Below are 65,878 nucleotides of genomic sequence, written 5' to 3'. Positions count from 1 at the left end.
CCTTTCGTTGGTAACTAAATGTTAAACATGCAAAGCAATACTGCATCATAACTATTTCAGAATGTGGTTCCAGAAAATATAGCTTTAAATTAATATCAGGCACATACAGTATTTCAAATGCTCACTGAATGTGTGCCTATTAATTGATCAATAATTCTATTAAGCAGGTGGAAGGGAAGATGGCAGAATTCTTTCATCTCAACGAGAATTCAGTTACTTCATTGCCTTTGGTATGAGATAGAATAAGAAACATAACTACAGGAAACATGCCACTTTCTAAATCAGGGGAAGAGAAGCAGTGGCCTTCCAGATGTTGCTGAACTCCAGTCTGTCCATTCTTCAGCATTTGGCTGTCCTGCTAGACCTTTCCGGCCCCTGCTCTTAATCAGAAGGCATGACTATAATTTACAAGAATTGCACCAGAAATAATGTCAACGTTCCATTCCTGTCCAGAGATAGCATATCTTGGAATGTGAGATGTTGATAATAAATGGAGGTGGGATGTTGTTTACATATCTATGCTTCCTATAGAATATCCCCTAGGATTAGCTGTGGAAAAATTCTGGCCAAGTAAAATCCTTTTATAGAACCACCTTGGGGGGCCAAAGAAGATTTGAGATTGGTTCAGGAGGAAACTTCTGGGCACTGAGGATGAAAAAAAAAAGATGAGATTTTGCCTGCCTCTCTTTTAATGAAAGCAGACATCTGCTTGCATTCTGGAGTATGAAAACGTCAGAAAAAAGCATCTGCTGACAAAGCTCAAGACCGATATGGACAGAAGCTACTCAATGTTTTTTATGACTGCACTCTTTCAGTCTTTATGCTGGCCAAAAAGTATACCAGTAATCAACTATGATTGACTTCTTTCTATCAGAGTTTTAAGACTGGGTATCACATTGTGCACATCACACATGATTATTACTCTTTCTTTTTCTTTCTTTTACTTTTCTGTAAACTAGCTTATCGCTTTAATTGTATCCACATCACATATAGCCTTTCTTTACTAATAATAAAAGAAAGGATCATCATTTATGGAACGTTCTGGCCTGCTGTGAGGCAGGATCTATAATCTGGAGATTCCCTTGCTACTATCTTAGAGATACAAGCAGTGTACTGGCACAGTCAACCTATTTAGTTATTTGTGATGCAGCTTGCTGTTTTAAATGGGTCTACTTAAAAGTAAATCCCACTGTGCTAATTTCATTTAGTGTTGTTAAGAAATTTAGATGGAGTCTCAGAGTTGCTTTTTAGGTTGGTACATTTATTGAAAATTGGGCTAAAGTGAGCATTGTGTATTTTTCTTATCAGAAGTGATCTATGAAACATCCATAGATATATGAGGACTCCAACTTTCAGAATTCCCAAATTTTGGAAACAACAGTATCAGTACCCCTGGAGAACACCAGATCAGGGAAGAATCCTGCAGAATGTCAGATAGCCATTATCACTATAATATAAACGGTACCATCTCATTTAGTTGCATAAATACAATTATAAAACTTTTCTAATTTAACTAGAGAAAACCTGGAGTAGACAAGATAAAAAAGTCAAGCTGGGATGAAAGAATTTCACTTATGAATTTTTGTCCCCAAATGCTTTTAAATGGAAAGTTCATTCAACCCCTAAGCTTTAACACAATCTGTTTTATTTTGTTATAATGCATTGCATGAGTCCAGCTAGTTGCAACACATTGAACAAACCACAATGAAGCAAGTCTGCAGTGAGTAATAAGGAGTTATAAAATTATTCCAGTAGGCTGTTTTTGAGGTCTTACGTTCGTGTTTCATTCTGGGTATCTGCTTACAATGGAGTAATTGAACAGTTGTTACTTAGTGTGTGGAACTGGGAAACTTCTAATTGGGAATGTAAATTACCTGATTTCCAGGATTCATGATCATAAGCTGCAGTGGTCAGTTAATGACATTTCTTGTCCCAAAATTATAGGCAAACAACTTGTCAATCAAATATGCTTTCTTTCCAGATTACCTTTTCCTTCACCTCCCCATTGTTTTTCCTGTTGAACAGGAAATGGAGAGGTGAAGAAAAAGGTAATCTAGAAAGAAAACATAACTTCTCATTACGGATGCTTCACGAACTGCCACTGAAATTTGGCCACCTTCTACCAAAATTCTTGTCTGGACATTAAATCATTAACAATTTATGTAGAACTGGGACAGACAGTTTTCCTTTAGCTTGTTGAAGAGATGCAAGATATAAAACAAGAAAAAATATTTTTTGCTGTTCAATTATACTTGATACCCAAGGAATGATAAATGTGGTAACAGATGCTTGGACCATAAAGGCAGTGTAGATTAAGCTTATCTCAAATTCCTCTCTTTTAGAATCTCATGGTATTTCCTGTTTCCCCCACCCCTTTGCTTCCCCAATCCCACTCTAGTAGGATCAGAAAGTTTATTTGTTCCTAAGGGAATTTTGTCTTGGGAAAAATTCAGGCAAGTCAAATTTCATTTTGAATTATCGTTTTTAGAGAGCTTGGTGGCTGACTTCACACCCAAAGAAAGCATATGATTGACTCTATTGTGTAAAATCAATCCCAGGTTTAGCATGATATTTGAACTTGATCATTATTTGACTATTGTAATTGTGTAAAATTAAGAACTAAATGCTCATCATTCTTCCAGCTATTAGATTTTTCTATAGAAATAACCAAGATGTTTCAGTGATGGCTTTTCTGACTTGGACCAAACCTATGTTTTCCAACCATGGCAACTTCCAGGTATGTCAATCGATTTCCAGAATTCTCAATGAGGGCCATGTTGGCTATGGAATTCTGGGATTTGAAGTCCACACATTTGGAAATTGTCAAGTTTGGGAAACAGTGTACTAGATATCATTAAGGAACTTTAGAAATGTATGTTTCTGTGACTCCACCCTGCATTTCTTTGGATAAGGTCTTTTTAAAAGGCCCCTATTGCAAAACTTCTATCCTTAATTTTTTTTTTTTTAACAGAGATGAGTTAGGGCTGGAGATCTTCCTATTAAGAAGACATTCATTGAAACAGGAGGTACATTTTAAAATGTCTGCTTTTCCAGAAAATGGATGAAAATGCCATCTAAAACCAACCAACCAGCACATGTGATTTCTATGGAGAATTTTCAAAGACATTACAAATATTTCCCACTGGAGGGAATATATTTGAGAATTAAAACATGATACAAAGACTTTCTTACCCTAGCTTTTGAAATCATAATTTCTATTAATCCCGACAATGTGGTGGTCATACTTAATGAGGCAGATGGAAATTTTAACTCCAAAAACCTGTGAGACATTAAGTTGCAGGAAAATGTGACACAGACTCTGCAGTCCAAAAATCAGTATCCACAGCAAAATATAAATATATTGTATGGGTGTTACTTTTTCCTTCTTCATTCTTACAAAATTTGGCATGTTTCATTAAAAAAAAAAAAATCTGATGTCACAAAATAGATTTCGGTCCATGGGATCCTCCTAGGATTTAAGTTTGAAATTGGCTGTCCTGAAATCTAGTTTGCGCATATGACTGTGTTCTAATTTCTCTTTCAATAATATTCTGAATTCCATAATAATACGATCACTTCCCCCAACAGGGGTAGGTTCTACAGGTTCACACCTATTTGCTAGAACCGGTTGTTAACATTCTAAGCAGTTCGGTGAACTGGTTGTTAGAAGAAATTACTGGCCTAATCCTGTAAGGAAGGCAGGAAGGAAACATTCTGGTGTTGCTTACAGAAACTACCTCTCCGTTAACCCTTATTACATTCTTGGCAGGACTAGACTTCCTGTCTCAGGAACATTTCTGGAGTTTTTCCCCCTCCTTTGCTGGTACTTTGCTTGTGTGGAGTGACCATTCAAAGTTACAGTGGCACTGAAAAAAGTGACTTATGACCATTTTTCACACTTACAACTATTGCAGGATCCCCACGGTCATGAGAGGCCAGGTGAGGAGATGCGTGCCTTGAGGTGAGTGATGTTGAGTTGGCCACATCCAGCCAATAACATGTCTACCCAGTCAGGTGACCACCAAGCCACGCCCACCAACTAAGCCACACCCACAGAACCAGTTGTTAAAAAAATGTGAATCCCACCCGTTCCCCCAAGGTTGCAACAGTCTTTATTTCTTCAACCAACTCTTCCCTATTGGTTAGACTTGAATCCAGCAGATCCCCTTGTTTATTCTTCAGCTTTCTAGAAAATGAAACTATCAGCAAGATCAGTGAGATAGTTTGGAAGCCCTGCCATCTTGACTTTTCCTAACAATGTCTGAATCTCCCATTATTACTAGGTTTCTCCTCCATAAATGTTCTATAATATGGTCCATGAGACTTTCTGCCTAGTTTGGTAATCTATAGCAACCTCCCACTCCCCCATACTCACAATATTTTCCTCTTTCTTTCTTATATTGTTATCCAAACAATCTCAACATAAATAGACCTGATGGAACTCCAGAACTTCTGGAGGCAAGCTAGTCCATTGATTAACCATTCTCGTTGTTAAGGCCACTCCTGGAAATTAAGGCCACTCCTGTTTCACTGGCCTCTGGTGTGTTTCCCTTTGGAATATGTTGTGTCCTTCAATCCTTGGATTCTACTAGAGTTTCATCCTTTACTGGGTCCTGTCTGATAATGCATAGAATAAAAGTTCATGAAGGCTGGGAGTGATAGGACATGTAGTCCAATATAACGGGAAAGTATCAAGCAGAGGAAGGCTAGTTTACTGTTTCCATAGAGTTTGCAAATAATATTTGAACTCTGTGGGAGAAACAGCAGGGATCTTTTGGGTGTGCCTAGCCCAAAAATGAATATTTGGATTATGCTGATGGATTGTCTACATCAAAAGTTGAATCATTTTGGATGTTTCCATAGTAATAGGTGACTCATGAGAATGAAGAAATAGTACAAGATGAAAAACCAGAAAGGATGCAAGGAAGAAATCCATCATGGAACTACTAAGCTGTTGCGTACATTTATTCATGCCTCTGTATGCCAGCTGGGATAAGGAACTGTAGCTCACAGGTAGATTATATGCCTGTCCTAAATTTCAGATTAAAATAATAAAAAGGTAAAGATGCTGTGGTACTCAGCTTCAGCTTTATTTTTTCATTTTATTTGTTTGAACATTTTATATGGACACCCATTTCACATGTGACGAGTTAACATATCAGCAATCATGAAGATAAGTAACGATAATAATGAACAGTAGTATACATTACGATGGTCTTGAGGTCTGAATTAAAAAAAACATAAATGCAATGAGATTGCAACTTTGCAATTATCTTGGCAACCTTACAGAAGTGATTTGCTATTGCTTTCCTTTCAGTCTCTGGATCTCCAACCTGGGGTTCCTAGATGGTCCCCCATCTAAATATTAAGCAGTGATGCCTTTGTTTAATAATCCAATAAAATAAGACATTTATAAGCTAAGGAGAATAGGATAAGAAAATGCTGCTGCTGCTATCTAGCGTAGTAACCAAACGTTCAGAAACTAAATTGAAACAAACCTGGGAGAGCAAATCACTGCCAAAATAATGGGTATTATTATATATTTCAATACACATCGAATGCCACCAAGTTGGGAAAGGTTCTCCTTAATTGGGCACATCTTATGAATCTAGTACGAACTGTGCAGATGCACAACTTTCACACGATGGCAAATCTGAAAGTGCAAATATCCGGGTAACCGCTACAAATAGAAGGCAAGGAATACAGCGAACTCTGGCTCTTTGCTGCCTCTAGTGGTCATTGAGATGTTTCATCACTGATCAGACCCTTGCCTGCGTGAACCACAAGGCTCAACAGGAATTATGGGAGTTGAAGTCCAATAACCCTATAGGCCGGGGTCTCCAACCTAACTCCCAGAATTCCTCAGCCCGCCATGTTGGCTGAGGAATTCTGGGAGTTGAAGTCCACAAATCTTAAAGTTGCCAAGGTTGGAGATCCCTGCCATAGGCTTAACTTCGGCCAACTCAAATCATTTAACCGTGGTATAATTTAAAACCTTGCTAAGGAAACTGCAGGCAGACTCCGAGACTCGCAAACGACTGAAGGGGGGGGGATGCTACATCCACCAAAAAAGTCCGCATCACTGTGGCGAATTGGTATGTATTTCCTGAGACCACTTTACATGAAGGGAAAATAAACGCGAAACTCTCCAAAACGGTGACTCGGAACGGGGGAAGATTTAGAAAACTCTTTTCACAAACGGGACAGACAAACCGACGGCGAAAGATGGGCGCCAAGCGAAAAGAAAAAAGAAAAAAAGAAAATGCCACGCATGCGCGCCCCCGGGTGGACGGGCATATACCACTTTCCCACCTCGCGAGGGTACGAGTGAGGCGGTGCAACGATGGAGGTTTCCCATTGGTCGCTTTCACCACCCTTGCGTCTGAAAGGAAGAGCCTCGCACCTCCCTCCCCGAGTTGCCACGTTGGTTGATTTGCGCCTGCGCACTTAGAGGTTAGCCGGAGCTTGCCTGGAAGCCGGTAGCTTGGGGAAGCGGGAGGGTGCGCGCGACAGAGGAGAAGCGCGAGCAAGGGAGACCGTTAGGGGGTGAGTGACTGACGTGCGCGCGCGGGCGGTGGTTGGGGGAGTGGGAGATGGTGAGGCGGGAAAAGAGGGAGTTCTCCTGGGCGACCCGTTATCTGCTTCCCCAGCGGAAGGTGCGCTCGCCGGGTAACAAGAGCCCCACTGACCATGCACAGAGCGCCTTCCTTTCCTCCGGGTTTTACCTTGTCCTCACTAGCGCCTCGTGTCGTTCCTCCTGATTGTGTGAGGGAGAAAGTTTCCGCTGAGCGGCCGGGCAAACGCCGCAGTTCGGGTTTCTCCGGGATTTCTGCGGGGTCGGAGCGGAGCTTCGGTGAGGAGGAGTCCTAAGGAGGGTCTCTAGCGTCCCGGGCGGCCTTTGGGCTTTTGGTGAACCCGAGAGGCCGCTCCGGGTTGCTTAAGATGCCCGATACCACCTCCCTTCCAAAGCGGCATCCTGGGTGAGCCTGGCACGTTATTTAAATTATCCTTATATTAAATATTTAAATTATCCTTACAAACTACGATAGCAAGTGCCGCTTGTTGCTTTCTCTCTTTCTCTCATTTCACAGAGGTTTAAAGGCAGGCAGACTTTTACCTTCTGGTCTATCTAATGCTAGCGTGTACAGATGGATCGCATAATACGCGCCCGGGAAAAGTAGTTTTCTCTGTCGTTTATAATTAGTTTTTACATAACTAGCTAACTCCCAAGTAATTGGCAAATAAGAGTGCAGAATTATAGCACTCCATTTCCTTGTTTGCTTTCTCCACCTTTTCCATTGCTTGTGCACCCCAGGTGCACAGAATACGTGTAGCTCAGGACTGAACTGTGAGATTCTTTGGTGCTCTCTGCACTGGGTTGTTTTCCTGCAGACTTTTCATTGCCAAAATAGGTAACTTCATCGGTGCTAGTAGGGAGTGGAGTTTATTCTTTTTTATATAACCAGAGGCTTGCCCTGCTACCGTGTTTCTCCAACAATACGGCCTCCACCAATAGGAAGGCCCAGCATGTTTTATTGGCATAAAATCAAATTAAGCCCCTCCCCCAAATTAAGGCCTATATTAAACATGCGAAATGGGGGAATGATGGTGGGGCTTGCCCTTAGGAAGTACTTTGGTTGCATACCCAGATATGGCAGCACCCAGATATGGTGCTGCCTGTGTTGGTGAGGCACTTTGTATTGGGAGACCTTCCACCACCATTGCTTTACCTTCTCCCGGTGCTGCCGCAGTGTTTAGAGCAACGCTGTGCCGTTTGGCGCAGCCAGCCAGGACTCCTCCCTGCAACCGGAGCCCTGCGGAGACACTCGGCTCCTGTCGCCACCTTCCCTTTGCCTTCGAAGGTAAAGCCAATTCTTTTAAAAAAGACGCCCTACTACAACAAAGCCTCCCCTGCCCGGGAGGGCAGCCCAACCCCACATGGGGAGGCGAATCTCCTGGGGCCGCAGCGCAGGATCGGCCCACCCCGGAAGAGGCACCCAGCCGCCATCCCTGCCTGGCGCCGGACAGAGCGCGAAGACCTCCTCCTGGGGCACCCAACGCAGCTGACAGGCAGGCCCTCCTGCCCGGCGGCAGAGCTCTCGCCAAGGCAGTGAGCGCCTCCCCGCCAGGCTGTCCCCTCATCCCAGCAGGGCTGCACCGGAGCCGTGTGGGCTGGGCAGAGCTGGGAAAGCAAGCCATAGGTGCGCCCCATGCCCGCTTGCCAAGCAAAAGAGCTGGGTTGACCCAAGCTTGGTTTCCTTCCCAAGTCCCTCCAGCCCGAACCCGAAGGGGCCACTGGGAGAGGCTGCCCGAGGCAGTGATAGCTCCCACCCATCCGTGGACAGGGAGGCAAGGCGACGGCCTGCGCCGCGTCCTTCGAGCTGAGCCCTGCCAAGTCAGCGCCTCTGCCTGATGCCCGTTCCGCTGCAGCGTTTGGAGCTGCCGGTGCATTTGGAGATGCGTGGGGATGGGCTGGGCGAGGGGTGGAAAGGACAGGCGGCTTCGAGCTCTGTCCGCCGGCCAGGGAAGCAGCGCTGCCATCACCTCGCCTCCCTGTTCGCAGATGGGTGGGCACTATCACTGCCTCGGGCAGCCTCTCCTGGTGGCCCCTTTGGGTTTGCGCTGGAGCGATTTGGGAAGGAAGCCAAGCTCAGTTGGGCTGCCCTCTTGGGCAGGGAAGGCTTTGTTGTAGTAGGGTGTCGTTTTTAAAATAATTGGCTTTACCTTCGAAGGCAAAGGGAAGGCGGCGACAGGAGCGCCTGAAGCTGAGTGTCTCCGCCGGGCTCTGGTTGCAGAGAGGAGCCCTGGCTGGCCGCATGTGGCTGTACCAAACGCCACGGCATTGCTCTAATACTTGCTTTACTACCGGTTCTGTGGGCGTGGCTTGGTGGGTGTGGTGTGGCTTGGTGGGCATGGCAGGGGAAGGATACTGCAAAATCTCAATTTTCTTCCCACTCCTAGGGGAAGGTTACTACAAAATCCCATTCTCTCCCTACCCCACTAACCTGCTTTCCAGCTCCATTCTCCTGTGCTGGGCAACCAAAGAAGACCCAGCCAAGCAGTTGGGACTCAGGAGGAAGAGAATAGATGGGGGCGGGGCCAGATAGAGGTGGCATTTCTCCGAGCTACACAAAATTTCCGCTACTGGTTTTCCAGACCTGTCAGAACTGGCTGAATACCTCTGGAGTCGCTTCTCAGAATGGAGTAGGTGGTGTATACATTTAATAAATAAAAAAAAATCCTCAAAATTTCTTTCAGAATCGAGATTTTTTTAAAAAAATCCTACAAATAGTTACTCCTGCCATGATGACACATCATAAGCCACTTTTAAAAGAGTACTTGGTTTCAAAAGTTGCATGGAAATGCAGTTATTAAACACAGACAAAGAAATGGCTTTTGTGGTCTTTCAGTCCTGGTCTTTGCATGTGACATTCTGTAATTAAGGAAAGCTGTTCATTCATGGACCATATTGTCTTGCTTATAGTCTTCTGGAAAACTACATTAGTGTTTGTTCTCCATTCTATAGTTGGTTAAATGTCTGTGAATTGTACCCTCTCCCAACCCTTCCCTCCTTGTTGTACATAAGATGCTTAATTAAAGAGTTGCCAAGAATAAGCACAAAGCAGTTCTTTGATTCCAGTTCAGTTTGAAAGGTTATCTAAATGTCAAGCTGTTTTTGAGCTTTATCTGTGGCGATCAAAGGACTGATGGTCACCTTGCCTACGTCATCTGTCCTCTGAACAGAGATGGCACTGCGCTGAGCTATTGCATCCCATGGTGCTACATTGGGATTTTATTTTATTAATTTCTTTTTCTCCCATGAACCTTTTTTGAATTCAGTCTTTCCTTCTTTGGTGTCTCCTACCACAAAAATGTTGTCCTAGACTCTTTACAGAGATGGATAGTTCTGATTTCTCATATGTAGCATCTTTTCAATATCCTGTTAGATTGAAAAGAATGAAGATGTAGTCCTGGGTAGAAGTAAATCCCAGTTGGTTCAAAGAGGCTTTTTCCAAAATAGGGGAGGAATAAAACTGCATTCTGCATTTTTAGTGTCTTCAAGTCATTCTTGACTCTTGGTAAGTGCAACTTTCTTGGCAAGATTTTAGGAAATGCCTTGCCTTGCCTTGCCTTCTTACTGAAGCTTAATGACTGACTGGCCCAAGATCACCCAGTTGGCTTTGTGCCTAATAAAGGACTAGAAATCACAACTCAAGTCTCTGGGATTCTAGCCTAGTACCTTAAATTGCTACATCAAAATCACTCTCAGTTTAATATTACTTTACCTTTTTTATTCTTTTTTCTGAAAATATCTGACCAGATAATATTAAATATAATTTTCAGCAAAGTCCTTGCTGTACACAAATATCTCTATATATTGTGTATCTTCCATATAAAATATACAATTTTGCTTCAGAAGGAAAAATACACGCATAGGCATATATATGTGTTTCCTTAAATTTTCGCGGGTACTTACATGTATGGTATTCAGCTTTGTTCGGGCATTTTCCCATGTCATTATAGTTGTGATTTTAAAGTTGTAGCAACGTTTCGGCAGAATCTAATCTGCCATCATCAGGCTTCTGTATTGTGCTTGACAATGCTTGGAACATTTAAACCTGAGATCCTGTTATATTTTAGTTCAATAAATATACCTTGTCCAACTATTTGGTGGAATGCATCATAGTTTAATATTTTAATTTTAACTACAGTCAAAAATGAGTTAGCTAGCTAAAATTTAAAGGAAAGCCCCAAGTCTATATTTTTTCTCTGCACATATACACTAAGTTGAAATGATCCTTTGTGTACATATATCATGTTTCTTAGGCAGAAAGTAGATGCTAATTTGGAAAGATTTTGCACAAGGTAAAGTGATCAGTGGAGTATATTGAAGATTAATTGAAAAATATTTATGAATTGTGGATGACAATGTTAGAAAAAATGTTAGAAATCCCTCCTCGCTCCAATTTTACAATATTGGCAAATGTGTGAATTAAGGTGTAATTCAATTTCCATGGTTCTTACTTTAATTTCAGTTGCCATGATGCCTGCTGCAATAAAAAAACTCGAGAACACACCAATGTATGATCCTCACCTTCTTGAAGAGCTTGATTGGACCCAAAATACTGCAACATTTTCTCCTGCTATTTCTCCTCAGGATCCAGGAGAGGGTTTAGTTCTAAGACCTCTTTGCAGTGCTGACATCAACAGAGGTATTTACTTACTTTGAACTATGTTTTATGGTTGAATTAAATAGGAATGATTGGGTCAAATTGAAAGTTTATTGACATCAACCTTAGATTCTATTAGCAGAGTAATAAGCTTCAAAGCACTTGTTCTCTTAATCCAGAGAAAATTAAGAAACAGTTCAGATAATGACTTTGGAGAACAGTAACCTTTTGAAGCTGAGAATATGCAACATTTTAAAAAACCCTTTTTATGATCCTGTGGTCCCTATTCAAGATATAACAGAATCTGAATATTTTGATTTTCTTATAATTGCATTCCTAATTCCTTCCATAATATGTTGACATGATTCTTAAAACAATTGAGTGTGAAGTGTAGTGGCCACAGACATTGCTGCTGTAGAACTTGGGATGCGTTTGAAGATTAGCTGCTGTTTGGAAGATTTTGGAATAAAGTCTATTTGCATCTTTAAATATTTTTGTGGGGTTTATTGTTTATTACTGTTATGCAAATGTCATGGTGTTGGTTCTGTTATATTATTTGTGGAGTTTTATTTTCATTCTATGGTCTATTGATGGTTTTGTCTTAAGACATCCTAAAATATGAAAACTTTTTTTTAGGCTTTTTAAAAGTTCTAGGTCAACTGACTGAAACGGGAATTGTTAGCCCCCAGCAATTCCTTGGTGAGTATCTCTTTAATTTTTTTGCTATTTTAAAAATGGAAAAGGAAAGTCAGATTCAGTGAAAGAAATTTTATAGTGATTTAACTCCTTAAGATACCCCTTTTAAAAATTTGGAAAAATAGTTTACATTACCACTTAAAGCTTCCTGTATGTTGATCATGGGTTGGAAGAGGATAAAACACCTATTTTGCCCAGAACCCATCCCTAAAAACAATTGCCCATTTTTTATACTGAGTTGCAGGTGGATTGTGTGAGTGAGGGATCAATTGGCTCATACCTCTGGCTTAGATAGCAACTGAAGTAATTACATAGTTTGTAGGCAGTTTGCCAGTTTGACCATGCTGTCAATGCTTGCCTTTCCCATAGAATCCTGTCACAATCCTATTCATCTGCTTGTCCCAGTTCAGGTGCAGTGCATCCTGAGCTAGCAAACATGACAGAGCTGCAAGAAAGCCTGATACTGAGGAACTGTTGAATCCATTACCAATAGTATTCGTATTCCTGCCTACATTTCCACAGAAAATTTCGAACACATGCGGAGTTCTGGGGACTACTATGTTACAGTTGTGGAAGATACTAAGCTAGGAGCGATTGTAGCTACTGCAACCTTAGTCATAGAACATAAGTTCACTCACTCATGTGCAAAGGTATGTACATTAAAGAAAAAGTATGCATTCTGGATACATTCTGGAACTTGATCTTTTTAAATAGTATTAACTTATTTTCAGAGGGGCAGAATAGAAGATGTTGTTGTAAGTGGAGATTGCAGAGGAAAACAGCTTGGGAAACTGTAAGTAATTCATAACTCTGATCACTTATAATTAGGAACTATTAAAGGATGTCTAGATGCCTCTTAAATGCTAACAAAATTCTGTAAGTAAACACATTCTATATGCCAAACTTTTTCATTAACACTGTTGGTGTTCACCTGGCACATAGGTAAGCACTTAGCAGGTAATTCATTCTATCCAGCTGTTTCCCTTTGGGAAAGCAAGTTTCCAGTCATCTAAAGTTTGTTATATGCTATTCTGATGGCCCAAAATAAGCTGTATTTCCCTAATTTATGTTTGAAGGAAGCATGTAGGGCCTAAAAAGCATTATTTCCAATGGTATTGGCAGCTAATGCATAGATTTCCAGTGCTTTATTTAAAAAAACACTTTTCAAATATTTTAAGAGTGATAGCCATTGTGATGCCCAGCAGTGTCATGGTAGCTATCATTTGATAGTAATAGTAGTGGGTATAAATACAGACATGCCCCCTTATTAGGTGCAGTCTCAAATAGTTATCCTTACATCCTGAAAAATTAATTTTATTTTTTGTTATTTTTTGTTGTCAGATTGATGTCAACTCTTACATTGCTAAGCAAGAGACTAAATTGCTACAAAATTACTCTTGAGTGTCTGCCAAAAAATGTAGCTTTCTATACAAAGTTTGGATACTCAGTATCTGAAGAAAACTATATGTACCAAAGGTTCTTCAATTAAAGAATTTCCAGCTGTCATCTCTTAATCAACTATTGGTGGAGGAACTTGTACTACTGACTTCTTTTCAGAAAGCAAATTCCCTGCAAATAAATAATGAATAGATATGAGACTACTATGCTGCAGACTTTGATTTTTGATTTCCTTGTTACCAAGGTAATCTATTATAAGAAGTTTCCTATTCAGCCAGTATTTTTTTTATAGCTAGGAAATGAGCCATCTTTGCAAGATAAGGATGGCTTCTCCCCCAAAGTAAATTTTAATTTGATGGGTTTTGTTTCCTTACCTTGCATTTTTCTGTGATGTGCTGCTTTTTGTTGGCAGCTAAACAGTAACTAGTATGTTGGAAATGTTTTTGTAATTTTTTGTCACAAGGAAAACACTTGCAAGTTTTATCTTTTATGTTGACTTTTAATGCACTTCAAAATGGATAATCCCTAGTATAGATGTGTAGCTTGGTTTTATTGGTTCTATTGTTCTCACAATGGAGAGAAATTATTACAAGTGGCATTCTATGCTTTGGCTGATACATAGAAATACCTCATCTTTGCCTTTTCCAACTTGGTGCCCTTTAGATATGTTGAACCAAAGGTCTTATTCCCAGTCAGTACTATTTCCCAAAACATTGGGAAATCTGTCTTGAACCATTTCACAAATTGAAGCAAAACTTGTATATGCAAAATTTATCAATTTTTAAATATATACTTTCTGTAAAATATATGGTTTCGCAGAGGTATTTTGTGCTTAAAATCTTAGTTACATTAAGTATAATTATTGTCAATGTATTCAGTAGACTCTACAAAAATGTTTCATTATGTTTTCATTTTTGTTTTAGAAGAAATAATTTAGCACTTTGCTTCATTATACACATACCATGTTGGCTCATCCACTCTCTAAAAGTAATTAGAACTATGTCTAAAATGGACTCTTGTTTCTGCAGAGTTTTTAAAGAGTTTCTGAAGTACAAGGCCCTATATATGACCCTAAAACTCATCTAAAAATGCAAAATTCTAGTTGAATAATGAGCACTTCTAAAGGAATGCAGGTAGGCCGGAAGAGTAGTACTTTTAGCACCCCTGCATATTATTGGATGGTAACAAGAACAACTCCCCGTTTTCCTATAATTTTAAAGGAAATAACTATAGTGGCCAGTAAATGAGGTTATGCGGTAATGAAGTCTTCTATAATGATTAGCTGCAAAAATTGAATCACAGATAGCTACAGAAAATAGGGAGTTATTCCATTTCATATTTTAAGGTACTCTAATTCTGAAGGTGTTTTAATATTTATTTAATATTTTACAAAAAAATTATTGTAAAACCATAATAAATGGGGTTTGTGATTATTTTGGTGTATTGGTTTCTTCTTAGTGTCGGATATCTTATAGTTTTGGAAATGTCATTAAAATGATCTGTTTTAAACAAATATCATTAGATAGGGAATATTATATTACTTCTCAAACTGAAAACTTCATCTGTGAAGGACCATAAATTGAACTGTACAACTAAACATGAGTTCATTGTCTTATGAAAATTGCTGATTGTTTCACATATCAAAAGAATATATATATATTCATCACCAGTCTACAAGTGCTGTTTAATTAGATGCAAGGATTTTCTCCAAAGTATATTTTACAGCTCTTCCATGCTTTTCTAAATTCTGCTCTTATTAGATGAATAAGCACATATTCCATCAATGTTACTATTCTTTCCCCATCCTAAGCAGAATAATCAGTGTTTCAAATTTTGATTAAAATAAAATGCTTCAGAAACCTGGGTATATTATCCCAAATTGGGTAACACTGGTTTTTCTTTGGGTAACAACAAATGAATCCATTACCCATAACAAGGATATTTAAATTGACATCTAGATTATCACGTGTACTAAAATATATATAAAAGTTTCCCAAATTTTTATGAAGATGCAAATTGAAATTACCAATGGTAATTTGTTGAAATAAATGTCATTTCAATAAAATTGTCATTGTTTTTATAATATAGGTAGTTCACAAGTTACAATCTTTCAGTGAACATTTGAAGTTATAATAGCACTGAAGGAAAGGGCATACAATCTTTGAAATTCAGTAAGACTTTCTGATAAGTGGCTTTGGGTGATGAAAGAAAATGGGAAGCATTCTTTTAAGGGTTCCCCCCCCCCTGCAAACGTCTGCAACTCATTTGCTAAACAGACAGAAAAGGGAAAGCAATACTAGCCTTTTTTAAAACTTCAAACAATGCATCGAAACATTTCAGTTTGGGCTGAATGGATGTAGATAGGTGCTCCATTGATCTTAAAGGTTGTATGGAATTAAAATGTAAATTAACAGACACCAGATGTTTTTTCTAAAAGCCCACTGCTTTCAATTGTATCTAAAAATATTGCTGATTACTTGATTCAGATCTTTGCAGTTTGGCATTCATCAAGAGAGTTCTGAAGGATGCTTCACTAGCAACTATAATGACCCGGAAATATTAGGGATGAAAAACAGGATGAAATATTGAAAAAAATATATGATTGTGTCTAGCTTGAAGGGTCAATAATCATATCGATATTTGCCTACTTGAATATTTTGTTGATTCATACTAGAAAAATTGTCTTACAATGGACTCTTGCCTTTCGTCTGGAAGCCAAGTGTAGACAAAAATATATTTTCTTTATTCGAAAGAAAATATTTGTTTTCTATTTTAGTATATCAGTGATAATGATCCCTATTATTTTTATTTCAAGATAATCACAGCAGCTTAATTATTTTCTTCTGCCTAAAGCCTAAATTTGGAAAATGGAAAATACAATCCATGGTTAATTTAAGTATTTTTTTCTTTTTACTCTTCTTATAAATTACATAAAATGATATAAATAATAATCTCCCAACACATGTTTTGCTTAAGTAATAATTTTATCAATACAAATAAATTTCAAGTATGAAAAGTGCATTATTGCAATAATACCTCTTTGTAAGTCCAAAACTTTGGGGCAAGGGTAAAACCATAAAGTGTAAAAAAAAACCAATAAAACAATCAGTGCCTTCTAGTCAGTCAAGGAATCTAATACCTTAAAAATGTTGCCTTGTATGCTACTGAAGGAACAGGTTTGCATAAGGAAGTTAGAATCATCTTCCATTTTAAAATTCATATCTGGTTGTTCTCGTCAAGATTAGAAGCTGCTATAAAACGCCCAACAATCAAGTCCAGGTATCTTCAGCTGTCAACCATTCTGAGCTGCTGCTTGTACACTGCTTTCTTCCTCCTCTTCTTCATGTGTTCGTTTCAGACTTCCTATGAAGCAGGCAGTAAAATTCAAGAGATTAGGCAGTAAGAAAGATGTTTTCTAGGAAAAAAAATAGTTTGATAAGAATCAGACATTTTAAGTATTTTATTTAATCTGACAGACTAAGAGTTCCTTCAGAATTCTGAAAATATGAAACAATTTTATATAAAAATATCCATGTTGAGCAATAGTTTAAAAACATATATTCTACTATTGTGCAAAATTCATTTCACATCTAACCTCTTTGAAAGTCATTTTCCTCCCCCAGACTTTTCAGAATCTCAATCAGAAAAATCTCTCTCTAGTGAAGTGTTACCTTAATTCATATAACCACTTTTTTCTTCATTTTTCTTTGCTTTTTTACTTATTTTGTTTTAAATATGTCTGTGGCAACAGATATAACTAGAATTCACATGCCCCATTTTTGAAGACACTGAATGGTTCACAATATTAATATATATATATATATATATACACTGTTCAAAAAAATAAAGGGAACACTTCAACAACAGAATAACTCCAGGTCAATCACACTTCTGTGAAATCAAACTGTCCACTTAGGTAGCAACATTGATTGACAATCAATTTCACATGCTGTTGTGCAAATGGAATAGACAACAGGTGGAAAGCATAGGCAGTTAGTAAGAAATCCCCAATAAAGGAGTGGTTCTGCAGGTGGTGACCAAAGACCACTTCTCAGTTCCTATGCTTTCTGGCTGATGGTTTGGTCACTTTTGAATGCTGGTGGTGCTTTTACTCTAGTGGTAGCATGAGATGGAGTCTACAACCCACACAAGTGGCTCAGGTACTGTAGCTCATCCAGGATGGCACATCAATGCGAGCTGTGGCAAGGTTTGTTGTGTCTGTCAACACAGTGTCCAGAGCATGGAGGCGCTACCAGGAGACAGGCCAGTACATCAGGAGACGTGGAGGAGGCCGTAGGAGGGCAACAACCCAGCATCAAGACCGCTACCTCTGCCTTTGTGCAAGGAGGGACAGGAGGAGCACTGCCAGAGCCCTGCAAAATGACCTCCAGCGGGCCACAAATGTGCATGTGGCTGCTCAGTCAGAAACAGACTCCATGAGGGCCCAACGTCCATAGGTGGGGGATGTGCTTACAGCCCAAACCCGTGCAGGACATTTGGCATTTGCCAGAGAACACCAAGATTGGCAAATTCGCCACTGGCACCCTGTGCTCTTCACAGATGAAAGCAGGTTCACACTGAGCACATGTGACAGACGTGACAGGGTCTGGAGACACCGTGGAGAATGTTCTGCTGCCTGCAACATCCTCCAGCATGACCGGTTTGGCAGTGGGTCAGTAATGGTGTGGGGTGGCATTTCTTTAGGGGGCCACACAGCCCTCCATGTGCTCGCCAGAGGTAGCCTGACTGCCATTAGGTACTGAGATGAGAACCTCAGACTCCTTGTGAGACCACATGCTAGTGCGGTTGGCCCTTGGCTCCTCCTAATGCAAGACAATGCTAGACCTCATGTGGCTGGAGTGTGTCAGCAGTTACTGCAAGACGAAGGCATTGATGATATGGACTGGCCCGCCCGTTCTCCAGACCTGAATCCAATTGAGCACATCTGGGACATCTTGCTCCATCCACCAATGCCATGTTGCACCACAGACTGTCCAGGAGTTGGGGGATGCTTTAGTCCAGGTGTGGGAGGACATCCCTCAGGAGACCATCTGCCACCTCATCAGGAGCATGCCAGGTGTTGTAGGGAGGTCATACAGGCACGTGGAGGCCACACACACTACTGAGCCTCATTTTGACTTGTTTTTAGGACATTACATCAAAGTTGGATCAGTCTGTAGTGTTTTTTTCCACTTTAATTTTGAGTGTAACTCCAAATCCAGACCTCCATGAGTTGCTAAATTTGATTTCCATTGATAATTTTTGTATGATTTTGTTGTCAGCACATTCAACTATGTAACGAACAAAGTATTTAAAAAGAATATTTCATTCATTCAGATCTAGGATGTCTTATTTTTGTGTTCCCTTTATTTTTTTGAGCAGTGTATATATTATGGGAAAGGTAGAGTCAATCTCAAGAAGATAGTCATAGTGATATCCAAGCCATGGAGATTTATAAAAGTGACAAACAGCAACTTGAACTGCATCCAGAAACTGTCAGCCATTGTGGCTTCCACAGTACAGTTCTCCTCACTTAATATCAGTAATTGGGACCAGAATTTCTATCACTATACAATGCAAATGTAAAATGTCATATCATATGACCACATTGCTTGGCAATGGCAGTCCTAGTAGTAGTCACTGTTGCCACTGGATATCTGCAGATGCAGCAACAATAGAAAATCAAACTTGCTTCCATGGTCTTACCACTATGGTATAAACTCAAAGACAAGCTCTTTTCTATGTTTAATCATTGTCATGTCACCTTTATGTTTCTAGAAGCTAAGTCCCTCATAAATTAACAGTGAATATCCTAAGAACATACAGCCTACATGAAAAAACTTATAGCTATAGCCATATACCCGTATTAAGATCTCACCTGTAGTTACTGAGAGTGATCGCTCCAGCTGCCGAGGTGACATCATCTGGATAGTTAACTTTGCTAGATAGATGGCTTCATATTCCTAAAACAAGAAGACTTGAAGAATTATACAAAACTTGCAGGAATCCCTCTGTCAAGATCCTAAGACAAAAAGCAAAATGGAAAAACCAACAAGAGCATATAAATATTATAAGTAAGGGAAACTGAAATATTTCAGGAAACTGAGAAACAGATTTGGATGAGAGAAAGGAGATAAGCAGATAACAGATAATCAGAGTTGGAAGGGACCTTGTAGGTCATCTAGTCCAATCCCCGACCCAAGCAGGAGATCCTACACCGTTTGACAAATGGCAGTCCAATCACTTCTTGAAGGTCTCAAGTGATGGCGCTCCCACAACTTCCGAGGGCAAGCTGTTCCATTGGTTGATTGTTCTCCCTGTCAGAAAGTTTCTCCTTTCCAGGTTAAATCTCTCCTTGTTCAGTTTCCACCCACTATTCCTTGTCTGGCCTATAGGAGCTTTAGAAAATAGCTTGACCCCTTCCTCCCTGTAGCAGCCCCTCAAATATTGGAAGACCGCTATCATGTCTCCCCTGGTTCTTCTCTTCACTGGACTAGCCATGCCCAGTTCCTGCAACCGTTTGTTGTATGTTTTAGCCTCCAGTCCCCTAATCATCCTGGTTGCTCTTCTCTGTACTTTTTCTAGAGTCTCAACATCTTTTATATAATGTGGTGAGCAAAACTGGATGCAGTACTCTAGGTGTGGTCTTACTAAGGCTTTATAGAGTGGTATTAGTACTTCCCTTGATCTTGGTTGCATCCCTCTGTTAATACATCTTAGGATTGCATTAGCTTTTTTGGCTGCTGCTGCCCATTGCTGGCTCATATTTAGCTGGTTGTCCACTAAGACTCTAAGATCCCTCTCACAGTTACTACTATTGAGCCTGGTTTCACCCAGTCTGTATGTGTACTTTTGGTTTTTCTTGCCTAAGTGTAGGACTTTACTTTTCTCTATACTGAATTTCATTTTATTAGATATGGCCCAGTGTTCTAGTCTGTCAAGATCCATCTGGATCTTGAGCCTATCTTCTTGGATGTTAGCTATTCCTGCCAGCTTAGTATCATCTGCTAATTTGGTAAATTCCCCTTCTATTCCCTCATCTAAGTCGTTAATGAAGATATTGAAGAGTCCTGGGCCTAAGACGGAACCTTGTGGCACCCCACTGCTTCCTTCCCTCCATGTAGACTTAGACCCATTAAGGACTACTCGTTGAGTACGGTTTGCCAGCCAGTTGCGAGTCCATCTAGTGGTGGTGCTATCTATTCCACTTTTTTCTAACTTACTAAGAAGTAGGTTGTGGTCTACTTTGTTGAATGCTTTGCTGAAAGCTAAATACACTGCTCAAAAACTTAAACAACACGACGTAACTCCAAGTCAATCATACTTCTGTGAAATCAAACTGTCCACTTGGGTAGCAACACTGATTGACAATCAATTTCACATGCTGTTGTGCAAATAGAATAGACAACAGGTGGAAAGCATAGGCAGTTAGCAAGACATCCCCAATAAAGGAGTGGTTCTGCAGGTGGTGGCCACAGACCATTTCTCAGTTCCTATGCTTTCTGGCTGATGGTTTGGTCACTTTTGAATGGTGGTGGTGCTTTTACTCTAGTGGTAGCATGAGATGGAGTCTACAACCCACACAAGTGGCTCAGGTAGTGCAGCTCATCCAGGATGGCACATCAATGCGAGCTGTGGCAAGATTTGCTGTGTCTGGAAGCATAGTGTCCAGAGCATGGAGGCGCTACCAGGAGACAGGAGACGTGGAGGAGGCCGTAGGAGGCCGTAGAAGGACAACAACCCAGCATCAGGACCGCTACCTCTGCCTTTGTGCAAGGAGGGACAGGAGGAGCACTGCCAGAGCCCTGCAAAATGACCTCCAGCGGGCCACAAACGTGCATGTGGCTGCTAAAACAGTCAGAAACAGACTCCATGAGGGTGGTATGAGGGCCCCACATCCACAGGTGGGGGTTGTGCTTACAGCCCAACACTGTGCAGGATGTTTGGCATTTGCCAGAGAACACCAAGATTGACAAATTCGCCACTGGTGCCCTGTGCTCTTCACAAATGAAAGCAGGTTCACATTGAGCACATGTGACAGACGTGACAGGGTCTGGAGACTCCGTGGAGAACATTCTGCTGCCTGCAACATCCTCCAGCATGACCGGTTTGGCAGTGGGTCAGTAATGGTGTGGGGTGGCATTTCTTTAGGGGGCTGCACAGCCCTCCATGTGCTCGCCAGAGGTAGCCTAACTGCCATTAGGTACCAAGATGAGGTCCTCAGACCCCTTGTGAGACCATATGCTGGTGCGGTTGGCCCTGGGTTCCTCCTAATGCAAGACAATGCTAGACCTCATGTGGCTGGAGTGTGTCAGCAGTCCCTGCAAGTCGAAGGCATTGATGCGATGGACTGGCCCACCCATTCCTCAGACCTGAATCCAATTGAACACATCTGGGACATCAGGTCTCACTCCATCCACCAACGCCACGTTGCACCACAGACTGTCCAGGAGTTGGGGGATGCTTTAGTCCAGATGTGAGGACATCCCTCAGAAGACCACCTGCCACCTCATCAGGAGCATGCCAGGTGTTGTAGGGAGGTCATACAGGCACGTGGAGGCCACACACACTACTGAGCCTCATTTTGACTTGTTTTAAGGACATTACATCAAAGTTGGATCAGTCTGTAGTGTTTTTTTCCACTTTAATTTTGAGTGTAACTCCAAATCCAGACCTCCATGGGTTGCTAAATTTGATTTCCATTGATAATTTTTGTGTGATTTTGTTGTCAGCACATTCAACTATGTAACGAACAAAGTATTTAAAAAGAATATTTCATTCATTCAGATCTAGGATGTCTTATTTTTGTGTTCCCTTTATTTTTTTGAGCAGTGTGTATTATCTTCAAAATATTTTGCAGTTTACTAATTTAGTCACTGTGTTGAAGAATGAAATGAGATTGGTTTGGCATGATCTGTTTTTAACAAACCCGTGCTGACTGCTAGTTAGTACTTTACTTGTTTCTAGATGTTGGCAGATCTGTTTTTTTTTTTTAAATTATCTTTTCCAGTATCTCCCTGGGTATTGATGTTAGGCTGATTTGTCTATAGCAGGGGTGGGCAACTATGGCCCCTTTATGACTTGTGGACTTCAACTCCCAGAATTCCTGAGCAAGCCATGCTAGCTCAGGAATTTTGGGAGTTGAAGTCCACAAGTCATAAAGGGGCCATAGTTGCCCACCTCTGGTCTATAGTTTCCTGGGTCTGTTTTTTTTCCCCTTTTTTGAAGATGGGAACCACATCAGCTCTTTTCCAGTCCTCTGGTAGTTCCCCGGTGCTCCAGGATTTTTGAATGATATGGTGCAGTGGTTCTGAGATGACCTCTGCCAACTCCTTTAAAACTCTGGGATGTAATCCATCAGGCCCTGGTGATTTGTTTTCATCAAGAGCAGAAAGGTGTTCTCTTACTATTTTTTTTGCTTATTTTAACTTTTATTTCTGGTCTGTCATAAAGTTATGTTTTGGGGGGGTTGAGCTATAGTTTCTTTTTGCGTGCAGACGGATGCAAAGAATGAGTTAAGGAGTTCTGCTTTCTCTCTGTTGCCTGTTACTTCCTTGCCGTCTTCTCTCTTTAGTGGACCGACTGTTTCCTTGATTTTTTTCTTGTTATTTATATATTAGAAGAAACTTTTTTTTAATTATCTTTGACTTTTGTTGCAAGTCTTTGCTCGTTCTGAGGCTTTGCTATCCTGACTTCATCTTTGCAGATTCTGGCTATCTGCTGATATTCTGCCTTAGTTGTATGTCCTTCTTTCCTTTTTTTGTACTTGTCTTTTTTTTCTTTCAATTTGCCAGAGATCTTTGTGCAGCCATGCTGGTTTCTTCTTGGATTTCTTGTTTTTCTTTCTCAGTGGTATTGTGCTGGTCTGGGCTTCTACGATCATACTTTTTAGAGTTTCCCAAGATTCTTGAGTTGTTTTTCCCTTTAGGATTTTCATCCATGGAATCTTTCTCAAGTTCTCTCTGAGTTTATTGAAATCACCTCTTTTAAAATCCAAGACTCTGGTGTCATTATGTTCTGTTGCTTGTGTTTGTGTTATGTTGAATGCTAGTATGACATAGTCACCCTCACCCAAGGTTCCTGCAGTTTCAACTCCCTCTATCACTTCTTCTCTGTTTGTAAGAATTAAGTCCAGTATGGCTGTCCCTCTAGTTTTACCCTCACAACACACCATGCATGTAAATATTGAATTTTTTATTTAAAAAAAGAGCAACTTTTACCCAAAATCAGGCAAAGCAGGCAGGCAGATTGAGTTGCTCACAGAATCATTCAGTGATCTATCTATCTGCCATCAGCTAGCTCAGTCTCTCAAATTTGCTTGCCGTGAGTCTGCACTGAATTTGCTTGCAAGCAAACGTTCAGTCCTAAGGGAGGTTCGGCTGTACTTAAAAGCAGAGCCAAAGATCTAAAGACTAGCTAGACAGCAAGAAATCCAACCATTTCCTGCTTCCTAGCTAATCTAAATTTCCCGGTACAGCAGAACAGATGATGGTTGGAAAAAGGAAAAATAACAATTTAGCAGGCAAGTTTACCGGGTAAGGAGTGAGTGGGCGAGGAGGATACCTGTGGGCCATGTGGGCAGCGCAGCCTTGTGTGTCTGTGTAGCCTGGATTAATTGCTTTTTTGGGGGGGGAGGTGCTCTGGGGGTGGGATTTCTCTGCGGCCCACCAAAATTTTCTCGCAGCCCACCAGTTGGCGACCACTGGTTTAAAGAACACCTGCAGCCATGGAAGATGACAGCTCATTGATGGTTGTTCCAGAATCTTAACTATCTCTGCCATATATTTTACAAATTCTATTAACACTCATAAAACTTTTAATATTCAAGTTTCATATATAGTTTACATATTCTGCTAAGCTTATCCACTTACATTTTCAAGCGTTCCAGTATTTTAAATTTCAAATTAACATTCAAAAAACCAAAATTTCAATGTCCAAGTAAATATATTTCAAAAAAAATAATAATAACCCACTACACTGGAAAATATAACCAACATCCAAAAAAGATGAATTCCTTTCTTTCAAATGAGAACTTAAATACATTTCAGACAATTAAGTATTAATTACTACCTACAGAATTAGTAATAAAATGTACAACATCAAACGGCACAAGTATTTTTACCTGAAGTTGATGAACAAATCCAGCATTGGGATTAATACAAAACCTCCTTTCTTGCACATATGTAAATGCATCCCTAGAAAAAACAAATTATCTATTTATGTCCATTTCATTTGCTGTCTGATTTACTTTCTTAATATTTTCCTTTATTTTTCTTTGCTGTTTTATTTGCTGTTTATTCTTACCTCCATTGTTGGACCTTAGAATAAGATACTAGAATCTCTGTGCTAGTATTAGCCAAACCTACATTTGCAATAATGAATGTGATCAACATGTATCAGACTTTCATACTTATATCCCAAAATATTCTTTATATAGTAATTGCATATTAAATTCCTAATAATACATACATATGACATTTTGGGCAAATTTACTGCTGCTTTTAAATGTAACATGCCAGATATAAATAAATACCATTTGGTTCTGTGGTATACGTAGCATGTGACATTTAAAAGCAATATTGGTGGTATAATGTAGTATTAAACAAACATGGTTTAAACAAAGTTCACCAAAGTTAGAATTCAAAAAAAAAAAGGAATAATTTCTATGAAAAATCCAATAATTTGCTTTAATCATAGTTAAAAACATCTAATTCTTTTACAAATCCCCTATACCAAAATACAACAGGCTATTTAGTAAATATTCTTACCTGTACTTCACACCAAATGTTTCCATAATATATGCAATAACTAAAGCAGCACTGAAAACAGATAAAAAAACAAGGTAAGATATGTTGGTCATGCCTCATCAGTGTTTTTTAAAATGTGAATTTTTGTTACCTTCTAGAAATCCCTGCGTTCCCATGCACAAGAACTTTTCCTGAGAATGAAGAAAGTTACTTTACACTGGCTATATAGCATTTCCTCCTCTTGTATTATATTATTTACATTACAGTACACAGTACCATTTATCTGCAAGATTCACAAGAGGGTTTGTTAAGGTTGAACATAATATCAGAATACTTGGAAATTGCAACCCCCAACCCTCAGTACGATTAGCATGGCAAGTGGGAAATCTGCTTGGGCCATCTATTTGTGAAATAGTAGTAAGGTGTTTACCCCGTTTGTGACAAAATGAACACTTACTTCCAGCTGCCACTGTAGATGCAAATAGAAGGGAAGCATAAACATAGCCTCTATTTGGATATAGAAAGCTAACACTGGAGGTTTTTAAGAAGAAACTGGACAGCCACTTGTCTAAAATGGTGTAGAGTCTCCTGCTGGAGCTGGGGGCTGGACTAGAAGACCTCCAAGATCCCTTCCAACTGTTGCTCTATATTCTGATTGTGTGAACATACATACACACAATATTATGAGCTATCTTGGGGATCAGCTGATAAACACTATATAAATTAAATCAGGGGTTTATTAAAGTTTTCAGCGGTTGAATTTGTTCATTTAAAAAAACCAAACTCTTGATCTGCAAAATTGCAGCCAGTTTTTTCCATGGGAAACGAGCTCTGTTCATTTCGCTCTGCTTCTGAAAAATTGCTATGGACCCATCCCAGCTGCATTCCAATGACCTTGCTCCACCCTTCGTCTCCCATGGAACCCCCATCACATTCTTATAGGATTCCATGGACACAGCTTGAGAAACCCTGATCCTACAGTAAATCACAAATCAAGATCAACTAAATGTCAGCAGTAATACCATATACATTTTAAGCTAGACACAGACTTCTGGGCTAGGAAACTTTGTTCTGTTTTATTGGTAAAGGAAGGCTACAGGATTATATCTTGTAGTCATCTGTTCAAATTAGCCTCCAAGGCAAATATTGGCAAATATTAAATCACTGGGGAAAACAACTCAGCCTTTCTAGAGAACTGCAGAGAGCATCCAGTGACACTAGTGCAAAGGGCACGGCTGTCAATTTTATGGTGGGAAGGACAGGTTAAAAATGGAAATAAGAACATTAGGTCATATTCCTGTCCTTACAGAAACACGGCATCTTTGAAAGACTGTAATATTGCTAACATCAAGATAAAATTTGGAGACCTCTGCCACCCAAGAAAACATCCATGCACAAACATAAAGGCCAGGGGGAGGGGGAAGCAGACTGTTATCACAAAGCATCCATTGTGCCACTAACATTCAACAATACCATGGGGCTACAAATGGGCAGGGCGTATATGTGGGTGGGGAGGGCCCCATGCAGTTCACGCACTGCCCATCTTTGCTCTAAGGCATCATGACATTAAAAGTTAATGCATCCTTATATAATGATAAGAAACAATTTGTTCCCTAAAGTATTTGATTTGGGGGTGGGGTGGGCTATTCAGGTATCAGAAAGTTATCAAAGTTGTTAAAAAGGAAAAACATGATATAAACCTATAAATAATAATGGCTATTCTATGACAAAATATTCTTATATACCTTGAATCTCTATATATTTAATATGAAAAGAAGCTACAATCTGTCCAATTTTCAGGCAAACAATTTAAAATACATACCTCCCGTTTGTAAACTCCCATCAATAAACTCCTTAGTCTAAAGAAAAAAAATACCATTTCTTTTCCAATTTATTAAACATGCTTACACTGATAGAAACAATCAGTTTTATTATATCTTATTGAAGTAACTTCTGCACAAAAAGTTAATATTATTCACAAATCATAATAATTATTTACAAAAATGTAATGTTAGCAATTGCCTATCTTCTTTATATTTTATTTAAAATGATTCTTGACAGGGCATAATACAAAAAACAAATGCTTTATCAAACTGCATTAAAATGATTACTTTCAATAATAATCTGACTCACAGTACATCTATCATAAAAAACTTCTCAGGTTTTAAAAAAACCACGCAGGTATTATTACAGAATGCAATAAAGTTTGTAGGAAACTCCAATTACCTCCATCCTCTAAAAATTGTTGGAAATGCAATAACCAGATGTGATTAACAACATACTTTATATAAATTGGGGGGGAAAACTGAGCATATTTAATTAATGGTGGCTTGAGAGGGGAAATTAAATGAAGACAACATTACTTTACTGTGATAATGCATGCAGCATGTATAAAAGGAGCAATTTGTATTGCATCACGTTGATAAAATTACTGGATCATGCAAACACCTGGTGTTTTTTTTTTAAATGTAATGCTACAGAGAGTGAAAAGGAGATGCATCTTACACGTATCAGCATAGACCCCAATAAAATCTGTGGACACTTGCAAACTCCTCCAAATGGAATTTAGATTTATGATTGTAATAGTTTTGATTATATATACCAATTTTATATTAACTCAGTTATGCATGCAAGTACATTACAGAGCACAAAAAAATAGCATTGCTATAATTGGACTGAAAGTTGACCAACATCTTAATTTTGTCTGCTACTTAAAGCATTTTTATTATTGCTTGTTAAGAGTACTGCTAATTGTTTGCTTTTATTATTCATGATGTTACAATACAGGCCAACATTCTGCAATTTCTAGGGCCTCTGGAATCATCCTCTACTGGATCATTCCAGGAGCAAAATTCAAAGGAAAACTTCTCAATAACATTGGTATGACTCCCTACCAATTTTCGGTATGAATTTAAGGGAAAAATAGGTGGATTAATTTTCTAATATGCTTAATGCATATTAAAATCCCTTGCCTCCATTTTAAAAAATTCTGCTCTGCTTGCTCCAGAACACTATCATCTACTAGGGAGAACCAATATGAAAATAAGTGCATCAATTATATCAGGGAACTCAATATCTGGACATTTCTAAATCATATTCTTCACAGTAAAATAACCACTGAGAATGATATCAATTACAGGTTGCATGTGACTGAAAAAAAAATCAAATTCCACTATATTTTCACAATGTACGTGCAAATAATTTTCTTTAATCTTTTTTCTTATTCAACAAAATAAACCAGCAAAAATGTAAAAGGACAGAATTGAAACCACAAAACATTTGCCTTTGGATAAAACAGCCATATATAGCTGTATTTGATGTTTCGTTTATTGGTATGAAAAGGTTCTATATGAAGGAATGATATTGAGGAGGCAACGTTTACTTCATTTGCTCTATATTGTAAATTGCAGAATGGAAAATAAAGCTCATGTTTACCAAGAAAAGAATGTTTTATGAGTCATAATAGACCATGCTTATCACTGCATTACAGTTTTTCATGTAATATGGTTAGTCATTATAACTCTAATCAAAGATACAAGTTTATTTACCTGAATCATTTCAATCATAGATATTTGTTCACTCCTTTAGCATTACCCCCTTCAGTTCTAAAATGTACCCTTATGAAATAATTTAACACATGATGATGGACACTTACCATTGGGAAAAACCTTATAATATTTTCAATGGGATTATCAGCAATATCCAAGACCAAATACCTATAATTAAAATAACTGTGTTAAGTACATAGCCAGGACTATTCATTTTCTAGAGTGTTAAACAGCCATAAAGCATTAAATCAAGGAGCTCATTAAGGAAGTGGGAGTAGGTTTACTCCCTAGTTTCAAAGATTAAACTTTTGATATTGCCACTGCATATTCTGATGATCCCTTCTCTGCTAAATATTTTAAATATTCTAGACAGAGTTCTACAGAGCAAAATAAAATTAAATGAGAATTTCAGAAGAGGTCATAGTACAAGGATTCATTTTTTTATTCTACATTACTTCAAAACAGCAAGTTCTATTCCTACCATTTCCAAATAGAATTTTACCTAAAATCTTGAGGAATTAGTGTCAGCCAATAGATAATACGAAGTAGAAAGATAAATATAGGAAGTCTTCAACCTATGACCACAATTGAGCCAAAAATTTCTGTTGCCAAGTGAGGCAGTTGTTAAGTGATTTTGCCCCATTTTATGATCTTTCTTGCCACAGTTGTTAAGTGAATCTCTGCAGCTGTTCAATTAGTAACACAGTTGTTAAATGAATCTACCTTCCCAAATTTACTTTGCTTGTCAGAAGATTACAAAAAGTGATCACATGACCCCATTGTAAATATGAGCCAGCCAAGCATCTGAAATTTGATCATGTGACCATGAGGATGCTATAGTGATCATGTGAAAAACGGTCATAATTCGCTTTTTCCATAACTTCAAATGGTCACTAAATGAACTGTCCAAAGTTGAGGACTCCCTGTAGTCTGCATTGTTATAAATCAGGTATTTACGCTGAACTCTTTGCCCCTCTTTGCAGCATAGCACATCTGGTCCAACAAATGGTTTATAAACTAACGGCTTAAATTGTTCCATTCCCAAGTACCCCATAGGTGACCAAACACTTTTTTCCCCAGACAGAGAAATGATGGAGACTCAAAGCTTTGTCTGGTTGCATAGGGGACGGTTTGAAATGGAATAATTACCTCAGTTTCAAAGCATCCCCTTTGTTTTAACTGTCTGGTTTGGTTCTGCAACCCAACAGGACAGACAGAGACTTCAGAGGGTAATTAAGACTGCAGAAAAAACAATTACTACCCACCTGCCTTCAATCGAGGACCTGTATACTGCACGAGTTAAAAAGAGGGCTGTGAAAATATTTACAGACCCCTCACATCCCGGACATAAACTGTTTCAACTCCTTCCCTCAAAACGACGCTATAGAGCACTGCACACCAGAACAACTAGACACAAGAACAGTTTTTTCCCGAAAGCCATCACTCTGCTAAACAAATAAGTCCCTCAATACTGTTCAACTATTTACAAAGTGTACACTACTATTACTGTTAATCTTCTCATCACTCCTTATCACCCATCCCCTCCCACTTGTGATTGTAGGACTGTAACTTTGTCGCTTGTATCCTTATGATTTATATTGACTGTTTCCTAGTATGATTTGATTGCTGATTGTACCCTATGACTATCAAGTGTTGTACGTTATGATTCTTGATTCTTAACGAATGTATCTTTTCTTTATGTATACTGAGAGTATTTATACCAAGACAAATTCCTTGTGTGTCCAATCACACTTGGCCAGTAAAGTATTCTGTTCTGTTCTGTTCTGTTCTATTCTATTGCAAGCAGACAAAGCTTCGTCTCTCTCTGGGTGAAAAGTATTTAGGCAGCTATCATTCATCCCGCCTTCTCTGTCCCACTGTCTGTTTGCCCATGACCTCAATCAGGACCAAACTCTTGGCTCACATCAGCCTTCACCTGCCCTGCCAGGAGGGCGAAGAGCCCCCTGAGGCCAGCAGCAGGGGTAGCCACAGCTGTGGTCAAGAAGTGTTCCAACAGCAGCTGGGCCAGCAGGCAGAGCAGGTGAAGCCCAGGGCATGCCGAGAGCTTGACCCGTTGCAAGCAAGACAGTGGGAAAGGGTGGGGCCAGCAGTAGCTGCACTTCCAATCCAATTGTCACCTGCACTCGCCATCTCCTGCACTTAAAAAAAAATAAGACCTCCCCCCAAATAAGCCCAGTGCTTATTTTCAAGCCCAAAAGAAAGTAAGACCCGGTATCCTAAAAAGTACATATGGTACAAAGGTTCATGATCATTGTTTTGAAAGCAGAATTAATTTAAGATTTTCTTACCTAAATAACTGCTGGAAGTTTGGTTTAATAAAGTTTGCTTCAATGTTTTGTCTTATGCATATTACATGAGTGATGCCATGTTTCTGAAGCGTAGGTAGCTGTAAAACAAAATTATGAAAAATTCAACGTATAGCTGATACCAAGCCAGAAAGAAAATTTAAAATAGAACAGCATTTTAGTAGCTAATAGTTAATTAAGTAATTAATAGTTATATATGAGATTGCCAACAAACAAATTGAACAAATAAATAATATAATGATTACACTAAAATAGCAATATAGAATGTCTTTTTCCTCTCTTCCCCACCCCCAATATATGTCCTGGCTGAAAATATTCAGCATCTATATAAGAGCTCAATTGATTAGGCTCTTTGCCCAAAGCAAATTTAATAAGCTAAAAACCATGAAGAGCGTATAACATAGATGAACTTCTGACTGTTCTATGATGAAACAGTGCATCTGCAGAAAGTATAAATATCTCTTAAATCAATCAATGCTACAATAATGTTCTTATTTTGTTGAAATGTTTCCTATACCCCTTTCTCCAGGCAGAAATCAGAGATACTCAGCAAAAAATTAAAATGCTATAACAATATTTAAAAGGTATAAGAACAGCATGATAAATATATTTTCTAACAATTAAGGTGCATTGTATATTTATACAAAATCAAAAAAGCCTTCCTAAAAAGAGATATACATGCTCAATTTGTCATTCAACGCATGACAAAAATCCACAATGAAGGGAGGAAAGGAGTGTGTCCTAAAGAAAGCATCTAGGTAATTTACACATAAATTACTCAGTGTAAAAAGGTTACAGGCAACCTACCTTGCTTTTCATAGCTGAAGAGTATGGGCCTAAGAATAAGCCAGGTAAAATTTCCTTCAAAAAAAAGTTAAAGAAAGTACAGTGGGTAAGTGGATGGGTGAAAGAAAACAAACACACATACAAAATTTACAAGGTGCAACATTAAGAATTATATTACTGTAATATCAAGATTAGTCTTAAATTACTTCTGGCCCTATTAAGATACACTTGGGAAAAACACATGATTTATAAAGGCCAGGTTTATTTTCTTATAAATCAGCACAGGGCTAAAAGAAAATACTTCACAGCCTAACTACATGCTATATCACAAGAGAAACTTCTTGATCTTTGTGCCCAAAGGCCATGCCAGAATTCAAATAATAACCTCATGTTTCGACAAGCTTAATGATCTCAGGCAGAATACAATAATTGTTTTATAAATTTTATGAATTTGCTCTTTTTTGCTGGGAAGTCACTTGGTACATTTTTCTTGGAAAAAGAAAGAAAGGAACATGAATAAGTATGATTGCAACCCAGACTAAAATGCCAAGAACTGTGTGCCTCTGTACTATAATATCTTGTGCTTCTTTTCCTCCTCAAACTCATTCTGGACTAATCCTGTAATCCACAGAAGAAATTCAAAACCTTCAAAGATTTGAAAAAAGAAAAATATACACACCTCTCAAGTTATTCCAGACTGTCCCTATATATATAAAACTGAATTTTTCAGTCCAATTTTTATTACATGTTAAACCCAAGTCCAATTTTCACAATTTTATTTTTTCCTGTTCAGTCAGTATCACCTTGCTTTCCTCTGAACTTGGTAATTTATATCCAAGGTACATTTCTATCAAAACACTTTTTCTGGTGACGCTTCCGCCTACAAGGAAAATTCAATAGACCACACTTTTCTTTATGACATCTTTTAGTAAGAAAATGAGTTTCTGCCTGCCCTGCAACAGTTAAAGGCAAAACAACCTAGACAACGTATATTCCTGTGTTCTTTAATTTAATGCTTATGTCTCCCTAAGTGCCCATTAGCTTCTTTAGCTTTTTTTAAGCTACAAAAATATTAACAGTGAAACATTCATGCTAAAGAGTGGAGTGTAGTCTGGAAAAATGTATTTCATTTCAAAAAAGTTAATAGAGAACCCTGAGCTTTATACAGAATTGTGCCCAACTAACCAGAAAAAAGAACATTTATATTTAGTGCAGCATTTCTCAACCTTGGCAGTTTGAAGATGTATGGAGCTCAACTCTCTGTATTTCCCAGATAGCTATACTGGCTTGAAAATTCTGGCAGTTGAAGTCTACACATCTTCAAGTTGCTAAGGTTAAAAAAATACCAATTTAGATAGTGGGCACAAAGTATCCCCAAAGGATTACACATTTTCTAAGAGGCTAGAAATGAAATGAAGCTTAATTGCCTAAGCTAAATACATTTGCCCATTTTTTAAAAAATGTGCATGAGCAGAATATAGTGGTTCTCTTTTTTTTTCAGTGTGATAAAACTTTTGTGCTTGTTTGTATATGTGCATATCTGTCTGCTTATTTTCCAGCATGAATGTATGGTACACATTACATATAGATATTTTGCCTATGATGGGAAATTGGGAATGTGTGTATCAATTAGACTTTAGTCTTTATCTCTGCTTTTCATTTAGTTTCTGGTAGCATAGGTTTTAAAATTACAAAATTACCTTTTGTAAAATGGGCATTGAAATAAAAAATTATGGGTTCAGTAAAACAGACTTGAGATTTTAACCTGTTGACTTGACTAGAATTCTTGAACAAGTTTTTTTTTAAATTATGATAGCCTCACTTCTGTTCTGAGAAATTTTACAAATAGCTGCGGTAACTATTTTGTGACAATTCATTTTTAATAATCCATTGCTCCACAAGGCTTGAGTATATAGCTATATTCCAGTCCTCTGAATGCAGAAGAACAGAGTGACAGAAATGTGTACAGAATATATAATGCTCAGGACTGGCAGAGGTAGTGATTATTTGAACAGCCGAGATTAGCAACTATCTGTACAGCTCAGAAGAAAAGGCCAGATTAGGGTCTAGAGTCTTTAACTCTTTCGAATGGGTATCAAAAGGAAAATAATGTAATGTAATCCCTTGCCACCCTGAGCTTCTTGGTTACAAATCTACGGTAATAAGTAGATAATAAAAAGACTACTTTTTAGGAAAATTTCTCAGACATTTTATAAGAACCATCCTTCCTTAGTGTTGTTTGACTTCTCCCCCACCCTCCCCTTTATTTGTGGTTTGCAATATGTAACATGAAATGAATTTGCCACATCAATTTCTCCATTGCCTAATGTTAGATGTCAGCATACATGTTCATGTAGTTGCTAAATCCCTGCAGCAGCCCAAATACCTAGTAAATAAAAATTTCATACCTGCATCTCTCTTCTCATTGGATATGTCCAATCCTAAGTGGAAGAAATAAAACACATGTTCTCATTTGAATATAAGACCAGTCAAAATAGTGAGGTTCTGGAAAAAATGCAAGATGAAAATGACAAGTTAAACAAGCTAACAAAGCTATAGGTTTGATCTTATAATTTTTCATTACTAAAGTATCCTGGAAAATATTTTATACAATTTATGAGGACTGTAATGGCATAAGAATTCCTAATCTCACCCAAAGTGAGATTTTTCATTTGTACATGAACCAAAATACAATCTGGGCACTGAATCCCAACTGAAATTCTACATGATTATGTACCATTACCAATTTGCAAAAAAAAAAAAACCCTGAGAAAATATTAGTGATTCAGAACTATTATGGAAAGAAATGTGTAAATAACCATGGAAAATGTTTTAAGGAGGAAATCCAATTTTAAGAATATTAAGACTATGTTGTTAATTGAAAGATTTTCAGAAATTCAATTTCCTAAATATAATCAGTTACATCTCTCACTATCTAATGACTTTCTCTGCAAGTCAGGGCCTTGAGTTAAATATTACTAGTAATAGGTCTACTGCACATTTTGTGCTAAACCATCATTATTAAGCATCATTTTGTTTATCATAACTGACTAAAATGATATTAACAAATAATATAAACCTCACTTTATAAGTCTCAACATCAACATGCAATACAATAAGCTACAAATAAGCCACACCTTTAGTGCAAAGTTTAAATCCAGTTATGCCTCTCTAGCTTAATCAATTTCTTAAGTCAGCAAATAATGAATGTTTAAAAAAAACTAACAAAATGTTGTGATAATAGGAACTTTTCCCTTGTTTTGAATTAGTTCACTTTGTACATCAATTTGCTGACCATATACATGCTCAATGAAGGCCAATATAGAGATTCTACACCAGAACAGCATCTAAGCATTGAATTAAATACTACAAAACAGGTAGCAATTGAAAAAGAGCACTGATTCCCCCAAAACTGCAAATGTCTGGCCAATATATAGTAAAAAAAAAACAGATTAGCTGGAATATTTGTGCTAATAAAAAGCACACACTATTCTGCAATAGTTCATCTGATATGACTTTTAGTGAACAAAATTGCATAGAGATTTAATAAGTAAATAAATCTTAAGATTATCTGTCATTATAGCTGAGAACAGTATTGCAATATAAGTATTTTGAAATGCTTAATGATAGCAAACAGCAAATTATGTTTTAGTAATAATAGCAGAGCATTTATTTCAGACACAAGTAGAAGGCATTTAAATATAAAGCTAAACTTATAAAATACATTAAAAAGCAGCAGCAGAAAAAGCAGGCTGCCCTGTACATTATAACCATTACTTTGCAAGAGCTGGCTAGAATATGAAATTATAAAGGAAATGACATATATTCTTCCTCCTAGAGTGAGAAATTCAGACAAAGACATGGGAAATACAGACTATCATAAAGAGAATCAGATTAATCAGAAAGCAATAGACTAAAGTCTTAATTTGGATCCTCAATATTACATGAATCTTGCAAAAACACAATTAATTTATTATATTATTATCCTGAGAATTGGTTTAAGATGCACATTCTAAGCTGCCTACTAACTGTCTCTAAAACAGATCTCCACAATTTCATAGAAACAAACATCTATTTGAAAACTAGCAAATCATTGACATTTTTCGTAATGCAAAATGTTTCAAATCTGAAATGGTCTAAACTTAAAAGGCCATTTTTAGTTTGCAACAATTCTGACATTACTCATAGTGTTCTCCAATGTTGAGCATTCTGCACATACACGATTTTGGGCTTGAAACAGAAATAGTAAACCTTATCCAGAGTGTTTTGAATATCTGGAACTCAACTGTAACATACTGTTGAAAGAAGCTAGAGTAAAAATTAATTTTGCAGTATCACTGATTAAAAAAATAGAAACAGAAATCTGCCTTTAATAACAAATATGGTATTCTTGTGAGAACACAATAACCATCTGAAATTGGCTAAGATGTTAAGCCTCAATTTAAAGGCTAGCAGTTTTACAGAGGACTACATTATATCTAAGTTAATGCCTAAATTTCAGACAATAATGGACTTTGCTCTAAATAATGGACAAAGACCGCTTAGTGGCAAATCCAGTGTTTATTGCCTCTTCTCAAAAGTTATTACTCATTAAAGTAGTAAGATTAAATATACTTTCTCATATGGGGGGTTTGTTGAAATCCTATTTCCCACTGCAAATATGCATTATACTTTCGTCTAATATGCAGAAAATGCTAATTATGGATTTATATTAGATATATTGTATGAACTGCCAATATTAGAATAATAATAGAAAATTAGTACCTTCTACTGTTCCAAAATCCCTTGCTGATAAATATCTAGTCCAATATCTGGAGTATATAGTCTATTGGAGCTATCAAATGAAGTCATACTAGGGTACAGAGAACTGGCTCCATAAAAAAAAAAGGTAAAAGTGCCATGCACATTCTATCTTCTAACCAACTGTCATTTAGGTCCAAATCTTCCGGAACCATATTAATCATCATTTTTTAGCAGGCTCCATCAAAAGTTAGAAAGATAAAGCAGTCAGGTCTATTTCTCCCAGTTTTACTGAGTTCAACTGCATTTCCTTCTTGCTTGTTAAATTTGACTTAATTGAAAACTATGCCTCTTGGCTATTATAACATTTATCCAAAATCCACAGTTGGACAATATCGTAATTGAAACCAATCAAAATAGCAGAAAAGAGCATGAAAGCTCTGAGTTCTTCATCATTAAATAGCCTGGAAAACAATTCTGGCTGGTCCCAATAAAGGAATTAACAATCTATATTTGGATTTTTCCCCACTTCCTGTGGACCAACACAGGTTTTTATACTATAATTCTGATCAGCGGATTGCAGTATTCTATGTTATATTTTTCAAAATGTAAAATTTATGAAGATTTAGTCCCCACAGCTCTGGTAATTGAAGAAAGTTTGTGTAATCATCTATGCCACTATAATCTTTTTATTTTTTTATTGTACAATCATTTTAAGTTTTTTTGTACAACTGTTACAAAATTATACATTTCAAAAACAATTTGGAAGGAAAAGGTGTACCAATTTTAACTGTAAGAAAAGAACAGCTTATGCTATTCCAGCTCCTTGAGTCTGAAAGTTAAGTAGTTAACAATATTTAAAGTGATTAGAAACTTCATAGCTTCTTCAAGATTAGTCAAACTGCTATCCCCTGCTGTGATAGCATTCAATATATACAGAGATACAAAGGGAAGCATAGAAATACAAGTAGGAGCAATGTAAGATACTCAAGCATGTCACAAGAATGGGCAACCTTTGAGTGACATTTCCCATTTTAGAGAGAGCAAGGATGGTAGGATGTAGTGCAAGAATACAAAATAAAATGAGCTTTGCCACAGGTCTTAATGGTGTCAAGAAGCTGTTCTGTCTACAGTTCCATTTTTTAATTTTGATAATGCAATTCTGGCATGTTTCTTATCTCAAAAAAATGACAGACTGTAGTGTCAATGTTCAAAAGATTAAAATAGATTTGGGGGCACAACTGGATCATCTTATAGTATCCAGATATTGAAAGGGATGCCTGGAGGGTACCTGCATTGCTTTAAGCAAATTCCCTAATAGGGTTTTCTCATAGAACAACTCTAGATGGTAGTTGCGCTGTGTGTGCATGTCATTAAATGGGTGTGAGGGTTCCTAGAAGATACTACAGGGCACCAATGTGATTCTATTCATGTACCCTGAAAGGCTAAAATAAGACACTGCATCTCTTAAAGTCTAGTCTGTTGCATTGGGAAACATGCTGTGTGTGGGGGGGGGGGGGTCAAACCATGCAGGAATCACAGGCGCCTTCCCGTGACCGAGGCTCTTTTCCTGTCACTCCTCCTCCTAAAGGCAACAGGATATTTTAAAGGAAGGAGGACGGGCTCTCAAAACAAACCTTGTGACCCGCGAGGAAATGTTTATTTAACGCAGCCGATCAATTACAACGCGAGTTCGCTTCCCACCCACCTGCCTAGCAAGTGGAACACCTGTGCGCGTTTGGCTGTTAAATAGGGCTGCGGGCGGGAGGAAAAAAAAGAGAGAGAGGAGAGAACGTGTGACAAGGTGGTTTCCCCAGGTTCCAGTCCGGAGCTGGGGAGAGAGAATGGCGGGGGGGAGGGATCGCGAGCTTCCCCCAACGGGCGACCGACGGCTGCGCTCCAAGGTGCCGCCCGCCGGCTGGGCGATCGGCTCGCTCACCTCGGAGTCCTCCTTGGGCTGCGGCAGCGCGGGGAAAACCGGCTTGGCGAGCTCCATGGCCGAGATGGGCCGGGTAGGGCGAGGCTTCTTTCCTTCCTTCCTTCCCTCTGTATCTCTTTTTTTCCCTCTTCTGTCAGTCAGCGGGGCAGAGGGAGAAGAAGGTCGGTGGGCCTCGACGCTCGAGCGGCGGTGGCCAAGGGGCTGGCAGGGAACCGAGGGAGATGATGATGACGAGGAGGCGGCGGCGGCGGCGGCGGCTCGCGCCCAGCCGCCATGCTGTTCGCAGGCTACCCCTCCCCCCCCAAGGCAGGCTGGCAGGCGGTCGGTCGGTCGGTCGGTCAGTCACTCCAGGCTCCGCTCGCGGACGCCGTCGCACGCGCGCTCCGCTCGACGCCTTTCGCCCCCGCCCCCCTCCCCTCTTCACCCCTCGCGCTGCCCTCCGGGGCTTTCTCCAACCGCCGCCTGGTGCCCAGGCCAGTCGGGATGGGTGGGGAAGCCGAGGGGCGTGGCGTTGGAACGAGCCGGAATGGGAATGGGTGTGGTGTTGACGGAGGAGGAGCCGCCCCTGCTCGGGTCACAGGCGGGAAGGGGGCGTGGCCGGGCGCCAAGGTCCCGAAGGGGTGTGTGACGGGAGTTGAGAGGAAGCGGGCGTGTCGGAGAACTGAGAGGACGCGCTTGTCCTCCTTTTGGCTCATGGTGACGCGCATGCGCGATGGAAGGAGAGCGGCTGGCAGGCCTTCGTGCGCGGATGCGGGAAGGACGTTGAGCGACAGCAGCCAGCTCTGAAGAGGTTTCTCTTCCAAACCCCGTTTCTGTACAAAAAGGGCCCCTTTTTATAACTCATTTAATGCGGCTTTACTCAACCTGCTTTGCCAACACGGCCATAGGTTGCTTTTAATCACCTCTATTCTGCCTATGTTAGGAGCCACTGCTGTCCCAGCTTACAATAAAGATTTGCATAATTTCATTGTGCATTTTACTTAGCCACATAAATAGCTGGGACGGTTCTCATATCCTAACATGCGACTCCAAATTCTAGTTCTAAAATTCTATTTTGCTTTGGACAGATGAACGTAGAACTCCATCTTTATGTCAGGTATTGATTGCCCACATTAATTCTGATCTGCTCTGGTGAATCGGCTGCATCATCAGTTTGTGTAGCTTTTCAAACCTCTCGATGTATGTCAAAAATGGTATTAAAAAACCAACAGGCAACTTGAGAGAAATAATGAACAACTCTTGATTAAAAAAAAAGTTTGCAATGTCCAGGGCTCTGTATTTAGGCTAACAAAGGAAGAGAAAAAAATTATAGAGGTTTTCAGAAGGCAAATTTGTAGTTGCTATGATAAAAGAATGCCAGATTAAATTGACCTTTAGACTAATCCAGCAGGTCTCCTTAAATGTTCACCCTGTTTATTCCTAGTTTGTGGAAGTAATGAAATACTAAGCAAAACAATACTCATGTTAGGATTCCCTACCTACCCTGACATTTTTAATTTAGTGTATGCATATATTGCCCTCCTCCCCATATCCTGTTCTGCTTAATTGTGGCTGGGGTATGTGTGAGGGACATTTCTGGGAGGGATGGGTAATCATGTTGAAGTGTGCACCAAGAAATTTCTAGGAAGATCAGATGTGATCCTTCTTTTCTTTTATATACACTGAGAGCATTTGCACCAAGACAAATTCCTTGTGTGTCCAATCACACTTGGCCAATAAACGAATTCTATTCTATTGATGATCATCCTATCTATCAAATATATAGTTCTATCCTGACCAGCTCAAGGTTGACTCCCCCTTCCATCCTTCCAAGATCAGTAAAACGAGGAGCCATATTATTGGGGAGCGGGGGGCAATATGCTGACTCTCAAACTGCTTAAAAAATACTGTAAAGCACCATGAACGTGTATATAAGTGTTACTGTGATTGCAAGGCACCTAAGAGCTGTGGTGATGCACTGGTTAGAATGCACTATTGCAGGCTAATTCTGCTAACTGCAGACTGCCAGCAGTTCAGCAATTCGAGTCTCACCAGCTCAAGGTTGACTCAGCCTTCCAAGGTCGGTAAAATGAGGACCCAGATTGTTGGGGGCAGTACTGACTCTAAATCATTTAGAGAGGGCTGTAAAGCACTGTGAAGTAGTATATAATCCTAAAGGCTATTGTTACTGTGCCACAGTGATCTAGGAAGATGCGGAACATATAACTTTCAATCCATACTGTGTGGAAAAAGGCAATGGTAAACCACATTGATAGAAAATATAAGCATCCATGTTTATGCTCTAACTACTGATGCATAGTCTGTTCATATATGAAGCTGTGCTGCTTGTGACTGGAGACTGGAATATTGAGGTTGGAAACATGAAAGAAGATAATGTAATGAAGCTGACTGTATGGCTTAGGAAACTGAAATGAAGCAGGAGACCGACTTATCAATTTCTACCACTCCAATCATACTTTCAAAGCTCGGACTGTCTTCAAACAACCAAAACATCTTTGTACATGGACATTACCAGAACGAATGCATAGAAATTAAACTCGCTAGGCATTCATTGATTTTGATTGTGGGAATCTGGCAAGGGAAAATTGCATATCATGATTATGCAACCATGGGATTCTGCAACTCTCATATGAAGTGGTTGCCAAGTGTCAAGATCATGTTTACGTGGTCATGGGGGTGTTGGCATATCTGGAGCTTTGACTGGTTGTATTTTCAAGTCACTGAATTAATCAAGGATTTATGTGTACTCTCTATAAAAGATGCAAGTATTTCTCTTCCTCCAAACTACTCTAGAGCACTTGGGCAGAGCTGCTGGGGAATAGAAAACAAACCTTCCAAATCACATTTGGAAAGCAGCTTACAGATAGAGCCATCAGTTCTGGTTTTGACCAACCAAAGACCAGGCAGAATATAAAGACCATGTTTGTAAATCTCTTCTTTGGTACAAATCAAATGTATTTCCCCTTCCTTTACTCAGACAAAAGCAGACATGTCAGTTTTGACATTCTACAAAATGTAGTTTTCAGTAGCTTTGCAGCAATATAATAGAGAAGTGGAAACTACATACTGTATATTGAATTGTCTCCAGGTTTTCTTCCCTGCATCTAGTAATAAGACCCACAAATGTCTAGACATAAATGTGTTTTAATTACTGTATTTGAATTAAATTTCTTTGCAGGTGAGATATGGCTGGTTTGCATTTCTATTAAGTGTTCCGTATACTGTATTTCAAGACCCTGTTCATACTGCCAACAAGTAACACATTTACAAGAACCTCTTCCATATCAGTTGCCTTCTCCTTTGGACAAGGCTCAGAGATATTCTAGCCCCTACTGGTTTATTAGAGATTGACTAAATATTTACTATAGTAAATACTGTAGACATTTTAATGTAAGAACACTTATATGAATTTTCTACTATACATTATCATACAAAGAGATGCTTTCTTTTAAACAGAGCTTGCATTCAATTAATTGGAAAAGATGGAAAACTTCTTGGGAAAGAACTTCAGGAATGCACCTTATTGGAAATTGATCTATGAAACAGGAAATCCACAATTCAGGTCTTATGCCTAAACTGTATTAGCATTTTGAAAATAATTCATTCTGTAATGACTTCAGTTACCACTAAGTCAGTTTCCCTTTTTCAAACAATAGTTCCGCCTTCCTCAGATATTGTGTAGAACTATTTCTCTACTATCATCTTTGACCAGCATTAAAGTTAATGTGTGGAATGTAACTGCCATCACCCATCATCAGCAAGAGGGATTTTTACACTGTAGGATGCTGTATTAGGAAAGGCTGATTGTCTAACTTCAGCCCTATTTCCCCTTTCCAGCAGAGTTAATGCTGTACTCTTAGATGATATATAAAGATTTCTTGCCAACCAAGCCCTTTGTAAAGTTAAGCAGGACAACTACCTCGCAGGTACACTTAGGTGGGGCAACGTCCAGCAAAAGGAGAGCATTACCTCATGTTCTCCATTTTGGCAGCTTAGCCTAAAATCAATATTGTCTGGCTTTTTGAATTTTCACTACAGTAGTCATTCAATCTTTTGTATAGTGTGCTTTTCTAAATTGTCTACTGCTTTTATTCCTTTGTCCATTGACAAGACTCAATGGCCTATATTTACATGTTAATTTGCTTCCTGGTTCCAGCAATTGGCTTTAATGCAACACCTTCAAATATGTGGTCACTGTGGTCTGTAGATTACATGACTCATCATACATTTCTGGAATAAAATTTAAAAAGCACTTCGTTGTCAAGTCTATGTAATTGCTAGCAATAAAGATTCATTGGAAAATTATTGTGATTAGAAAACTAGTTTTCTGAAACAAGAAAATATAATGTTGAATACACATAGACCTAATTGTTGTTTTTTTGCTATAATTTTTGTCATAGATGTCAAATTTGGAAGCTGGGGTGTCTTCTTTTCCAGTTGTCCGTATCCCCTTTTGCCTAGTCAGGTGTCTGGTAACTTTCGTCAGGGGCTGCAGATTAAATTTAGGGAAATTTCAGGAACCATATGTTGCCCAATCAAGGAGAAAGTGAACACAGGTAGTCCTCAACTTAGGATCACAACTGGAATCAGAATTTCCATTACTAAGAAAGATGGTTGTTAAGTAACTTGTGTCTAATTTTACAATCTTTTTTTTTTTTGACACTGTTCATAAGTGGATCAATGCAGTTATTTAAGTGAATCACAGCAAATTCAACCTCCCCCACTGACTTGGTTCTCGGAAACCAGCTGAGAAGGTCGCAAATGGTGATCACATCACCCTGGGGCAGTACAACTATCATAAATACATGCCAGTTGCATCCAAATTTTGATTGTGTGACTGTTGGGATGCCGTGACAATTGTAAGCGTGAGAATCAGTTAAAAGTCACTTTTGTCCGTGCAGTTGTAATTTTGAATGGTTACTGAGCAAATGGTTTTAAGTCGAGGACTACCAATATGGTCAAAATAGTGGGAATGTCCAGAATAATGACATTATGCAGTTTCTTTGAATAGACAATGAAAAAAATGATACAAAAAATGCTTCTAAGGAATCTTCCTATTTTGTCACCATCAGATGGCAATGTTCATACAATTTGCTAGGCCAAAGATACCTACAACATATTGCACTATAACATGCAGTATGAACCCAGCTATTATAGTTTATAAACTATGGTTTATGATTTAGTATGTGGAATGAATATGGCTAATTGCAGTTTAACTAACAGACAAAATTAATCTATGATGTAGCAAATATCAAGCCCTTCTTTCAGCCTTCAGTTTTGCAGTTCAAAAACTCATGAAGCTACCAAATTAATAAAAGCCAATGTATATATTCATTATGGATTTGCTCTTAGGCGATATGTCCTCAAGTATGATCTTTGAAATCACAGACTCAACTATTTTATAATAATTCATAATATGTTAGGATTAGATTTATGGCTCATTGCATACATTACAATGGGCAGGACTTATAGAATACCTTAAGCCACAGTGTGGTTTCTTCTTGTCTTATGTCATGTGAGCCGTTCCATTAAGTTTCAGGTCAAAATGATAGGAAAGATCAATTGGCAGTATTTTGTGGGCATATCTAGTTATCTGAAATATTATCTTCTTATCTGATCTATAAATAGATTCCCCTGACTTTGGAAATGAGAATAGATGTTTGCAAAATAGTTCAGAACAAGAACACATAGACATTGTATCTCATCAAAGGTTAACCGCCTACTCCTAAATGAAAAGATTGCTAGAAAGTAAGCATTAAATAAGGAGGACCCTGTCTTAATTTACTTACTGCCAAAAGGAGGGCTAAAATATATGCTCTGTAACCTAACCCCTTACAGTAAACCTGGGAGAATCCAACTTTTTTTATTGCTAGGGGCCATTTTTATATTCAGTGCAATGTGCCTGGTTCTAGTTTCTTAAATGCTTTAAACCAATTTTGTGAATGATTATGAACTAGCTCTTGTATGTTTGCTGCAAGAGAGATGCTTTGGGAGTAAGTAATGATTACATGGAAGGCAGAATACAGAAGTTCTAATTAAATATTTTGCTTTGCTTCTTTGGTCTAGGCAGCAATCAGGGTACAAGAGTAACCATAGTAGGCTATTCTGTATTTCCCTCTACTCGTGTTATAAAAAGCCAAATTTAAGGGAGGCAGTTATGCAATGAACACAATATTAAACATTTTTTTCTGCTTTCATTATTTTGAGCATTCTCAAAGCTGGGGTTTTTGGGGGAGGGTGGGGGGGGTGGTACAATGTCATGAAGCTAACAGATCCTGATATGCGCTGGGAATGTGTCCTAGGCCTACATCACAAGTTCTTAACTTCATCTTAAAATGGCCCTTAAAGAAAACTAGAAGTCAACCAGGATATTTAAACAGAAGAACATGCTACATTTTTAAAATTTATTCATCCTAATGTGTGAAAGATTTAAGCTGTCATATCAAAAATAAATTGAGAAAAAGTATCACTTCTGATTTTTAAATGCTTTTAGCTTCTCAAATAAAAACACTGTTCTATGAAAAGCAGGGTTTCTTAAGATTTAGACAAGATACCCAAAACTTATTGTGGTCCAACATCTGATGATGTTCCTTCTCATTTACACGATGCTGAGGAACCAATTAACAAACTTGATTTAAACAAGATGTATTTTACTGTTTCAAAGAAGAGAAAATAATAAATGATATAAAACAAGCATGCCACCTTCAAATCTGCCAGATGAAATCAAAATAGTACATTTGATAAAGTCATTATCTGAAAGCAGATTTTATACTGCATATGTGTGGGGTTGAAAAGCCATCTTGTTTTCAGAGGGCCTCTTGTTGCAGCAGACTCCTACCTAATATTAACAAATGGCTAACTGCCATCATTAATACATAGACTTGAAATAACAACACAATCAAGGAATAGTCTGTTTCTCATTTTACCTAGGAAGCCCCCACATTTCCCATGCAGCAGTCACTGTCAGCCATTAACCATGTTGTATAGGACTTAGACTGGTTTGTAATCCAACTTAGACTCCAGCTTCTTGGAATCTGCAACTTTCCTAACTGCCTTCATGAAGTCTTCCTGAACTACAAAGTCATGATCAGCACGAATAGCAAACATGCCTGCAGAAAGACAGTGTGAAAAACATATTTATTGGAAACAGCAGGGCTTGAAACCAGACTCTGCACAATAGGTAAGATTTCCTTTGAGAAACACAGAAGATGGAACTATAATAACTGCTCCTTATTCCACATAAAATATTTGTGTCAAATACAGGCAGCCTTTGACTTATGATCATAATTGAGGCAGGAATTATGACTGTAAAGTCGTGCCAGTTGTTAAGTGGGCTACTACATTACTGTGCCAAACTTTACAACCTTTTATGCGGGAGTTGTTATATGAATCGCTGCAGCTGTTAAGCAAACATAGCACTTGTTAAGTATCCATTGTCTGCAATGGGTAGTTTGGTTTTTTTTACCAGAAATCAGAAGTAAATGCTGGTTTCTGGCAAAACTGTCAGATATTATGATCGTGTGACTGCAGGATGCTGCAGATGGGTCATAAATGTGGGCTGCTTGCTGTACACCCAAACTGATCACATGACTGTGTGAGTAGCCATCGGATCTTCAGACCTGGGAAGGTCTGCCAGAACTCTGAATGGTCATTAAGCAATTGATCATAACTTGAGTACTACTGTAAGGTTTATTTTAAATTATTACACATCCTTGATTTAAGTCTCACACCAGGTTTTGCATGGCAAGTTGAGGACTTGTTGTGGTTAGCTGGCAGCAGGTGCGGACGGCTGAGGAGAGTGAGGACTCAAGATGAGGGGCCAGGATCATTAGGGAGTGGACTGATGCCTTCAGAAATTGTGGGGGCTGGCAGCAGTGATGAGGACGTTCCCAAGGAGCCTGTGCCAAGTGCGCATGCGCGCAGGATTGCTCGTAGGAAAGAGCAGCTACAACAGCATGGGTGACTTGGGAGTAAGGTTGCAAAGTAATGGCCCCTCCTTCAAGAAGATAAAAGCCAGCTGTGAAACGAAAGTTCTTTGCAGAAGGCAAAGACGTTTTGAAACTCCAGCCTTGTGGACATTCCAGTATCCTGAGTTTGTATTTGAAGATTCTTGTATTGCAAATTATTTCTTGTCTGTTATCTTTTGGGCAAGTCTCGCACAGTTTGGCAAGGCTTGTGCTTATCACAGCTAATTATATTGCAGAAGCATTACAAGGTTTCTGTTCCCTTTGGATTGTGTTTGATTTGTTGGAAAAGGGCGAGGGTCAGAACAGAACTTCATTCCACAAGGGGTGGGACCAAACCCACCTTGAGAGAAGCTTTCAAGAGTTTGAAAGAGTTGAACCTACAGTTTTAAATATATATTTTAGCCCTTAAACCACTCAAGCCAAAGAAATACAAAAAAGTCTCACCCATTGGGTGTGCATGTGTGCAATGCACTGGCAGCCGCACAAGAGAGAATCGGATGCCACAAGTAGTCCCTGGACACTTTTATGTGCCCTATGTTAAACTAAGAACTAAGGAAAGTAGAAAGAATTCATTACCTGCTTCAGTACAGACATTCCTTAGGTCAGCACCATTAAATCCATCGGAAAGCTTCACAATTGCTTCATAGTCTAATAGTAAGAGTCAAATTGCAAGGTTAATCAGAACTGTGACCCTAAAATACTAAAGAATCTCTGGATCTTTTCACTATCTATCAAGCTTCAGTGGAGTGAGCGAGCAAATCAAGGTTTCTGATGCTGACTGGAGTACTGCAATTTTAGAGCTATACAATAATCTGGGAACGCTATTTTGAGCCAGTTGAAGATTCTTCAAAACTCCCCTTGCAAGATCATATTTACAATAGGCTGTTTTGAAGTGTACTAGACTATTTCCAAAAGTAAGATGAATACAATTCTGGAAGCAGGGGCAACCAACCCATGGAGCATTTCTACATTGCTAAACCTCAACCACAACTAGGGCCTGCTTTATGCTGTTCTAAACCTCCAAGAGGAAAAGTAAATTATATAAAATATATAAATACAGTAGGTAAATGTTTCAGAAAAAAACAAAGGATTATACTTTAAAAAGCTATTGTGTGACTGACAATTTCTGCCCCAAACAGACCAAAACTTTACAATGAATTGCAGTAAATATTTATGTACTGAACAGGAACTGTATAAAACAGTGCCTTAAGATGCGAACGTCATCTTGGGAACTTACCTATTTCTCCATGTTTAGTTATAGGTCCAGCATGGATTTTCAGGATGTCTAACCTAGCTTGTTCATTTGGCAAATCAATATCTAGGTGAAAAGAGGTGTTTTTTTTTTCAATTACGAATTTTGGTTGCATACCAGACAAAGCCAAAGGCTTAAGCTAGCATACTGAGTTTACTCACGAATCTTCCTGTCCAATCTTCCAGGTCGCAACAATGCTGGATCTAGAGTATCTGGTCTGTTTGTAGCCATTATCATTTTGACTCTGTGTAAAGTATCAAATCCATCCATCTGATTCAATAACTGAAACATATTGCAAGGAAGCATAGGCTTTAGTTAACTTTGGTGTTTTTCCACCAAGAAGTTGATTCCAACAAGACAATTAAGAAAAATGTATTGACAGTTGTTGTTTTGAACAGCATTTGTCACATTTCAGAAACACAGGAGTTGGGATACCAAGACAAAACCTTAAAATCCATGAGAATTTTAATTCTCAGTTAGAAAGCGTATTTATGAAAGTTGTAGTTTTTGCAGAAATGAAAACATGAGCTTGTTCCTCTGGCCAGAGCAGTTGTCAATAGGAATTTTATATAAAGGCCATTCATTTTATGGAGTTTTGATTTACCAAGTGAAGGAAAAGTTTCTCTCTTGTAAAATACAAAACCCAGATACATAGTAATTATAAAAAGTCACTTAATCATATCTCCAGTTATATAACTGGACAATATAAAGTCACAATTTTATTCAAAAGTAAGAGTACACTCAATACAGTACAGAAAATCAAACCAATCTCAATGTTTCACTTTTGGTTACCTGCCTAAAATTAGTGTTTGAAAGATATCAGACTTAACATATAACTTTACCTCCATTAAAGTTCTCTGGATCTCTCTGTCAGCTGACGTTCCCTCAGAAAAACGGCGACCACCTAAAGAAAAGAGCATGGAAGAGTATTTGGTATTTCACCAAGCAGAACATTTGACATAAAGTTTTAATTTAGAATACAGCCAAATATAAAATGATATCCAGTATTTTCAAAAATGTCTGATGATAGCTGACTTACATAGGCATTAAGTTTTAAAAGGTATTTGCCCAAAAAATAAATCAGTTTTAATTGCAGCTCCCCTCCCTCCTTCAGCATGAAAGCCTGATGAGTGACTTTGGACCTCTTCTTAACCCGACCCACCTCACAGAGTTGTTGTTTCAAATGGAGGAGAAAGGAGAATTAGATACGTTGGCCGTCTTGAGCTATTCATAGAAACAATAAATGCAGCTTAAAAATAAAATAAATAGTATAGAATTTTTGCTGAAGAAAGGTGGTCAATGCTAAGGAGAAATGATCAAACTTTATTGGGTGCCAGCTTTCCAAGAGAGGAGGAAGGGAGGGAGGGAGGGGGAGAGAGAAGAGAGAGAGAGAAAGAGAGGGAGGGAGGCAGAGCAATAGAAAGATTGTTATACACTTTGTGGATCAGAGGTGGGAAATCCAAGGGATTTGATTCACCTGCAGTTTTTTTGAGGAAGTAAGGCAGGTGTTAGAAAGAGAAAAAGGCTGTTCTATTGTAAAACTAAAATCACACCTCTGTGACAATTGGAATTTTGAGACAGCCAGGCGCCCAAGCGCTCCATCATTAGATGAGCCTTTGGGGGATGGGTGAGAGCTTTCTTTTCATATGCAAGTAGTTTGCAACAGGAGATAGAAAGGAGGAGGACAGAAAGAAAAGACAAAAAGGTGGTGGGAGAGGTTGGAGAAGTGGTTGCAGTTTTATTATTTTTCCATCACAATGGATTCCAGGCAGTTATATTCGAGAATGGCTGCTGATAGCATACTCTAGTAACATATTGGACTTTAAGGGTCCCAGTTCTTTGGTATAGTGAGATTAGTAGTTACATTGTTTACTTTTTTCATTTTCAACTCCTGCTAAGTTCATTTTCCCATCCCAGTCTTGAACTTGCAGGAACAAAGCAGTTCTTTGAACAGCTTATAAAAAAACTTATCACACTTTTAGATTTTAAGAAGCCTGCATTCTTACCAATAGCATCAATTTCATCCATGAAGATGATACAGGGCTGATGGTCCCTGGCATAGTTGAACATTTCTCTAATCAGTCGAGCGCTTTCCCCAATGTATTTGTCTACAATGGAACTAGACACAACCTGTGAAAACATTATCAATGAGTGATACTTGAAAGTCAAACAAGTTTGGATGAAGAGTTCAGGGAAAAAAATATTTTACTTACCTTTAGGAAATTGCAGTCTAGCTGACTGGCAACAGCTCTAGCCAAGAGAGTTTTCCCCGTTCCTGAAGTGACAAAATACCAAAGATGATTCAAGAAGTAAAGCATCAACATGCCAGACATATAGTTGAGATTACATGGTGAAGCACTACAGTGAACAGACCTTCAAGGGCCTGGCTTCAGCCTTTGGTAGTATATAAGGGCTGAACTCGTAAAGTGATAACACCACTTTAACTACCTACAATTCATCTGATTCCCCCCTTTAATTCAGCCATTTTTGCTAGGGGTGGCACTTTTACTGAAATGAAAATATGGGCCTGGGACAAGAAAACCTAGGTTTGTAAAAAAAAAAAAAAATTCACAGATTAGGAAAACCTTGTTCTCAAACTGGGATGACTTTTAACCAAAAAGTGCCTTTCCCATGGGACAGGAATATGATATTAAATCTTATAAATCAGAAAATAAAACCATCCTTCCAAAAAGGGTTTTAAAAGCTCTAAATAAAATACAGACAACTGAATAGGTCTGAAACAATCCTAAATACCCAAATATCCAAAATAAAATCCTTGCAACAAAAAGCTTCTATTTGAATCTATTTCAAAAAGTTTTTCTTCTGGCCTCTGCCATAAGTCTACTTCATTTTTCTTATCCTAATTCAGAACAAAAGGGATAAGGCCATGTGCTTGAAATGAGCAGATCATGGGGCTTCCAGATAGAATAATACCCCTCACAGTTTGCATTTGGTACATCTCTGAACCAAATCAGATTATATCTTTTTTTGTGAAATTATATTTGTATCTTTCTTTGTGAAATTGCCTACAATATGTGTGGATGATAGCTGAGAATTTATGCCAAAGACTCTGAGGACACATTTACTTAATTCTGTCTTTTATCTCCCAGGATCTTCTCAGAACTTGTAAACTTACACTGGAACTTGATAGTATAGAAAATATCTATTTGCGCATGAAGTAAGAATGTGCTTGAGTTGGTCTGAAAATAAATATCCCACATGATGTACCTTTTTGCTGAGGCGTAAGAGATACAAAATTATTAAAGTGAGCCTACCTGGTGGGCCATATAGCAAGCAGCCTTTGGGAGGTATAATCCCCACACGCTGGAATAATTCTGGATTTGTCAGGGGTAACTCTATAACCTGCAAAGACAAAAATCTGTTTTATGCTCAAGTAATTCAATGTGTATCCAAAGTCACAAACTTTGTGACATTTATACAATATTCCTTCTAAACATCTCATCTATACTTTAGATTTATTTCTTTGAAACAAACTCACTGCATTGTGGAGTTTGGTTAAAAGCTCTGGTTTTAAATTTTAAAACATAAGCAGTTCCATTTATGTATTTTCCTGACGTTCTGCAATGGGCATCTAATTGACACCACAGAATCAGATATTTTTATTCTTTTACAAAAACATGAGTAGCTTAGCCATAACTAATATACAGGCTGGTATACAAGAGACATGTACCTCTCTTAGTTCCCTGATTTGTTCTGACAATCCACCAATTTCAGAATAAGATACATCGCCAGGATCTTCATGAGACATGTTGTAAACAAGTGGATCAACTTCTCTTGGCAAATATCTAAACATGTGAAGTAATTCCAGTTATCCGATCAGATGATTCTGCACCAGTGATTTTTTTTTTAAAGTAATTTCCAAATAGTATTTTTCCCACCCAATGAAGACAAATAAATTACTAAGTTCTATAATGGTCTCCCAGAAGTTTTGTTAACAAGCAAGATAAACACTGTAGCTTAAATGCTACTTGCACAAAAAGGAAGAATCCTAAGCAAAGCCTTTGGATTTGCCGTTTCCTCCTCCCCTTTCCTTCCTCTATAATGAAGAAAGCGTTGTTGCTTTCTATCTTTTTTATTTTTCTCAACTCCAATCTAAACATATGAAGGCAAGATTTTACCTCATAATCGTTAAGGTGGTCATATCCAATGCAACTCTTGTCCCAGGTTTCAATTTGCTTTTATCAAGCTGAAGGCAAAAAAGGCAATTATTAAATTTACTACAGTATTATGTCAAACATGTATTCAACCAAGAAATATTCACTTTGTATTAACTATACTATTTTGGGGTCCAGGAGGGAGGACCCAAAAATACATTCGAAGGAGTATGTATGATAATAAAAGCACAACAAAGCCCATTCAAATAATAGCAAACAACAAAGTTGAAAATGTGCTGCTCCTAGAAGGATTACTCTTTTTCCACAACAGGTGGATGAAGGCTGGACAATTTTCACACATCCAGTCTATGCCTGCAAAAATAAATTAGGCACTGAGAGTTGCTTAGGTAGGACACCAAGCCACGACTTAGTGGCTGTAACTTTAAAGTTTATCTGAGAAACCAACTCATAAACAAGATCTAGGTAGTCCTCAGTTTACAACCCTATTTAGAATCAGCAACTCTACCACTAAGCAAAGCAGTCGCTAAATGGGAAATCATGCAACCACAATTGTATTTTTCAAATGGAAAGAGACAGGACTAGTCAGTTTCACACTTTTAGCTTTTGTTTGCTTTCTAACCACTTCCCCACTCCTTGGAATATTGGAGCCTCTGCTTACTATCTTGTACACCTTGAAAGCAATGCAATCATGCTAGCAGCCCAAAGTTGGGAGCCATAGGTGTGATACACAAACATCTCTTAATAGTGCTCGCCAGGAAGTGGTACGGCCGATTGTCCCAACCAAACAGTTGGCAGCTCCAGTGGTTACCAGAACCCAAAAGAAGAAGGAGGAGGTGGATTTATCAAACGATTTGACTGCACAATTAAGAGATGCTCTAAAACTTGATGACTGGTTCCTTGCTCACTCAAATAACTGTACGGTTAAAGATGGGTAGCATGGGTGGGAGCCAAATTATATGTGCCAGAGAAACTGAGGAGCCAAATATTACAGCAAGCTCATGATTCTAAAGCGGCTGGTCATTTTGGATTCGTGAAAACCTTACACTTGGTTAAACAGCAATTTTGGTGGCCTACTTTGAAGAAGGACATTGAAACTTATGTAGCTGGTTGTTCTATCTGTGCCTCAGCCAAACGGCTCCCTGGTAAGCCAGCAGGCTTGCTACAAAATGTGGCTAGAGCAACGGCTCCATGGAAGGAAATCTCTATGGAATTTATAGTGGAATTACCTGAAAGTGGGGGAAACACAGTTATTTGGGTGGTAACTGATTTGTTTTCCAAACAGGTACATTTCATACCTTGTTCGAAGATCCCATCTGCAAAATGTTGGCTAAACTGTTTATTTCACATATCTACATGTTACATGGGGTTCCTGAACGCATAATCTCAGACAGGGGTGTCCAATTCACCTCGAACTTTTGGAAGGAGTTCCTGAAGTTATTGGGCTCCGCCCAGGGCTTAAGCTCCGCCCACCATCCACAAACTAATGGGGCTTGTGAGAGAACTAACGCGGTATTGGAACAATATCTTAGATGTTACATAAATTATCAGCAAGATAATTGGGCTGACCTATTACCATTTGCGGAGGTGGCATATAATAATTCCGTACATAGTAGTACTGGGTTTACTTCGTTACATACTTCCAATTTGAGACCGACCCAGATTGATCCTCCTGTACCATTGCTAATTGAAAGCGAACAACATTTTGAAGTTAAAGAAATTTTGGATTCTCGGAAACAGAGGGGTTGACTCCAATATTTGGTTGCTTGGAAACATTTTCCTTCTTCCCAAGCTGAGTGGGTCGATGAAAAGGATGTTAAGAGCTCCTACACTTGTCAAAGCATTTCGTACTAAATATCCTGATAAACCCTAAAAATATGAGTATTTTAATGTTACCTGTTTATTGACTATTACCTTCCACGTTTTCTTCTTTTATAGGACTAACGTCTTTTTTCTAGGAGGGCCGAATGTCAGCCTTCAAGATTTTCTCCCTTTGCTTTGCATCTTTCGGCTGTCATAAGTAACGGGGGGAGGAGGGGGGAAAATCATGGGAAGTGAGCTGGAGGTGTTACAAACAGAACTGTATAAACTGGGGGGGCGGGAGGGGAATACATTCTTGCTTAGGTTTCTATTTCTTGCTTAGCTTTCTCTTCTATGCTATGCGCAGCTGCAAACCTTTATCGAAGTATGCCAAGGTCAATGGACAGAAGCCTCACCAACTGGAGATGTCCACATGATGATATTCACAACTTTTAATTGGAAGAACCATTTGAACTATTGGGGGTGGGAACATTGCCATTACTTTGTATATGTGATTTACGCACCCATTTTCTTGGATTCAGAATTCTTTTGTTGCTACCACTTGATTTCCAGTAAAAGATATATTTTCTCTAATTAAAAGAGTCTAAACATTTCTTTCTTGGATTTTGAATGGAGCACCAGCTGACACTTACTCTCTTGAAATCCCTCACCAATCTGTCTGCTTTGAGTGACTTAGGGAGGAAGAGTCACGCAAAGGGGAAACTGACTTTAGAAATCATTTACTTGCTTTCTCCTCTCTCACCCTCCTAAGAAAGAGGAGAAAAGGATTTCAAGAAAGAAAGCTGTTTGGTTTTTCAAAAATAATGTGATCACGCCAGCTATGGAAAAAGGTCAAACAAAGGAAAATCCTACAGAATTGTATTTTTTTTCTCTATTCCCCACCCCCACCCCCACCAGAGCAGAGAGATTGGGGAAAGAGATTTCAAGAGAGTACGATTCACATAGCATGCACCTATGGCTCCCAGCTCGATTCCCAGCCCGACTGCATTGTTTTGAATGTATAGACAAGCAAAGCTTGCTTTCTTGTAATCCCTATCTCCAATCTCTCTGCTCTGCCAGAGGGGGGAAAATATAGTTCAAGCACAGGACTGATTGTAATGATGATCATGTAACTAAGGACACTATGATGATCAAGTGGGTTGTAAAGTTATTTTGTTAGCACAAGTTAGTTGTAACTTTGAATAGTCTCTGAAGAAATTTTTAGTGAGTAACTACTTGTACTCACCTGACGACGACAGCCAACTACATATCTTGGTCCATTTGTTGCTTTGACAATGACTAGGAGTAGCAAAGGAAACCAGGTGAGAGCATGTTATTCAACCATGATTTGAATAAAAAAAAATCCCAACCAATTTTTTAAAAATAACAGTTATGTGCAATTATAATTATGCTACTCTATTTCAAATCCAAATTTTTTTTAATTTTGATATAATAAAGAAAAGTAATAAAATAGTATCCCCATGTACTTACATTTCTCTTCTGTTAATTGTTTAAGAACCTCACCAACAATCTGTTTTTAAAGGAAATGGAAAAATACACTGTTACCATTATCTCCCTGCTGTCTGAATTTCTGAAATGGATAAGATCACTTGGTCTTGATATGAAGTCTGGATGCCATTAGTGACTATCATACACAATTAGGACTACTATTCAAACAGAATGAGATGGCTGCTTCAAGCAGCAGCTCTCAGCATTGTGAAAAGGCAAAAAAATATTAAGTCCAAACAGGATATCATTTATTGCTCGATTTAAGGCAATAACATTTCTGGAGAATGCATGAGTACTTCAGATCTCCCATGAACAGCTAAGGAGTCCTCCCTGAACTCTGGGAGGTACTCATTAAAAACACACAATGTTGACTTGTTCCTCGACACAGAGCCAATCACAATTCTCAGAAAATTTGCTTTCTTACAGCAGTCCCCAACTTTTGTGGTTCATCAGCCTGGCTTGTGGGAGGGGAGAGTTGGGAACTAGGCTGTATGAGTAGCAGGCCAGAGCACATATGCACACATCTCAACTTGTGCAAGTTGAGCTGTGTGCATGCACGCAAGCATACTGCTACTGTGGCCCTGTTCTGAATAGGCCACGGCCCGGTAGTGGGCCACAGCCCAGGGGGTCAGGAACCCCTGGATTAAACAACAGTTTATTCACTGAACATTGTGACTGCATGAGCACTCACCTGTCCAACACTTTGTAGAGCTTTGAGGTCATTTTCTGATTTTTCATACTGCTTGGTAAGTTCCTTCAGTTGTTCCCTTACTAAGAAAGAAGAACAGAGTTTTCAGGTAAAATTCATACAATGTGTGCTAATAGTCTATACTGTCTGTTCTTCCATTTCAATCCTTAGAGAGAGAAAATTAAGATGCAAAATTTTATTGTGGACCATTGTATATAGCTTATTAAAAGTGTCTTCCTTATGTTTCTTCCTATTCTATATTTATTGTATACAATAGACAAGTGGTACATTCAGGGTTAGGGTTACTCTTATCCTTACCAGGAAGCAGAAAGTAGTATTTTTCTCAAATTCATTTGTTTTAAACCCATTTTAAAGCAACTGTTTAACTCACACCTGGAGATACTTAAAGAGGGGAGAATTAAGAATGAAGGGATAAAATTCTTTTTATTCCCTGTATTCCCTATGCAGAATTCATTTTTGTGTCAATAGATATGTCATGTCTTTAGTAGGAGATTGCTGCGTAGGCATTGGGAATTCAGCAGCATACAAACTGTAATCAATAAATTAAATTTAAAAGTTTAACATTTTCTAGACAACTGAAGAAGAGACAAAGGAATTGGCTCTCCCATGTTTGACTCTAATAAACGTATAAGAGTTTGTTGAAGAGGTAAAAGAGTAGGAACCACAGAAGGCAGTAGCTATGGAATCTTAAGTTCATACTGCAGAATAAACATTGAGGGTATACTCATACATAGATGCTAGATTTCAGGAATCTTATTAGAAATAGAAATTAAATAGAGTATTTTTGGAAAATAATTTTTATTTTCAACAAGCTTTGAAAGATACTACTGGGTGAGATCCCATGGAAAACGTTCCTCTGATCAAAGGGAGCACAAAAGAGTTAACAATTTCTCAAAAATAAAATACTGAAAGTACCACTGGATACCACTTCAATGAGAAGGAAAAAATAGGAAGCAGCTTAGGAAACTGCTTGGAAGGATCCACTAGCCAAAGAACCACTGCTGGAAATGGAAGATCACCAAGGTGGTATATCAGCAAGTAAGTATTATCTTTTTTGGGGGGTGGGGTGGGGTGGGGGGACGACAAAAAAAGCTAAAAAGAATTTAGATTCACAAGAGAAGTTGAAAGCAACAAAAAGGGCTCTTTTTTGCTGTATCAATAGTAAAATAAACAAAAGAGAAGGAGTAGGAGAAAATAGTAAAAACAAATGACAAGAAGATAGCAGAACTCCTCAACTTCTAGTTTACTTGTTTTCTCCTCATAAAAACCTAGGGAGAATAACCAGTCGAAGGGAAAATGACTCAAGGTCAGTTAAGGGATATTTAAGGAACAGTTGCATGCTGTAACTGAATTTAAAATATCTTTCAAATATCTGAAGGATCACGTAAAAAGGCAGAATTGTTCATTTGTTTCAGAAAACAGAGATTGGATAATTGAATGATAATACTCAATTCCAGTACTGGACAAAGTGGGACAAAATGGTCTCCACTGTACCTTCTAATTCTTACATTCTGTAATTGTGAATGATTCTATGTTTCAGACCAACTATCTCATTTTCTCAAATTTTGCCACATCTCAACTTTCTTCTATATAACAGGCATGTGGGACTAGGTTGCTGCAGGTAGGTAAGGAGACCTACTGGCACCTGCTACAAATCCGCTCCTCTCAGTCTATGTTTTCTTCTGGACAGCAAGCAAATGCTTAATATATAATTTTAGATATTGGCATTGGTTTTTAAAAATTTATTTGGCTTTATTTTGGTGGGAGGTTTCTATTTTTCATTCTGTTTAGTTTCTTTTCGCTCATAAACTGTAGCTCATTGACTGTCTTTAGTATTTCATTGCTTATTTACCTTTTGTACTGTATTTTGTTTATTTTTGTAATCTTTGTTAGCATTTTTCAAAGCAGTTGTCTGAGTCTATTGCATATTACATGTAAATCTGGAGGAAATGTGTGCAGAATATGGAAGTCAAAGGAACAAGGTAATTTGCTTTTGTTCCACACATTCCACAGAGTTATCCCTGTTTTTTCCTTTTTATCTTTCTTATTTCTCAGTTATGTTCCTTTAAGATTAATGAAACAAAACTAGACCCTTGTTTTTGATTTTTTTTAAATAAACCTGTTACAGCTGGGTTAACATATTACATATCACATATTACAAATGCAGGGTTTAATAATGGTTTGTTGAATAAACCAAAATTTTCTGGATTCATAAGTCTATTAAACTATGAACCATGATTTTCAAACTATTATGATTGCACAATACACTACACTAAAACCCAACCGATATTTCTCATCTGTATGAATTTTGTGTTGAAATCAGATTTAAATTCATTCTCAGCCATGGAAGTTCACAAAACCTGTCATCTTAAGTCATCTTAGCCTTCTTCACGGGATTGCTATTATTGGGAAAGAAATGGAAGAAAGAACTAATGTGGGCATCAGAAGGCAGGGCATAAATGCCACGATTACAATGAAATTATTTTATCAAATTTAGAACAGCCCAACTCACAGGGCGATTCCAATGTGCCCTCCCAATCTGAGGGTCCATTGCACTGACCTCAGTGAGCAAATCTCCCTAAGGAAACATGCACAGGATCTGAGTGGGGGGGAAATCATCTGAATATCATATGGTAAAATATAGGCTTTTCACTCCAACGCGTCTTCCCCACCCTGTTTGACATGAGATTATTATTATTAATAAATCTGGTTCTTTCGGGATCCCGAGAGAGGGATGAAATCAGGGAGAAGCACAGAGACCAGGCTTCCTTCTCCGTCACCGAGCAGCCACTCACGCTCCTTGAGGCGCCCATCGATCTCCTTGTGCTCCAGCAATTTCTTGCGATAGTCTTGCAGCGCCTTGTCTCGCGGCTCCGCCATGATGATAAGACGAAAGCCGAGCTATGCCGGCGGTAATGCGCAAAGGACGTCGGGAATTACGGCCCAGGCAGGAGAAGTAGCTTCCTTTTAGGACTTCCTCTTCCCGTATGCTGCAATTGCTGCTTCTGCCAGAGCGCCCCCTGCTGACTTGGAGGGGAACCGTTTACGAAAAGAAAAAGGAAAACGACATGTACACACCTTGAGCGTGATAGACATAGCTAGCCAGTGTTCATGTAATGCGATACCGATAAGTGATTTAGATTTGAGACGGTTCACTATCATTGGGGAAAATGTAGGAAACTGATATAGATATCTAGGCCAAATGTATAAATAATTCTCCATTCGTTATTCCTGGTGTATAAAGAATTCCTCTATTCTATTCTATTCTATTCTATTCTATTCTATTCTATTCTATTCTATTCTGTAAGGCATTCCTGGGCTAACAACCTGCCTTCCATTGAGGACCTGTATATCACACTGTTAAAAAGAGGGCTGTGAAAATATCTACAGACCCCTCACATCCTGGACATAACTTGTTTCAACTTCTACCCTCAAAACAACCTCATAGGGCATTGCATACCAGAACAACTACACACAAGGGCCGTTTTCCCCCATGCCATCACTCTGTTAAACAACTAATTCCACAACACTGTCAAACTATTTAGTAAGGCTGTATTACTGTTATTCTTCTCATCTTTCCTATTGCCTATCTCCTTTTCTACTTATGACTATAATTTTGTTGCTTGTATCTTAACAATTTATATTGTTATTTAGTTTCCTCATATGATTTATCTATGTTGATTGTTTATTTGGTATTCTATGACTATCACTAAGTGTTGTATCTTATTATTTATGATGAATGCATTTTTATGATGACCATGATCATAATTTATCACATATAGCTTTTATGTACACCGAGACCTTATACAGTGATACACCAAAGACAAATTTCTTGTGTGTCCAATCACATTTGGCCAATAAAAAATTCTATTCTACTCCAAGCTACTCTACTCTAATCTAATTATGTTTTTGCAAATTCAGAGGGCTATACACCATGATAGTATTGATGGAGAATGTATGGTTTTATTATCAATCTCATTTTACAAAAGAAAACCCTCTGAATATTGTTTATATTTATTGTCCCATTACTTTCCAAATTATTGGCATATAATACAAAACAATAGATGACTGCAACAAGGCAGAAGTAAGATATTCCAGAACAAAATCAATAAGTAAATTGAATTCCGCCCCCAAAGGAACCATTATGGCGCTTATCCTCACTTGCATTTTGAGTGCCATATCTAACCTAAAGCTGAAACCATTCATTTTTAAAAAATAAAATATGCATAGTTGCTCAAGATGCAAAACAAATCATCAAACTGAGTGTTGAATTAATTGTAACTTTATAAAATAACATTGATTTTTGATTCATCATGCATGTGGGTATTAACTCTTAGCCCTCTGTTCCCATTCTGGTTTTCAGATGTTGTAATGTATCCATTGCTAATGTATATGAGCCCATCTACCTTGCTATTTATTCTTGTCTTTTCTTTCATTGCAGTTTTTCCATCATAGTAAATTCTTCAAGACAACTAGCTAGAATTAAAGTTTCCACAATGTGATTTTATGAGCCTCATTATATATGCCTCTAGTGAGAACTCAGGATTGATTGATTCTGTGAACTGTCAGTCATTGTCTATTGATCTGGTCTTTGTAAAATGCAGGAGTTGTTTATTTTGGTTTCATACCTGCATAGTATGAAATAATGCCTTTGCCATTGTCACTAAAATAATCATCCCCTCTCTGCATCTTCCTACACTGCTGCACTCCAAAATAAATGACAGCTTGCTTTAGCTTGGATCATGGGATATCAAACTCGCGGCATCATGTTGCTGTCACATGACATATTGCGACTTTTTTTTCCCCTTCGAGGAGATGGGGTGAACGTGGCCTGTGTGTGATGAATCTGTCCCACAGACAGCCAGTTTGACACCCCCGGCTTGGATGGTATTCATGCCAGTGGTAGGATTCAAAAATTTATCCTACCGGTTCTGTGGGCATGGCTTGGTGGGCGTGGCAGGGGAAGGTTACTGCAAAATCCCATTCCCTCCCCACCCCACTAACCTGCTTTCCAGCTCCATTCTCCTGTGCAGGGCAACAAAAGACCCAGCCGATAGCTGGGACTCGGGAGGCAGAGAATAGATTGGCAGGGCCAATCACAGGTAATATTTGCCGGTTCTCCGAACTACTCAAAATTTCCTCTACCGGTTCTCCAGGACTGGTCAGAACCTACTGAATACCACCTCTGATTCATGCCTGGTGTGTTCCTGCTGAAATTATATACTCTTAGTATGCACACCTGTTGTTCACCACTCATCCCTCCCAGGAACACCATCATAAGCTGTCCAAAATTGACATGGATGGCATATAAATTTAATAAATAAATAAATAAAATGATGAGGCAGCATAATAGGACTTGAGAAGGCCAAAATAACATACATGCCAAAGTGGTTTTCATCAGCCTTTATATACTGAACATTCCAATTACTTCTCCTTCCACGAAGGAGGCTATCCAGAGTGATAGCAAGTACCTTTTTTTATTAACAAGGTTAAACATACCCCAGATCCTTCCATCCAAGGATTCTGTACTCTCTCAAAAGCAACTCAATCCTTGGTGCTCTTTGAGCTTGGTTGCTTTCTTGCAGACTTTTCATTGCCCAAACTAAGTAACATCATTTCAACCTTGAGCTTCAAATATTATCCTTTATTGGCAATTCAGTCCTCTGAGTTAACAGAATTCTGCAGCTAATCCAATCTACTCCCAGCTCAAATTTGCTGTAAGCTAAAAAAAAAAAAACCCCATTTAGTAGGTGAAAATGTGCACAGTTTGTGGACAGCCCATTTCACCATTGAAGGGAATTCTTACTCTTCTCTTGTCTTACTTATCCTTGTCATTCCTGAGCTTTAGCTGATTTGACAGCTCCTCTAATCAAGCAAGGCATTAGAGGCTGCTTAGTACATTTCTATCTGATCTTGAAAAGCTAAGTTGAATGGGACCATTTATTTGGATGGGGGCCACTAAGACAGGGGTCCCCAACCACCGGTCCCCGGACCGGTACCAGTCCGGGGAACAATTTCTACCGGGCTGCTGGTTTGCTGGGTGCCGCCATCTTGTTTTGATGAAAAAGTGCTTCCGGTGAGCTTTTCCGGGTAGAAAGCGGCGTTTGGGTGCTGAAAGAATCCTCGCGCCTTAGTTTCATCAGGGGGGGTGGTGGCTTCGAACAAAACTAAGGCACGAGGATTCTTTCAGCACGCATGGCAAGGCGAGCCGAGCGACCATCCCGAAGCCGTCCCGAAGCCCATCGACACAGGTACAAAGGAGGAGTTGAAGGTGGCGGGGAGAAGCGGGGGATGGCTGGCCGGCCGGTCGCTTGGCTCGCCTTGCCATGTGTGCTGATGCTGGTACCGGGCCGCGGTTGATTTTGTGATGCCAGTACCGGGCCGCGGCACAAAAAAGGTTGGGGACCACTGCACTAAGAAATCCCACTTGAGTATTAAAAACAAACAAACAAAAACAATCCATGAAAGTGGCAATGGCAATTTACTGCTATAACACTTCCAGAACAACTACATGAATTAAGTTATTAATTTTTTAAGTCATTAGGAACTGAGCTCAGATTGGGTTTACCTCCTAATGAGTTGCCTTACCCTTACCTTATTTTTCTACAGGCTTCTCTTTTTGAGAAAGTAGAAGGAAAGTACGGATTGCCTTGTGTCATTTGAGGTCAGCAGAATTCAAGACAATTTAGCAAGTCTACTTTCAGATTTAAAGGACTGAGAGAAGAAGGAACTAGAAAGAATATTACGTGGAAGTGCCCCAAATGTAATGCTAATAATAAATTGAAACAATAGATTTTCCTCTTCCATCTAAAATAAATGGCAAAGTCAGTGCAACTCCTGGGCATTAGTTCAAAGTAGATCCTACAAAATCTAGTTTAAAATTGACACTAAGACTGCCTGTGCCCCATTTCCACCAAGTAGCAGCAAAATCTGCAGAGTAAGTATTGGATAAAATAGGTGGAACTTAAAAAAAACCTCTGCTGTTGTTTTACATGTCACTAATTCTTATTTACAGAAAATTTGAATGCAATATGAAAGTATATGCATTTGGGTAGAGGCCAAATATTTGTTCAGTGGCTACTACAGCAGTATTTTTGTTGAACTCCAAGAAGTATTTCTGAAACCACCATTGCATTCCAAACACACATGATACAAGAGTCACAGGAAGCTTCATAGAGGTGTGTCCCAAATCATTCAGCTTAGGAGTTTGATGGGGATGTTACACAGAGCAGTAGATATTGGTCTGTATACACCCCTGCAGTCTTTTGGGTATGACCCAACAGCACTATTATTAAAATGTTTACAGCCAGTTATTCAGCTTTCTCCCTAGCATGTGTGTGAGGCAGCTGAAATCATAAATATGATTAAACTAATAACATCATGGAGGACCAGACAAATAAAATAACAAAAATCAAACAAGGCAGAGGGATAACTCATGAAGGCTGTTAGCTTGGTGGAATAAGAAAATCTTTAACAGGATATTTAAATGAATGAAAAACCAACTGGATTTGAGATTTTTGAAGTCTGCTCTGCAATGTTTATGCTCCCGTAACACACTGAATCATTGACTAGATGAGCCTATTTTACAATAATATGCTCTGCAAACCCAGATTGTGTGCTAGTTTAGAGTTCAATTTTATCATGGAAAGCCAGAAAATTGGGTGGAGTATAATAGAATTACAATACATTAATAATGAGTGTATTGTGCACCTCATTTAGGGTGTTGCAATAATTAAGGTATTATACTGTGCACCACAGTCAGGTCCACCTATCTAAGCACAGGTAGATGCACAAAACACTCCCCATTGCACCCTTCATTTCAACATCTAGGATTTTACATAATGAGTCCTGAAACAAGAAAACAAAACATCCTGGGCCAAAATGGATTAAACACCTATCCTTAGATCAACATCCGTTTGACCAAGAGCAACTAAGGGAAACTAACCAAGGAGAGAAGCAACCTAGAACAAAGGAGAAATTTCCTGACAGTTAGAATAATTAATAAGTGGAACGACTTGCCACTGGAAGTTGTGGGTGCTCCGACACTGGAGGTTTTTAAGAAGAGATTGGGCAACCATTTATCTGATATGGTATAGGGTTTCCTACTTGAGCAGGGGGCTGGACTAGAAGACCTCCAAGGTCCCTTCCAACTCTGTTATTCTGTTTCTGTTCAGAGCATTTTCATCTGATTTCAAGTAGTAAAGAACTGGCATATTGTCTGTGTGTTCGTTTGTATGTTAGAGTAAAATATTTATAATTCAGAGTATTCATATTTTGGATGCCATGGAATTATGTCCTCTTAACATGTAATATAATTATATGGAAAGAAATTAAGAGAAGAACATGTCAGAATAGCTTAGCTATGTATTCACTTATTAACTTTATTTAATCATAAATAGCCATGCTAACCAATAGATCATTCCTCAGTTTGTTAATGTACTGTCACTATTGTCATTATGTAATGCCAATCATTATACGGCGTTATAGCATAGCAATAATGTATATTTTTATACTATATACTGTATTTTAGGTAGAGGGATGGATGGATGGATGGATGTTGCATGAAAATGAATTAGAAGAGACTCATTTAAAGCAAACCATAAAGAGGATTTGCTCAGGAAGATGTCAGGTTACATGGTCCACTGACAACCACTAGAACAAAATCTTCAAAGGAAACATAACAAGTTATGGTTCTTCAAAGAAATATACTTCCCAAAACAATGACTATTTTCCATGTGAAGAGATAGAAGAAATGGCATTCTCGTGAAAAAATACCAGATGAGAAAGGCTCAAGGCAGAACTGGACAGACTTTGATGAACTTAAACCTTGTTATAAAAATGTATGGGAACCACAGAGAATGGCACAGCAGTCATCCCACCATGATTTTTCTGAAACTCAGCCTTGGCCTGACAGGCAGACTTTGAACTGGGTGGCCTAGCAGTTAAGATACTGGGCTTGTTGTCTAGAGGCAGGGGTGGGAATCAAATTTTTAACAACCGGTTCTGTAGGTGTGGCTTAGGTGATGGGCGTGTGACTGGGTGGACATGGCTTGGTAGTCATGTTATTGGCTGGGTGTGGCCAACTCAACATCACTCACATCTCCTCGCCTGGTCTCTCATGACTGCGGAGATGCTGCAACAGTCATAAGTGTGAAAAATGGTCATAAGTCACTTTTTTCAGTGCCATTGTAACTTTGAATGGTCACTCCACACAAGCAAAGTACCAGCAAAGGAGGGGAAAAAAACTCCAGAGATGTTCCTGAGACAGGAAGTCTAGTCCTGCCAAGAATGTAATAAGAGTTAACGGAGAGGCAGTTTCTGTAAGCAACACCAGAATGTTTCCTTCCTGCCTTCCTTACAGGATTAGGCCAGTAATTTCTTCTAACAACCGGTTCTCCGAACTGCTTAGAATGTTAACAACCGGTTCTAGCGAATAGGTGCAAACTGGTAGAATCCCACCCCTGCCTAGAGGGTTGGCAGTTTGAGACCCAAGTACCATGTGATGAGGTTAACTCCTGTTACTTGTCCCAGCTCCTGCCAACCTAGCAGTTCAAAAGCATCTAAATGCAAGTAGATAAATAGGTACCACTTCTGTGGGAAGATAAGAGCTTTCTGTGTGCTTCGGTGTATAGCTCATGCCAGCCACATGACCACAGAAGCATCTTTGGATAATGCTGGCTCCCTTGACAATTAGAGAAACCTTTGTCTTTTTTTTTTTTAGATATGCACAAGACTTTACATGTAGTTTTCAATTCAGAAGTGAAGAAGGCAAGCAACCAAACTTGCATTTGTTTTTATGTGACCTGAACCTGGATAGAAAAAGGACAATAGTATTGGAGGTGTAATAAAGACCCCATATGACTCTTAGTGTGGTAGTATGGGCAAATGGAGGCCTACTTACATCATGTCCATTTACCAGAAGGCAAATTATTGAGGGTAACATCCACCAGCCCTTCAAAAATTTAAAGATCACACATTAAAACTAAGAATGTGAAGATTTGAGATGAATAAAAGAAAATACTATGGACCAGACGCATGGTTAAACAAGTGAATTTATTATCAGATATGCACGATGGCCCCTTTGATATTTTTGCTTTATATATGTTTAAACCTTTTTTGCATTTTGCATTTCTGTACACTTGCTATTAATTTCTCC

The 65,878-nt window shown here is 38.7% G+C and overlaps 3 protein-coding genes across 10 annotated transcripts; 1 reads left to right on the top strand and 2 right to left on the bottom strand.

The window, feature by feature from the left end:
• The first annotated feature begins 6,443 nt into the window (after window positions 1–6,443).
• Window positions 6,444–14,698, top strand: GNPNAT1 (glucosamine-phosphate N-acetyltransferase 1). 3 transcript variants are annotated; one of them, XM_026698738.2, is made up of 6 exons: window positions 6,444–6,546; window positions 11,037–11,213; window positions 11,808–11,870; window positions 12,390–12,517; window positions 12,599–12,660; window positions 13,209–14,698. In XM_026698738.2, the coding sequence occupies exons 2-6, from the start codon at window positions 11,042–11,044 to the stop codon at window positions 13,354–13,356; spliced, it is 573 nt and encodes a 190-aa protein (XP_026554523.1). In that variant the 5' UTR covers window positions 6,444–6,546; window positions 11,037–11,041; the 3' UTR covers window positions 13,357–14,698. The 3 variants fall into 3 exon arrangements, with proteins under 3 accessions (XP_026554523.1, XP_087778576.1, XP_087778577.1); XM_087922450.1 differs by having other exon boundaries at window positions 6,444–6,980; XM_087922451.1 differs by lacking the exon at window positions 6,444–6,546 and adding an exon at window positions 9,162–9,204.
• A 1,532-nt stretch (window positions 14,699–16,230) lies between these two features.
• On the bottom strand, window positions 16,231–38,859 carry STYX (serine/threonine/tyrosine interacting protein). Of its 4 annotated transcripts, none has more exons than XM_026698736.2 (11): window positions 38,353–38,859; window positions 34,082–34,114; window positions 31,695–31,748; window positions 30,870–30,967; window positions 28,668–28,728; window positions 26,835–26,871; window positions 25,164–25,203; window positions 25,034–25,084; window positions 24,388–24,460; window positions 19,144–19,228; window positions 16,231–16,680 (listed from the first exon to the last, which is right to left on the bottom strand). In XM_026698736.2, exons 1-11 carry the CDS (start codon window positions 38,407–38,409, stop codon window positions 16,658–16,660), a joined length of 612 nt encoding a protein of 203 aa, XP_026554521.1. In that variant the 5' UTR covers window positions 38,410–38,859; the 3' UTR covers window positions 16,231–16,657. The 4 variants fall into 4 exon arrangements, with proteins under 4 accessions (XP_026554521.1, XP_026554520.1, XP_087778575.1 ...); XM_026698735.2 differs by having other exon boundaries at window positions 16,231–16,628; window positions 38,353–38,850; XM_087922449.1 differs by having other exon boundaries at window positions 34,082–34,178; window positions 38,353–38,843.
• A 3,870-nt stretch (window positions 38,860–42,729) lies between these two features.
• Window positions 42,730–58,643, bottom strand: PSMC6 (proteasome 26S subunit, ATPase 6). 3 transcript variants are annotated; one of them, XM_087922447.1, is made up of 14 exons: window positions 58,518–58,643; window positions 55,705–55,784; window positions 54,996–55,035; window positions 54,751–54,803; window positions 51,711–51,778; window positions 51,263–51,377; window positions 50,847–50,934; window positions 49,785–49,846; window positions 49,578–49,701; window positions 48,414–48,475; window positions 47,733–47,853; window positions 47,557–47,637; window positions 46,896–46,967; window positions 42,730–42,841 (listed from the first exon to the last, which is right to left on the bottom strand). In XM_087922447.1, the coding sequence occupies exons 1-14, from the start codon at window positions 58,600–58,602 to the stop codon at window positions 42,810–42,812; spliced, it is 1,083 nt and encodes a 360-aa protein (XP_087778573.1). In that variant the 5' UTR covers window positions 58,603–58,643; the 3' UTR covers window positions 42,730–42,809. The 3 variants fall into 3 exon arrangements, with proteins under 3 accessions (XP_087778573.1, XP_087778574.1, XP_026554519.1); XM_087922448.1 differs by lacking the exon at window positions 42,730–42,841 and adding an exon at window positions 44,986–46,696; XM_026698734.2 differs by lacking the exon at window positions 42,730–42,841 and adding an exon at window positions 44,986–45,461.
• Between the last annotated feature and the right edge of the window lie 7,235 nt (window positions 58,644–65,878).

Source organism: Pseudonaja textilis, chromosome 1 (assembly GCF_049901715.1).
Source record: "Pseudonaja textilis isolate UNSWEBS1 chromosome 1, rPseTex1.2, whole genome shotgun sequence".
Classification (NCBI taxonomy): Eukaryota; Metazoa; Chordata; class Lepidosauria; order Squamata; family Elapidae; genus Pseudonaja; species Pseudonaja textilis.
This window is presented reverse-complemented; position numbering and strand designations above follow the sequence as displayed.

Bases quoted from the DNA above. Each gene is read 5' to 3' on its own strand.
- GNPNAT1 (XM_026698738.2), top strand. From the start codon at position 11,042: ATGATGCCTGCTGCAATAAAAAAACTCGAGAACACACCAATGTATGAT. The intron at 11,214-11,807 runs GTATTTACTTAC...ACTTTTTTTTAG, and splicing joins CAGTGCTGACATCAACAGAG to GCTTTTTAAAAGTTCTAGGT. The intron at 11,871-12,389 runs GTGAGTATCTCT...ACATTTCCACAG, and splicing joins TAGCCCCCAGCAATTCCTTG to AAAATTTCGAACACATGCGG.
- STYX (XM_026698735.2), bottom strand. From the start codon at position 38,409: ATGGAGCTCGCCAAGCCGGTTTTCCCCGCGCTGCCGCAGCCCAAGGAG. The intron at 26,872-28,667 runs GTAAGTGTCCAT...TTTTTTCTTTAG, and splicing joins TTATAAGGTTTTTCCCAATG to ACTAAGGAGTTTATTGATGG. The intron at 16,629-19,143 runs GTGAGATCTTAA...CCTGCTTCATAG, and splicing joins ATCACTCTCAGTAACTACAG to GAAGTCTGAAACGAACACAT.
- PSMC6 (XM_026698734.2), bottom strand. From the start codon at position 58,602: ATGGCGGAGCCGCGAGACAAGGCGCTGCAAGACTATCGCAAGAAATTG. The intron at 49,847-50,846 runs GTAGGCTCACTT...TTGTCACTTCAG, and splicing joins CTTGCTATATGGCCCACCAG to GAACGGGGAAAACTCTCTTG. The intron at 49,702-49,784 runs GTAAGTAAAATA...ATGTTTTCACAG, and splicing joins TAGACTGCAATTTCCTAAAG to GTTGTGTCTAGTTCCATTGT.